Raw genomic sequence first — 72,089 nt, forward strand, 5'->3', positions numbered from 1 at the left:
CTCCTACCAACTATATCGTTGCATTGGTTATCTGTCAGTGACAGTCAAACTCTTCCAGTAATTAGACATTAAATACATCAAACTGGGAAGAAAGTGCTGAGAAAATTCCAATGAAATCAACAGCTTTTTCCACAGAAGCATACACTGGAATAGTCTTTACCACCATTCAGACAATTTTAGTTGCAGCTTACAAATGTACAGTACCGCTGCTCATTTATGTTATTCTCAAACGTGATTTGCTCTATTTTTCAATAAGCAGTCTTTGTTTAATCTTAGAAAGTTTTAACTAAATATGCTTATTTTTAGATTTCCTTTGTTTTGATATTTAATCAATGAGACATCATAACGGACTTTTTAACAGTAAAATGAAGTCACAGTCCCATAGAAACTGTTTTGCAAAATCCAGACTAACTTCTTTGAATATTTTAAGATAGGAAAAATGGGGAGAATATGGAAAAAATGTAGAAATACTCATTTATTTTTAGGATTGCTGAAACACTTGCTTCAATAGGCATTTGACAATGACACTTTTCAATAATTTTTTGTTGTTGTTGCAAAAGGAATTTTAGAATTTATTTAAAATAAAAAATCAAAAGCTATTTTGTTTTGGATAAAGGAACTATCAGAAATGTGACCTCAAAGGATTTTTCTGCTTTGAGGTTTTTGGCTTTTTTTTTTTTTTTCATTCACTACATTTTTCTTCAGATTCAGCATGAACTGAATATTTTTCTGAGGTTTGCAGTTTGCCAGTAATCAAATGCCATTATTAGTTGGTTACTGCAGTATTCCCTTCCTGTGCTTGGAATAGACCTTTAAGAACAAAGCCAAAGTTGATGATCCAAGGACAAATGCAGTACTGTTTCTCCCAGAGCTACTTGTTAACACATCAGAGACCAATAAATAAATAAATAAATAAATAAATAAATAAAATCACAGTACTGTTTCAGCTGCCCTTGGATTTTGTTCTCAAACTTCTCTTCACAATCACAAAAACTAATTGGAGTGTTGCAATGTGTTGTAGTACAGAAGAGTTAAGCATTTGTATGGTGCAATCTGTATAAATTCTTAGCACGTGACAAAAAAGTCCTGCATACCTGAATACAGCCTAAGTCAAAGAATTGCTCATGTTTCCTTTAAAAATTTGCTAAAAAAGTTGCTTTTACTGCTCTCCCTTGATTGCTGTTTCCTCTTGCATTTCCAGCATACTGAGACACTTTCAGATGTCCATACTTAAACTGTATATTTACAATAGTCATACTTTTTATGCTAGGCTTTTGGGAGTTAGTTTTGATGGTTTGGCCAATTCCTGAAAATTTAAATTTTTCCTTATTTCTAAGTCTAGCTTATAACCACTAATTTTCATCAAAATTTAACCCCTTTTTTTAATGATAAAATATTATATTCAAAATGAATAGACAATCATTTATTAGAAGGGTTGATATGAAGCCAGTATGAAGCTATTTCCTCTCATTTAAGAATAGTTGATTTGAAACTATTTATTTATTCTGAAAGGTTTTTGCCAACATTTCAGATACAAAATACAATAATAAACTTTAATTTTCAGCTGAAAACTGCTGTAAACCAAAAATAATTTTGGAAATAAATCAATAGGTTCTAGAGATGTGGTGTGCTTGGTTTTGTTTTTTTTCCCCCCATAAGGTTTTGAAAGAAAATCCAAGGCAGCTGTCTTTCTGTGAGAATTTCTGCTCAGACAAGAATACAAACTTTAACGTAAAAGTTCTACTGTCAAAACCTTAACCAAGTTTATATTAAATAGTTATACTGTTGACAAACTACATTTTTGAGAACAAAACATTAAATCATTTCATTTTAAATTATATGGTCTCTAAAGGTTAAACACTTGCAAACAGTCCTTGAAGGCAGATTTCCTTCACTGCATGCTTTTGTTATACTGGAGCACTAATAGCCAATAATAAATGTCCTAAAGAAGAACTCCTCTAGTATTTTAGGAGGATCAGATGAAAACAGGAAGAAGCTACGTCTCACATCCAACACCCTTAAATTGTCTCCAAATTCAAGTAGGAAGTTCATAACTTGTTCTTACTTCTTCTCACAACCACGACAGAATCTGAAGTCCGACACCAATAAACATTTGGTGTTCTTGAGCCAGAACTTCTTCTGTCTTTGCTAATGCCAAAAGTGAAAATAATGCACATGATTAAGATGAAAAGGGGGAAGAGAGGAAAAACAGCAAATACAAACTCCTTACATAGCTTCTTAATGGCACATGGGAACCAGATATTGTTTACTTTATCTGGGCCAAACTATAAATTTTGAATGTAAGCTGTAAAAAAGTATAACAGTAGCTGTAATGTTATGCTACTACCACAGATTTTCACTTCTCCATTCATATTTAAAACGTGTCCATTTTATTCTCTTGTATTATAATTCATTTTAATCACTACATCTTTTATCAGGGCTTTTTCCTCTTTTAGGAATTTCTATAAATATCTTAGAGAGGACCAACATGAGGGAATGTGATTCAGACACCCTAATATACCACTTCTATTCTTCTAACAGTAAAACACTAAGAGACAAGGTAGAACTTCAGAAAAGAGAAGTATCCAAGTGAACATCTTTTTTTTGCCTGTGAGTCAGTCTTTTGGTTTCTGTGAGCTGTTAGATGTTGTTCCAAGCCCCTTTCCCTGCAGGATACAAGGCTAAGAAGGATTACTCAATCATCAAAACCCCACTGGCTCAGCTTATGAAACAGAATCCTCTACACTCACTGGGGAAGTAGATACGTGTCTTCTGGGATGCTTCAGGCCCAATTTTTGTTGCTCTTGATGTTTAGTTGGCAAAAATGCTTTCAAAGGTGAGCCCTACAACTAAGGGGTACTGCAGTGGAAATAGGAACTGTTGCCAGAAACTGGTTTACTCAGAAATCAGAAATGATAGGTTAATTTCATGGTGAAATATAAATTCCAAGGATTTTTTTTTCTTTCATAAAGATCTCTGTGCCACTGAGTCTATATCACAGTAAAGCAGCAGCATGATGAGTTCCGCATAGTGTAAAAAGTAGCCTTATTTCATGATTTGGTTGAAACTCAAGATTTTCGTTCCTTCATCTGTAAAATTGAGATAGTCATGTTTATTAACCAAATCTATTTTGATCCATAAGAGTTAGTGATCAACAGTGGCCAATTTTCAGATTCATATTTTTGCAAAAAGAGGGAGAACGTATTTTTCATTTAAAAAAAAATCACTGAATTCACAGATGTTGATTCCTGCATTAGTGCAATTTATGACTTTGATTTCTTTCTCTATTCTTGCATAAAGTGTTGCACCTATAACAGAGGTAGCATTGTTTTAGGAGGCACAGTCCCCTCATCCCCTTAGAATTTAACAGGTAAATTCGTTGCCAAGGGCAGTATGCTATGCATTCTGATACAGTTGTTAGAATTACTTATATCAGGCCTGAAACTGCCCTTATTATATAAAACAAATTAGCTGTAAGCTTCTAACTACCTTATGGTTTGAACCACTCAGTCGTTAGAATGAAACTCCAAGGGACTAGCACATGTATGGATGAGTGATAAACACAGCCTGCTCTGGTATATTTCAGTTCTGATTGGAAACAAACTTGGGAAAAAGCACATCTTACTCAGTGGGTATAAATTAGAAACACAAATCAAATGATTTGTTCATGAAGTTTAGGATCAAGCCAGAAACTGCACTTGCAAACGTGAATTATAGTTCCATGAGCACATCTATTCTTGTTTTTCACATCATAACACTTTGTCCATTAGTTTTGTAAAATAATGAATTTCAAGAGAGTAATCATCATGGTTGCAAACTGCAAGAGTTCTGACAGTTTTCTTGCTCTTTACTTTGTGTGTAGTTAGACATTTGAACATGAAAACACACTATTGATAATTGATCTTGTGATGAATGAGCCCATTAACTGACCTGCTAAATGCTATTGACAGGCATGTTTGGTTTTTTTCTGCCTGGAATAGAATCCTTCCCTGTTGTATATATGTAAATTCATATCATATGAAGTGATTGAACAGTCATACCTGAAACCAAGTTGCGAAACTGTACTTTGTGTTTAGGCCATGAAGACATCTTCCATCATGGCAGCCACTTTCCAAGTTACACAGAAAAGACTGATCCTAGAGCACTTACTGTTTCATCTCATCTTATAGTAAAGCTTCATACCTCTAGCATGAATGAAAGTGGTCAGTATCATGCTATCATTCATCACAGTTTTTATCTCTGCATATGTTTTTTGTTGTTGATATAAGAAAATCAAGACAAATTTTTCTTCCAGGGGCCAATAAGTGCCAAGAAGTGGCAGACTGCATAAACATTAATCAAGGAAAAAGGCAACCTCATCAATTCAACATCGTAACTGTTGTCTCTATCCTTGATATTTATGCCACATCCTTATATCTGTAGAACCTGCCTTCTGTAGAAACTCGATGTGCATTTTAACAGACAGAGACCCAAACGCATTGACCTGCCTGGAATACCACTAGATTATCCTGAGGAAAGGCATTTCACATTATCAATATTTCTTTATACTCTATGAAATTACATTGGAGAGGGGGAGGATATGGTGTGTACCTCTGAAAAATTTCAGCAGTGACAAGAGGAGGTGGCAAAGCATCTGGATGCTTTGCAGAATAGCAAGGAACCTGTAGGGTATACAATGTCTTTCATTAGTGCTGCATAGTCAAGTGGGAAATATGCCTACAATAGGAAGGCCTGAGGCCCTGATACAATGTTAGAAAAGAGACTTTGATAGTTATTATTTCATGCTTCGCCAAATAGCCGGGTTTAACTTTTTGGCTGACAATAGTTACTGACATTTATCACCTAATAACAGCTAGTATCATCCAGTTTTCCTGTAGATTGTTGAAATCAGATGTTAAATGAAGAGAGGAAAAGCAAAGCGTAAAACTCAATACATACAATATGAAAAGGTATTTTTTTCTCTAGTGAAGACATCAACTGATTGCATTGTAAGATGAATATAAAGGCTTTTTTTCCTGCTAGACAGTGATTGCAGGCTTCTTTCTTCCTGCAGTAGCTGCTGTCCAATCACTAACCCCCCCTAATATTACCATGATCACTTAATGGAAACAAAGATAGAAAAATTCCATAATTCCTGGTCAGTTGTTGGCTATATTTCTTGAAAATCTTTATGAATTTCATAAAAATGCTGCACAATCCCTTTGCCTCAGATTCCACTTAGCTCCCCCCAAACAAAATTTGATTGCCTAAGTTTTGTTCTGATCATCCATGTATGGATGATGGCTGAATTTCATTCCAGTGCAGGACTGTTGCTGACAATCTCCCCTGTTTTGTCCAATTTTGCTATAAATGACTAAATCACAGAATCACAGAATTTCTAGGTTGGAAGAGACCTCAAGATCACCGAGTCCAACCTCTGACCTAACGCTAGCAGTCCCCACTAAACCATATCCCTAAGCTCTACATCTAAACGTCTTTTGAAGACTTCCAGGGATGGTGACTCCACCACTTCCCTGGGCAGCCTGTTCCAATGCCTCACAACCCTTCCAGTGAAGAAGTTCTTCCTAACATCTAACCTAAACCTCCCCTGGCTCAACTTAAGCCCATTCCCCCTCATCCTGTCACCAGGCACGTGGGAGAACAAACCAACCCCCACCTCGCTACAGCCTCCCTTGAGGTACCTATAGAGAGCGATAAGGTCGCCCCTGAGCCTCCTCTTCTCCAGGCTGAACAAGCCCAGCTCCCTCAGCCGCTCCTCGTAGGACTTGTTCTCCAGGCCCCTCACCAGCTTCATCGCCCTTCTCTGCACCCGCTCAAGCACCTCCATGTCCTTCTTGTAGCGAGGGGCCTACAGAAAATCTCCTGGATGATTGTTCTGTAGCCTTTAGTGCCAATATGAAGCACTTTCTATTTACCAGAGCTCTTCACACACACAAAAAAAAAAAAAAAAAAAAAAAAAAATTACTAATTGCACAGGTGGTTCTTTATGTTAGAGATGAGGAAGCCAAGACAGTTCTTGATACATGATAAAGTGTCTGTTAGAATATGGCTAAGAAATTTAATGTACTGCTACAGCTGTGCTCAGACTGTCAGGTCCTGCCAGAACATACACTGTGCAAAATCCTGTTTTTCTCCTTGTCTGTTATGCTACTGTGCAACTTCTTATCCATTTTGTTATTAACCTTTAAGTCACTTATGGCAGAACTGCTTTCCAAAGCTCTGATCTCTCAAAGACCTCAGGCCCAGCCTATAAACATACACATGCTTAATTTTTAATGAATAGCCCTACTGCAGGTATGGAGAATCAGGGCATGTTTAACATTACATTTCAAAGAACTTGGTGGGATAAAAAAAATGGATTAATATCATTAGTGCTACTAGATATCATAAGTTTCAGGCTGTACTCCTCGGGATAAAAGCTTATCTTTAGCTAGCCCTGGATTAGAAAAGAACATTGCATTATGCACATACTACAGCAAACAGTGCTTGAACAAGTATCCTGTGTCTTGCTCTGATGCATCTATTATTGATCACTGCTGAAGAGGTAGGGTAGGTTTTACAGGCCAGTTCTGAATGACTGCTCTGACCATGAATAAAGGCAAAAGTATTTTCAGAAAGACCCATTCCCCTGCAGTTCTTAGCTGGAGAGGCTTTTTAGGGCAATAAGAAAACCACTATTTCCTAGTTTTCTTAGAGATGGAGAAAAACAAACAAAAAAAATGAAACAAACACTTCAGGTTCTGGTTTCTTTTTCCTTTTTTTTTTTTTTTTTTTTTTTTTTTAATTTCCTCATTAAATGTAATTTTTAAAGGCAGTTCAGTAGACCTGATATTAAAAGAGTATTACAAATTTTTTCCTTTTTCTTAATATTTTCTTTTTCCTTCCTGTTCTCCTTTTCCTTCTCAACACACTTGTCAAAACCCATTTTAACTCCTACACATAGGCACAGTGTTTTGGTGCTTTTCCCTACAAGGAGTGACTTCCTCCAATGTTCTCCTTTTCCCTCTTTTATTCCACTTTTCCAAACACTTCTAATATTTCTTCTACCAAGACACATTGGTAGCTTTTCAGTCTGGCACTTAGATCTGTGCAGGTGATTTGCAATGATTAGTACACTCAAACATCATTTTTATCTGCTTCAGGATTACTTGCAAGAAGATCTTGATCTGAGATGTGTTAGATATTTGAACACTTCTAATATCTTAAATTTTTAAAATAATCATGTGACTTTGTGAAAGATTGAAAAAAGTCATGTGGCACATTGTTTTAATACGTTTTTTGTATGGCAAAACTGGAGGTCATGTAGTAAAAAAGCTAAAAGGCGGCTAAGGCAGGAGTAAAAATGGTAATTTGTAAACCTAATGTATTCATAGGTATACTTGGTCACTCTAATCTTCCCATTTTCTTGTTCATTGGAACTTCCAGCACAATACTTTTTCACAATACTGTAAGTCTCTCCGCAGCCATATGTTTGAATCCTACTAATCATCCTTTTTTTTTGTTTGTTTCTGATTGATTTGGAGAGCAGTATCATTGCAGAAGACCACACAACATTTTCTACTGACTACATCAAAGCAGTTTTCAAATGGACTGTTTCAGTGAGCTGTTATTTTTCCTCTGCTATTAAGGAGTGAGACTGCTGCACTAGGTTATGAGAAAAATTACAACGGTAGCAAAAAAACACTGCACATTTGTGGAATTCTTGATTATCCCAAAAATATTTGGCTACTCTCTTGTTTAGGCATTTCATCACCTTTGCAAAATACTCAAGAAAGCCCAAATTCTAAGAAGTTTTGCTATGACTGCTCTGTTTCAAAATCTGGAGTTCTCTTCATTTACAGGACTTGCTACTTGAGAGTGAGAGGAATAAAACACCCAGAAAAACATTAAGGACGCAAAGAAACTTTTGGAGTCTATCTGCAGACTTATACATGAAGAAATTTTAATCAGAGAAATTCAGTCTTTTCAACTCGGAAATATAGTTGATCAATTTGATCAACTGATCAAGTTGATCAATTGATCAATGACTATATCACTGGGACTTGAACCAGCATTCTGCCTGCAAAAAGTTAATTCAACTTGGAAATCAGGTTTTCTTCTGACTAAAGCTGGGGAAAGAAGATGGGAAGAAAGAAAATGGAGAGGTGAGGAGCCAGTGTCCTAGATCTTGTTCTGCTACAGAACTTCCATGTGACCTTGGGTAAGACACTTAACATCCATGCCTCACTGCTTCTACTACCAAATTAAACAAGGCTGACCTGTCTCTGAGGAAGCTACTGAGAAAACACTCAAATACTGTGAAATAAAGGCTTTCATTATTGCAAAATTGAGACTTAAGCTCAGTAGAAATTAAGAATCAGCACTTTATTCTCATAGCCCTTGGGGTGATGACATAGATCCACTTGAGTAAGTTCAGGGAGGCAATGACGAATCAGAAGACTAACAAATTACAGAACAAATGAACAGAAACATCCGGCACAAGTTTTCTCAGCTGTCCTCACCTCTGCTACTTTGATTAATAGGGAACAAAGAAATAAACAGCGCTGGAGGACAAACTAAGCCACAAAGAATTGTACCTGACAATTTGCTGCTAAAATACATAGTCCCCTGTAAAACCTATTGATTAATGGAGTCTCTCTACTAGCATAAAAAACACACGGAGATGAAAACAAATTCAAGTAAATACTCTCATTAGGCAACTCAGCACCATGCAGCATTTAATCTGTCTGCTATTCAATAACAGGAGCACACAAGTAACTTTTTTCTTGTTGTTATTCACACGGCGCTATTAATCATTGGAAAACAAAGAGAAGACCAAAAGGAGAGAGGAGGAGGGATGACCATATTTCTCCCTTGATGCAGTTACTGAAGAGGGCATCGAGTCCAGGGAAGGGCACAGAGCAGCATCCCAGCCCTGGCAGTGTGGGGATCAGAGGGGCTGTGGGGGTACTGGGGAGGGAAGAAGAGCGCTTTTCTCACAGCAGCAACACAGGGTAACATCCGCAGGACCCTGAAGTCACCTTCTGTTGCCAATGTTTTTAGTACAATACCGCCATCTATTGCCTAAAATACCAAAATTGAAGGAGGTTGGAAATCACAAGATGGTCCGTCCTGTAAGGTGGTCCCAGATCTCAAACAATATGCAGCTCCCTGAGACCTATCTTTAACCTTCCAGTCCAAGCACATTATCATGACAGACTGCTGTCTCAAGACAATGTAATGACAGATAAGCAAACTAGGCTGGACAGTTGCAGATAAGTCAAGATGAAAGAGGAGAGGTGATCTAAGCGTTGTGTTCTGACTAAAACCTTCTGAATTAACTTACATTAGCCTTTTGAATACTATACTGAACTGGAGATCTGAAGGAACCTGAAAAGATGACTTCAAATAGTTACAACGTTAGAGCAATACTAAATAATCCAAGGGTCAAGGGAGGGCAGAGGAAATCTTGTACTAATTAATGTTGTATTATCTGAACATTAAATCACTAAAAAGTAATAATTTAGCTAATGGTAAATTTGGGCTAGGGATTTTCCCACTTCGGAAGCAGGCTGCTTACAAAGTTCACGCACTGCTTTCTACCCAGTCTTGAATGCACATTTCTTAATTCATAATTACACAGTATTTTACAGATGGGTAAACAGATATGTAGAAATAAAACACAGCTTAGACCATAATTTTTGGAGCCTAGTGTCACCACATTTGCTCTCAGACAAAGAAAAGAAATTCTGGGGCTGATGAAGAAACATGGGCAGACCCAGATTCACTTCAATGAATCCTTTATGTTTCAGTTTTGACAAAGAGTAAGATCTGTGCTTAGTTCTCCCAGGGAAAGAAATTGAATTACATCTGTATGAGAGAGACTATAGAGAACTAGACTTTCTGTATTAGCAAGGAGTGGAGAAGGACACAAAAAAGGGTGGCATTAACAATGCAACAGCTTTCATCCACAATAAGAATGGTTTCAAAAAGTATAAAATTCAACTGAAATCTCATTTTCCTCCTTTCTCAAACTGCAGGCAGTGCTGTCCTGCCGAAACAACTGGAACTACTGCATCTGATTTTACTGCTTTATAAGGTTTTGTCTTTTGAAATGGGCTTGTTTAAATCTCTTGTGAACTGCACTAGCTGCCCACATGAGCTCAGTCCTATGAGAAAACATATGAGCTCCAGATTAAAGGTCCTAAGGTTACAGACTAGTCACAGGAATGATATTCTAGGCCACTTGAAGTTTTATTTAATCTCCCCAGGAATTGTGGAAACATACCAGAAAATTGTCAGTAGAATATTTTGCAAAAAGAGTCACATCAATATTCTCATGATGGAGATCACAAAGATAGCCAGCTCCACATCTCTTGAGGGCTCCCCCACCTCACCTGCCTCTTGGCCAGTCTGTCACATTACACAGCTGTCAAGTTGCTAGAATGGAAAATCAACAACTTAGTGTTGTTTCTAAAAGAGAGAAACAGTGCTTTTTTTTCCCCTCCTCATTTTGTGTGCAAGAACAGTCTTCTATGATTCGCCCCCCTCCTCCAAACACAGTTTGCTTGATTTTGATTCTGTTATAAAGGCCTTTCCCAATTTATATTGCAATCTCATCATTTTTGTCTTTTCATTCTGTTATTTAAAACAAAAGGATGACAACAAATACAAGTTAAAATAGAAAGAAAATGTAAGAAGAATTGATGGAAATAGACATTTGGTAGAGGCAATAAATAATTTAGAAACAAAACTCAATACTTTAATGAAATGTTTAAAGCAACTGCAATAGTGGTGACTGATAGACTTTTCTGCATCTGAGATCAACAAAACTTAAGGTAACTTTCCACTTCTTTCATCAAGGTCAAAGTTGCTACCAAAATGAATCTATGTGGGCTCTATTATTATCACTGCTGGGATTTATCTATTATTTATAAATGATTGTGATCACAAACTACAGTATTTATATATAAGGATTTACTATATAGCAGTGATATCATAATGACATTGTTTGGATTTATTAAGCTTTGCTCCTCAGTATTCATACAGAACTCTTGCAGCCACAGCTAAGATTTGTGTGCAGAACCAGGTGACTGCAGATGAGCCCTCTGATGTGCCTTCCCAGAAAGGAAGGGTTCCAACAGAGCTCTCACAAACCAACCTATGTGGACCACATCACCTGTAACAGACCTATAGTTAAAAATAAGAGTGCATTCAAGTAAAATAAGATTTTGCAGTCTAGTCCAATCCATATTTTATCAGGTGCATACATTTAAGTATAAACATTTCAACCATAAAAAAACTCATTTATTTGCCTTGTAAGAAAAACCTTTTCAGTTCTACCTAGATGTGTCTTATTGTTTCCAGGTAATCAAACCAACAGCTTCATCCTGAGGGTGGGGGGAAGGAAAGAGAAAAGAGACTGAAAATTGTAGGCAACATAAAACTCATAAGAAAGAGTTCATAGAAGTATTTCAGAGAATTGAAATAGTACATGATTAACAGGAATTCTATCATCACCTGTTTATATCTTATGTGGGGGAGAAAAGTAGAGACTGTAGAAGCTTCTGATAGTAATTTTGTGAAGGAAACCCATATCCAAGTACTGATCCTCAAGTCATCCAAAAAGATAATTCTCTTCTTATTGTCTCCTACCGCACCCTAAGAATATTTTATTAGCATCAATCCATGGATTTTGCACAAAGCATGATTTTCTGCCAGTTGGTCCAGGCACCTTTCTGCAGGCTTGATAGATTGTCTTAAACTGACTTTGAATTAGAGTCACATTCTACTTACTCCAGCATTAGCTGAAAACACAGCAGTGCTACCTGCCACTGAGCAGCTGCACCTGAACTTTTACTTGAGTACAGTACAAGAATACTAAATGCTAGACTAGAAGTCTAGCTGGCACAGCAGTCTGTTTATGACCATAGCAAATGGAAGATAACATAGGAAGAATATTGGTACAAAAGAAAAGTAATTTACACCATCAGTGTATTCTTGACACCCAGTATTAATGGTGTCAGGACAAAGCAAGGGTCACCTGCTGCATAACAGGTATGAAGCTGAGAACATCACACCACAGCCAGCAGGGCAGGGACCTCACCAGCCCTGCAGCACCCAGGCAAGACAGAGCCAGGGAGAACAGCCAAGTTCAGCCAAGTCCAGATCAGCAGGCATCCACAGTGTCAAAGCAGGTCTAAGGCCAAGCCAGCAAGCCAACCAATTAGGTCCTCATCCCTATGATCACTACACAAGTCCACAGCAACAGGGCAATGCAGAGCTAAGGCTAAACCACAGGCCCTAACTCCACCATAACTCATAAAAAGTCTGAAGGCCCCAGGCTGAGCTTATATAGACCTCCAGGGTGGGGTATGGGAAGGGCCCCAGCTGGGGCTGCTCTCTCTTATTAAGTCTCAGAAACCTAGCAGGTGGCTTGAATGCTTTCTGAGTCAGTGGAGAAAACTTTATTTTTGATAGTTCCTACAGAATTTTTCTTCCATAAAATTCTCTAGTTGCTCTTTGGTACATTGTAAATTTAGATAGGACCCACTCTAAGTATCCTCTTCAATTTATAAACCCAGATGAGTGTGTAGCTAAGAAATTTCCTCAACTCTTTCATCTTTGAAAAAATGCAAATTCAGGTTGATTTTTATTGAATTGTTACAACAAAAAATAATCAGAGGGAACTGGGGGTGTTTAGTCTGGGGAAGAGGAGGCTCAGGGGAGGTCTTATTGCTGTCTACAAATACTTGGAAGGAAGGTGTGGGGAGCTGGGGGTTGGCCTCTTATTGCAGATAACCAGTGATAGGACAAGAGGGAATGGCCTCATGTTGTGCCAGGGAAGGTTTAGATTGGAAATAAGTGACATTTATTCTCAGAAAGAGTAATCAGGCATGGGAATGTGTTGCCCAGGGAGATGGTGGAGTTACCATCCCTGGGGGTGTTTAAGGAAAGGTTGGATGTGGCACTTAGGGACATTGTTTAGTAAGTGGAAATGGTGGTAGGGGAATAGTTGAACCACATGATCATGGAGGTCTTTTCCAACCTTAATGACTCTGTGATTCTATAATTATTGTCATGCTACACATTACTGGCTTCTCAGAGAAGAAAAATGAATTTTGCAGCCCAGTTGACAATAGTATTCTTTGGCCCCAAAGTGTTGCCTGGATTATAAGGAGGATATCGGAAGTTTTTTTATATCACCAATGTGCAAGAAATTCTGTCCTTAACTCCATAACAATGCTTTCAAGAGGCTGCAGTCCTAGTCTGTACCTTAAACATGTCAGTCAGTCTGAGAACAAAATATTATGAGGAGAACACAAGTGGTTAGACACGAATCAACATGACTATGGCAGTTTCTCTCTGATGAGAAAATTATCAGATGGGGCATATTCATAGCCTCTACTCTATGCCTCTAACACTTCTATGGCATTTCTGGCAGCTGGTCATGGAGCATTCATCTCCTCCAAGTCGGCTTCATCTCACACCCCAGCAGTTTTGATCTGTAGACTTCCAGATTAATAAAGCACAAACAAATGATCACAGTTCATATCAAAAAATTTTAGAATAAGAGTAATTGAATCAAACTGTGTCACTGAGAGAAAGGAAGTGCCATCAGAGTATGTCTCCCAAAAATCACAACAGATGACTAAAAAACAGATCAAATTTAATTTTTAAAGATGTTCAGCCTGGTATGGTATCAATTTATGCTTTTTATTCTCCTTAAATATTCTAGCTGTCAGTCAATGGTAAAAGTGTAGAATTTCTGTTGTAAATTCAGACAGAAAATAAGTTGTTGTTGTTTTGAAAAAAAAAAAAAAAAAAAAAAAAGCTCATATGGAACAAAGTTCTTTTCCAGTAAAAATACATGTTCAGAGGAATAGGAAAGCTCATTTTGCGAGATAAGAGCTTCAAAGTTCTTCCTAAAGAGTGGTGGGGAAAAAAAAAAAAATCTGCACTGAAAGAACAGAGATCTGTACAGCAATATAGCTCCTCTAGTTATATTTTTTTAATAATTCTGCTTGAAATAATAAGGATTCTGGAAATGTTAAGAATGTTTCTCATTACCAAAATTTCTTAGTGTGTAGAACAGCAAAACAGGAAAATACTATCTATTGATTTCTAGAATTCAGCTGTGAGCTCTGTAACTCAGGAGATCATTGTGTAAATGGAGGCAATAAAAAAATGACCAGGTTATACAAGTCGTAGTAAATCCAGCTTATCTTAAAGAATTTTACACATGAACATATTTTGTGATGTGTTCAGTTTTCCTCGTCAAGTAGTTAGCTCCACATAGATATGATGGAATGTGTAACGTAACTAATAAGATATGGGCCGAGGCAGCAGCACAGCAAAAATATATGGCATAAAGGGACATTGAAGAGACTGTGTGGAATCTGTCTAAAACAACTTCATGGAAGTAACATCATTTTGAAGCTAGCATCCAACATCAATAAACAGGATGATCAAGCCATTGCTACATACAAATATTTGCAGCAGTTATGCTAGGGAAAATATAATAACATATGCATAAATGGCCTGTCAGTCCCTTGAATCCGGACTGAAAATCTTCAAGCCTGTTCCAGTTCCTGCTACTAAACTGTATCTGTAGTTCAATCTGCAGAGGCTTGGGTGTCTTTGAAGATGACTACTTCAGTCTCTATGAACCGACCAAAACAGGAGCTGTCATGTATGGGGTGGATGAATCTGTCAATTCAGCTTTTTATGTCAAGCTGCCAAGAATTATACTAAGTACACTTTGTTCATAGCTTTGAATTAGATCCCCAAATGTGAAATGTAAAAGGTGAAAGACCTACTGTCTGGACTACTGCAAGCATTCTGATCTGATCTGCATGGAGAATGTTATTTTTTTTTTTTTCTTTTTTTGATAGACAGAAACTCTCCCAGTGGGGTTTGCACCTGTCATATGGCCTGCACTGTCTTAACTGTTGTGGGTTTTCTTTTACTGAATAAGCTTCCCCTTTTCCTCCCCTTGCCCCCAAGGAAAAGAAACCCAGCTCTAATTTCCGTTAGGATACTGAAAGTTCAGATACGAAGTCAAGCATAGTGAACATCATCTGTGAAAGTGCTATAATATTTTAAGATAAAGTACACCGATCTGTTTTATCAGGATAATCTATATGGTTCCCAATAAGAGAAACAAGGAATATAGAATGTTTATACACTGAAATTTTATCAGCTAAGACACCTACTAATTTAGAAAACATTCTTTTCTACTGTGTCCATGGAAACTACATCACAATGGGACAATCAAGTGGCATTTTCACTGCAGTTCATGAGAAAATCTAATGTTGATTTTAAACAAAGTTAAAAGAAAAGGAGACTGCGCGTTCTTCTGCCTGCAGAGAAAATACTACAGAGAGAGGTCATCAGCAATACAGCTAATCATTACATATAACACATACAGTGGACTGTGGACTGTGTATAAGATAGACTAGACTGTATTCTGTTTGGTAGTCTGTTTTTTGTTTTTGTAGTCTGCTTCCCATCAAAAGGGAATTAGAACTTACTAAATATTCAGGGGCAAAATTACAGCTAACTCGAGGACCCCAGCACATCTGGTACAAAGACATTATAGTTCTCTGCACGTGTACTTGTCCATCATTTGCACTACTGGCATAGAAGGTAAAGTTTATACCTTTTGAGACATTCTGATAATCCAACTTCTCAGTACCATTTGATGTGCTACTGAAAATACTACTCTGGGACAGACCATAAAAAGCATGGCTATGAGCGTTTGCCCAGAAATGCCAATGTTTCTCCAGGGGGTCATAGCAGATCTGAACCATTAAACATGTGCCTTCAGAAGCACTAGACTTAAACAGAAACATCAGACTCCCTCTGCCTACCTAATCATCATGCAGCACATAGGCTTTTTTTCTGCTTCATTCTATTTCTGGCTTTCTCAGATCTGTGGCAAAAGGTCCGCAGCCATTCATATATTAGGTCATCTCCTGTCACCCAGCATCAAGAGCTGTCAGATAAGAATAGCCCTGAGAGTTTTCTTGCTTCTTCTGTGCTTTTCAGAATCTGTGAGTTGGTTATATTTCCTTTATAATCCAGATGCCAACTCCATTTTTAAGAGAGCCTGATGCCTCGGCTCCTTTAACAATACTCCAATCTCTGCAGTTTGCTGTGCTGTCTACAATGAACCCCGTCAGAGCATGGTTGGAAGCAAAACTGGGAACCATGTAACAGGATCTAATTAAGCACTGCTGTGCAGTACAGAACCCATCACTTCTTCAGGGTTTTCCTTTCCTGTCTGTTAAGTGAAGGTAATCCTAAAGCACCACTGCGTGTGTCTTTTAAGGCACATGACTATGGAGCATTTTCAGGATTGGACTTCATATTATTTTCCTTTTCAGAAATGAATCTTTAGGCAGGAAAGCATCTTCAAAACAATAAAAGAATACCTCACATCAGTGATTTACAAATTGTAAGAAACCTAGAAAGAAGCCATAAAAAACTTTTTTCTTTCACATCATAAAAACTCTGGCATCCTTTATTTTGCTATTCAGTTTAGGAAATTTTTATCCTTAAAAAGAAGCCAGCTCACACTTCAGCTCCTAGTCAACTGTAAGGAGCTGGATGATTGCTGAGATCCAGAAAGGCTGGCTCAAAGAACTGAAAGGGTAGCTTCTAGTTACAGGAATGCAACTGCCATGTGTGCTTTAGGATGAGCTGCTTTATAACTTTAGATTACCAGCCTAGCTTTCTGCTAGTTAGAGGTCTCAGCTACCTCAGAGAAGTGAGGAGGATGGCTGGAAGCTTAGGAATAAAAAGAATGTCCCCTTCAGGAAGCACGTCTTTGTCCAATTTGCTCAGCTGTGATTCTGAGCTCTGAAGGATATGTCAAGCAAATCTACTATGGCTTTCTCTCCTGTCTACTTATGCTAGACAGGAGCTTTTCACTTTGTGCCACACGTTTAGCAAGAAATCCAATTATTTTTCTTTTGCTCCTCTTGGTAATGGGGTTTGAAGTAGGATATAGTCATGCTACACCAGTGTCTTAGATCCCTCCTCAGTGAGTGCCAGAACTAACTGTTAGTTTTCTTTTTTTTTTTCTAAATTGCCTCAGTCTAGCAACTAATTGCACTGGGACCATTTATACATGTTGGATTTATTATCTATGGTTACATGGTTGGATCATTTTTCTCCATGCTGAAATGGAGTATAATTGGGCTATTTTTCATACCAAATGGAGTGTGCCTGTACAGAAGGAGGTTGGCCTATACCAGGATTTGCCTCACTATTTTTAATAGCTCCAGCAGAGAAGGGGTTTTGCTTCTCTGTTGGGGCCTTTCCAGACTAATGTTTCTCTGTTTGTTTAATGTCACAGAAGTTGGCCTCTGTCATATCATTATGAGTGATAAAGTGTAAGTCCTGGTGATGTTTGCATTCCTTTTTTTTGGGGTAAAAAAAAAAAAAAAAAAAAAAAAAAAAAAAAAAAAGTGGGGAAAAAGAATGGTCCAGGAAAAAAGTATACTACAAGTATTTGAATTTTCTGTACTAAAGAAACACCTGTGGCCCAGACCACTGATTTCCTTGCCAGAATAGCTAGGTTTATTTTATTTTAACACAATATGGAATGTAATGCTTGGGAAGTATCCCAGCAAAGTAATCCTTTATTGGCAATCCTGCAATCTATTAATGTGTAATTTAAAGTGGACACCTCCAGCAAAAAGGGAATTAATTCATCATGGTCTATGAATACATTCAGAATAGACAGACCTCTGTGTTAGTACTATCAATGAACCCCTAACCTGACCTGCAATGTGTAAGGTTTTTTCATTGCTTATTACACGGTACATGTCAAAAGGCATGCTCAAGCAGAAAAGGAACATTTAGAACATTCCATGAAAATCAATCAGACTCTTACTCTTTGAGCATCTGGTTTTGCTTTATACATGTACGTTTTGCTGGTGATTCTGAATTACAGCTAAGGAAGAGCCAAACGCACAGTGAGAACATCAGGCAGTGTCTTTATTCCTTTATGCCTTTATGCCCTTTTTCTCAAAGAAGATACTGGGTAGAGAGGAGAGACACGGTAGGGTAGCAGCAATCAAATCTGCTTTCAAGCACAGTCCTATGCCAGGCATCTGCTTAGGAACACAGACGTTCATTCTACATACTGTCTGTGTTGGACCTTCAGCTTAGGTGTATGCTTTTCATGAAAGATGAGGGCATTGATTTATTAGAGCACAAATGAGACTGTCACATTTTTGTAATCCTGTCCACTTCTCCACATAATTTTGTTGTATAGGTGTCACATTTATATGCATGAGTGTGAGTGCGAGTGCTTGTGTGTCTGTATTTTAATGTGGTTAGAATCTTCATATAGTGGGATTACCTGGTAGTTTTTGTCTTGGTCAGTTTTGCCTTTTATTCAGATTGATTTCTTTAATCATGGTGAACTTGAAACACAAAGAGAACCGCTGCTTTTCTCTCTGACTCCACAGCTAGGAAAGTTTGCTGAATAAAGTGGTAATGGGCAAGCTTCAAGGGGATCAAAAGTGTGCAAAAATTTGCGGTGCAGTTATATTTCATCTGAATGATTCTTTAACATGAATTTCAGACCATTATCTTCCCTCCAAAATACCCCTCTGTGTGTTTTTCACAGTATAGTCTTTGTGGCACACCTCCAAGAATTTGGATTCCATAGAATAAATACCCTTCTACAGAATAATTTAACCTTGACATCAATGTATTTTAGTAATTTGCAAAGAAGAGCACTATGCTGAGGACTGAGAAAAGAAAAGAACAGCACTTCTTATTTCATTTATTTATCTGGATTTACACCAACACTAGTTTTAAAGCAAAAACCTAGAGCTCAAAGCAATTTTGTCATATATTGGAAATGTATGCACTAATGTGAACAAAACTCAATACATCTTCTTCCAAAAGCAGTCTAAATGAAATCAAAGTCCAATTGACCCCAGTCCAAAAGTTTTATCTTTTTGGAATACAAACACTAGCTTTTAAAATGATTTTTGCTACTGTAATGTGCATTGACCTGATCCAAAATGAGGCCTTCGCTCTCTTTGTATAATGCGCCCACAGAGAAGAAACTATGCTACTGTATAAATCCATTTTAAGTAATTGAGTTGTGCTAGAATGTAAGAAGATACAGAGAAAGGTAGTGTTTCCTACAAGAAAAAGGTGAGACAAGACCAAAAAAAAGAGTGAAGAGGAAGTATAATGAAATCATGGAAGGGAGAAGTCAAAAGTTAACAATTACTTATTGTTCATATACAGGATGAAGTAGAGAAGAATGAGTGAAATTATCAGGCAGGAAATGTAAAATATTAAAAGGCAGTTCTGTTCCTCACAACATAAAGCAACATATACCATGTTTTTCCTTTCATAATGGAAGCCAAAAACAAGAACATTTTTAACACAGCCTCACAGAACTGCATTGAGAGTTAAAAAAAGAAGATATAATAGTATGGATACAGACTCTAGCAGAAGTCTGGATTACTGGCTGTCAGAAACTGGGAGGATGTATCAGTTCAAGTGCATCAGACCAGTTGTTTTAGGAGTAGCCCAACATGGATATAAAATCTTTTAAACTCAGTCTATATCCCAGTTACTTCTCATTGTATCAGATTTATACTTGGAAGAGCATATATTTCAAGGAAATGTTATTGGGGTAAGAGAGCACCAAGGTTTGTTGAATGAATAATGAAATTCTTTGAGGAATGCCTGAGTACATTCCCTGTCATTGGTTTATTTGTTTGCTAGCCATTCAGAAAGCAAAAATAACTGTTGTAAGTGGTAAAGTAGTTGGCCTTTGTTGTGTATACAAATAACAAGGAGGGAAAGAGAAGCACAAAGAAGAAAAAAGTCTTCTTCAGGGTCACATTGTATGTCAGTGGCAGCACCAGAAAATGGCTTCTTCCATTTGCTAGTCTGTTACCTCCCTTCACCTTCTCCATTTGTTGTGCCCTAGGGGCATCTAGTTCGTGGCAAAAGGATTGGTGCTGCAGTTTGTCCTGAAGGTCAACAAATTGGTAGCTGATAGGCCACTCCAAGGACTTATTGATAGAAAATCCTTTAAAACCCAGGTTCTTCAGTATGTTTGCTGATGTCAGCCATGACATTATTGAAAAATCCTCCTGTTCCTCAGATTTAAAACCACAGGAGTCTTTATGGGTCAAACCTAATAATTTCTATCATACTTGAAAAACACCATGTTTCAGCTCTGCACCTCCTGCATTAGCACTGCCTCATTTGGTTTATGATATATGCCCATGTACCGTGTATTGCAGTAATCCAATTCCCAAGTAACTAATGCCTGGATGACAGCAACAGTGTTCGAACATCTCAAATAAGTGGTTGAAGTCTACTACCCGAGAGCAGATGCGCAAAACAGTAATTTTGGCATAGGAAAATCTAAACAGATCCCTTCATTTTCAATCTTATGTCAGACAAAGACAATATTGCACACAGCACTCATGAGCTGATGGATTGTTAAAGTCAGAGAAATGCACTACATAGAGAATTTACTTCTCTGACAGTATAACAAACGTGTGACTGGGAGAAGCATCCTTTTAACCAGGTTAACAGTTGCATATTTCAGGTGTTACTGAAATTTGGTTTATTTGTTATTTTTTTTTACATTTTTTTCTCCCTTACCTACAACAATCAAAGGTACAGTGATTTGCTCTGAGAACAAGCTCTAGAGATGTATAGCTTCCAAGAGACAGAGCAGAGTTAGATTTCCTCTTTCCACTAATGCTAAAAAATAGGTTTCAGGAAAACAAATCAGTTAACAGTAGAAATACTTTCAAAACTTAATCTAGCCCCAAATTTGCTTGTTCCAGCCAATCTGGTTTAATAATACTTACACATGCACAGTGTGGTTATTTTTGCCTCACATTTTTGTAGGGAAAGAGTTCATAGAAAACATCTTAAACAGCGATTCTTTTCAAGGAAAAACGATGTTGCATTCTCAAAAATGAGATCCGTTCTTACTTTATATCAGTTTACTCTTCACTGACTAAAACTGCTTTTTCTCATCTTAACCAGTCTAAGGGAAACCTAAAACAGGCCTTAAATTTGTATTCATTTATATAAATGTTTAGCAAAGTCTAATGGAGACTAACAGAATCTAGCATACGAACCATCATACATTTCTTGCAGAAAATTTCTTGCTCTTGCAATTTTATTTTAAGGTCTGCAATTTTTGGTGTTTTTTCTTGAAATCCCAGCATAGAGAGTCAAATTATTTCACAACAAATTCAACTTTCAGTTTTCAGAAGATAAGTTTCAAGTTCTCATGGATGCTAAGAGACATTTGGAAAGGTTAATCCAAAAGGATCAAACACTAAAAGGCAAATAATATAAAGATCCCAAGGGATATTACTTTTAAAATCTCGTGATTTTTAAACCAGTTTTATGGATTAAATTGCAGCAGGGGAGGCTGAAGTTAAACATTAAGAAAACCTTCTCCTATAAGCATAGTTAAGTACTCAGAGAGTTTGTCTAGAGAGTTTATGGATTCTCCATCAGTAAAGGTTTTTAAGAGAAAACTGGGCAGCTTTCTTTCCAGGACTCTTTAAGCTCTCATTGATTCTGCCATGAGAGGTGAAGTAGTAATGGGACATAGCAAGGTCATTTCTTGCCCCATTTTCAATAATACTGATTTCTGTAGCCTCATTTACTATTTTGAACATGTTGGATTAACAATAATAAATGCATTATTGCATTAACCAGACCACTGGTAATCTCTGCTTATAGTGATTTTTATTTTTATTTTTTTAATAAATACAGCTTAGAAAAATCTATTAAAAGTCTACAATAAAAAAAAAAAAAAAAAAAAAAAAAAAAAAAAAAAAAAGGAAAGGACCTTTTTCTGAAAAGTTTTTTTTTGTCTTTGGTTTTGTTTTTTTTTCTCCCAGAACTCTTATCCTTAGGTTCTAAGGGTCCTCTCTAAGATGTCTTTAAAGGCTCATAAACCCTATTTTGTTGGTCCTATATAACACCAATGGACAGGATTTGGTTTCAATTTTGTGTGCTCTTACAAATTTCTTACTTTGTCCTTATCCTACTCTTATTTTATTCCTGACATGCTCATATTTTTAAAATATCATTTTACTATTGTCTTACAAGTTCTGTTGCAAGTTCTGTCAGCCTAGCTGACTTTTCAGGTGACAATTGTCTTACGTAAAACATAAGACAAGGTTACTTTGTTAGTAACTGGGAAAATCAGGTCAATAAATGCTTTCACAATTACTTTTGAGCTAATTCGTTATGTGTGGGCTCTCAGCTGTTAGCAAAGAATGAATGCAGTGCACAGCATGTATAACATGTGCCCTTGATATAGAAATCCTCAGAAATAACTGGCACTGTAAGAAGAACAGAAAGGTCTAGAGGAGACAGGATACCGTTTCCTGCCCCCCAGCCATGGATTAAAACCTTGGACAAGGCCGAAAACCTTGGAATGCAGCAGATACTCACCCTAGTGGGCATCTCAGTAACTATTTCTCATCTGGCTAATATGATACACAGATAAAGCGCATAAAAAGCACTGTGATTCAGTTGATAAATTTAAATGGAAGAAATGTCAGAAGTGTGGTTGCTTGCACAGCACTGACTCTGTGCTATAGTGTGCTAATTCTGGGTACTGAAAAAAGCAAAGGTCCTATATATGAAACTGTGTATAACAAAACCTTTGCTATAATGTGTACATATAATGCAAAGAAAAGTCGAATCAAACTTTTCCGAAGTCAACCCAGTATTTCAAAGCTTTGCCATGTTTCATGTTATAGCTTAAATAATATTGTTCTGAGGCTTTTTTATGGAAAGAAAAATATGCACAACTCTAACATCATCCTCCCAACATAGCCAATAGGATTTTACTATCAGTCTTCAAAATAGATTTTTGCCCTTGAAACAATAAAGCTAACCTTAATTTTATATTCATTATGTATTAAATTGGCTGCTATCTATCTATTTATGTATTTATTGTTATTGTTTACTATTTGACAGAATGTTATTTGCTGTTTCTCTAGCATGCCTGTGGGAATACAGTCAGGTTGCCTCTCAAAATCTGAGGGATTCCTAAAATTCATGTTACACGCTTTGTGGGCAGATGAAACCATCTACCATGACCCTAGAAGTCATTAGAAGAACTCCTAGAGGTGGTCTTCTAAGAACTGGTGTTGATACCAGGCATTGCCAGTCAGTTCTATTCTTTCTCTACCTTCTAATACAATTGCTTCTGAAGATCCTATTAATTTGTAGTGCAATGCTTGTGCTCTGGGCAGGGCAAAAGTTTTTGGTTTAAATAAATAAATATATAGACAAGTCTTAAATTTCAAATGCAATATAGCTCATCACAGCCTTAAGTAATACAGAAGCTGTGTGTCTGAGCTTTTAAATGAAAGGGAACTTGTAGTGATTTTATATTTCTACCTTAAGAGTTTCTAGCCAGACCTTGAAGAATCCAAAACCACCTGGTTTACAGTGTGGGTATGATCATACTTTAAATGCTATTGTGATTTGTCAGTGTACATCAAGAGAAGTGCTCGCTGGTTCTCCATTCACCGAAGACAGAGTCAAGTATAGACACTTTATTCACTAGGAGTCATAAAATACAGTCTTTGTTTTAGTCTTTCTGTTTCACCCAAACCAGTGTCCCCCAGCCATTCCCAATTTGGTGTGCACATGTATCTATCCCTCAGCTCCTCTCTAACGAACAGGAACAAGCAATAGATATTTTTGCAACACTCCATAGTGTAATGTTTACTATTAATAAAGGAATCTGGCTACCTCAGGAACTCTGAAGCCTTTTTTTTTTTTTCCTAGAAGGTGAAAAAGTTACTGAAAATCTGTAGAACTACTTTTTTTTTTTTTTTTTTTCCAGTTTTGAAGTTCATGCTGTTTAATGGAAAAGACTCAGCTTTTCAGTAACATCTTTCTCAACATCTCTCTTCTGAAACTTCACACACTCTCTTGCGAATTGTAATGTCAGCCTAAATATAACCATAGAAATATGTAACTTTCTTAGGAAGGGTTGTAAAAATGAATCAAAGCAATATGCCTCTTGCTCCTCCAGCAAATAAACCAAAAATACAGTAGACATCTTTCTAGTAAAAGTGTAATTTGTTAGATACACAAAAGAAGACAAAGAGCCCTAAACTGCTGCCAGTTAAGTCTATCTAAATCTGGAGTAACCATTCTCTCATCCCAAATCCTCTACCTCAGGTCTATACTAGTGTAAATGAGATGAGATATTTAGTTCAAAAGATAGATTAAGCAGTTCCTGTGCCTTCCTCTGATTTTGAATGAAATCTGTATTTTAAAATTCTCCTGCTGTCTACAATATGAGTCTCTAATGTTGCCATCAAAGTGAATACATTTACTGTGGACATAGTATAATCAAAAAACTTTCTCTTGTTCATCTCCAAATACATTTAACATAAGAATAATGCCTAATTACTCAGAGGAGGAGAGATTAGTGTTTTATTTAGTTTGAAGGTAAAATAGAAGAAATAGCTGACTGCCAATAAATCTTTGTAATGTCCTCATTGTTGACTGGCCTTAGTGGGAGAAGATAGAGAGTGTGAATGGAGTATAAGAGACAACAGTTTATGCAGAGCTGAAATCAGACATTAAGGCAAAAACAAGTCTGAAGTAGTGACTAGAACAAGGAAGAAAGTTCAGGAAAAATAAAAACAGAATGAAGCCTCAAGCAGGCATACTACTGCACCCAGAACTGGAAGGTAGAGAGTCAGGAGGGTCCATCTCCAAAAGGTCACACAAGCCACTTTCAGGGGTATCCCATTGATGTAATGATATTTTTGGAAGGGGAATGGCTATTTTTCATAGACATTGCTCATTTCCACAATACCATTATGACCTTTGTTTCTCACCATGAGTTCTTGAGATGATGTCATTGGTCAGTCCAGGCAGAGAAGTATGTAAAACTCCTTTTTGTTTTAAGAGGTCTTAATGTAATGTGCTGTTGGTTGACTGATTTCAATCTCTGCAAAAATACCAAATTCATCAGTAATCTGTTTCATGTTACTGTTGGCGTGCATGAATAGGGTCAGGTTTGAATTCAAGGTAAAGGCCACTCTCCGTTTCAGTTCTAGAATTGTCTGAAGGTGATAGGATAGTATTAACATCTTATGTGCTGAAGTGATTAATTGATTAATAATGGTAGATGAGTACACATAGTGATTGATTTGACAAGCCAATTAATCATCAAGGTACTGTAGCACAGGATTAGGAACACAGACTTAAGAGAAGGGTCAAAGACAGAGGTCAGCAAGGCATTTAGCAACCATCAGAGAAGATGAAGAATTCAAGCTATGAAAGGAAAAGGGTATCATTAAATATTTGAACAGTGTGAAATCTCTTCTAATATTATTTCTAAATTCTAATTTAATTTTGAAACCTTTGAGACCTTCAGGTAGCAGGAGGACTCTGCAGCACAGTAATCTCTTGTCTTTTATTTTGGTTAGAGGAACACCTTGCATCTAACTCTTTCTCATAGCACAGCAACTTGTAAATAATAAATTTGTATAATGCTGGTAAAGTATTGTTTATTTTTATATATCAGTTTGTGTAATGTTGGGAGAAATACCTTTATGTTGTATAGCCCCAAACACAAGTGTAGAGAATGGCTGGACAAACCCAAGTATTACTATGCAAAAGCAGTTAAGCCTGGTAGCTTGGAAAAGAAAATCTATCAAGCATTTTATACTAAACATTATATTGTGTCTGAAGCAAATAGACTGTAAATAGAATTATAATGAATGGAAAAACAGAGCTTTATTTTTTTTTTTTTAAAACTGAATCTGTCTGGAATACAGTGGGAAGAGACAAACCTTAATATACAAGCAATGTTTTTTTGGAAGACCATTAGACATTGTATGATTTTTGACACTAACAAGTTGACTTAATATGGGAAACATTTTCCTGTTGCTCCAGAGTAGAAATTTGGATCATGAATGAGGATCTGTTACAAAAATTTAATGAGTAACTGATTTAACAAAAATTAATCTTGTAAGAGGTTTTCAGCTTAAAGACACAACTGATATATAGCCAGAAACAAGATGGTACTGAAAGAAGGCAACAATAGAAAGTAAACAAGTAAAACTTAGGCCAGCTTACCCCTGTAAGGTAACAAGCACACAGTGCAGAGTTCAGCTGTGAACAGTGGAGGAGGAGTGGGAGGTCATCTTTCATGGAATGAAGAATTCTGTTGTTAATGGACTGAGGACTGAAGCTGGAATAGCAGAGCCACACTACAATTTGTGCATTGAGTTTCTGTTGCCTGGAAGTTGAGGGTCAAAAAAAGTTAATAACCTTCTCGACTAGAGGAACCACCATAGAAGACACATTTGATTAACGCAAAGGAGGAAACAAACAGAATGCTTTGCTGGTACAGAGACCCCAAAGCAATGAATAAGGATATAGAAAAGAAAACGTTTCAATAACCAAGAGAAGAAAATTGGGGCCATATGGCCAATACCAAACAACTATCTAAAATAGATGCATCACCATGTGACTTTTTACTATCAGCATTCATGTTCAGAATATTAAATGTTCCTTTAGGGAACTACTGAAGACCGTTATTTGGATTTGTTTTGGCCCATGAGCTGTTTCTTTGGGGTATATAACATTTTTGATGGTATTGAGATTAAAAAGGTTAAATAGGGTAACATGTGTACTTGGGAGAAAGCCAATACCTAACTTTACATTCCTGGCACATCTTGGGGGAGAGAGAGTGCTGCTAGGTTAAAGACTGAGTTTAGACAAAACAAAACCTGGGAACACAGAGAAAATTATAGGCAAAAATATACTTTGGAGTTGAGCCATTGCACAGACAAATCCTGATAGTTTTGAGGTCATCATCAATATTGTCTTCACAAACAAACAACAACAAAAAAAAAAAAAAAGAGAGAGAAGAAAAAAAATAAAAAGAACAGAGATGGGAAATTCATACTTAACTGGCAACAGCCACAAGATGCCAGTTTGCACTGCGACTTGCAAAGTAACAGGTCAGGTTAAAAACCTTCAGAGAATAATTTAGGCTATTAGCACAGATTGGCTGGGCATTTCCCAAATCAAAGCTCTAGTGTGAGGTGATGTGTTACTTTGATCATGATACATTGCCTGCTGGAACAAATTAATGAAAAAAGATCTTGAAGGTTATTGAGGGACTTAAAAAAAAAAAAAAAAAAAAAAAAGTACAGAAACTTTATATGAATAATAACACTGAAGATACAGGCTTGGCATGTTACAAATGCCAAAAGCACAGCAGAAAAGCTACACTGGTCTCACATGGAAAGATTTTCCCCTGAAGCAAAGTAGGCATAGATTTGTTTGTGTCAACTAGAAAACTTGTACTCATTCTAGATCATTTTTCTTACTTCCCCAAGAGATTGCAACTAGATAATATTATATATAGGCATCTGTTTAAATCTGTTCTTGTTTGTTTCTTTTTGTTATGTACCTGATATTGGCAGACATTTAGAGGTGTATATATTTCAAGTTTTCACCAATGGACTGGGAGTAATATAAATGGCAATAAGAAAACAGAAGTCAGAACCCGTTAGAATATAGCCTATGAAGAGTATGAACCCTATAGAATATAGCCTTTGAAATACAGTTTGTCACTTGTGGAAATGAAAAGTTTGTAATCTTGGGATTTGTAAAAGTTTGTAATCTTGGGATAAATAGATTCAAAGTTGGCTATTTTGCCTGAGAATTCCTTATTAATTCAAGAGCCACAACAACCAGTGGCCACCAAGGCCCAAAACTATGAAGAATTTGTTTTACTAATTCTTGACAACAATAATACAAATATTTCAGAGGAACTCCACAGATCTAAGCAGCAGCAGAACAATAACCAAATGCCACTACCTAGTTTATCCAACTAGGTGCATATTTGTTATAAAAACTGTTTCTATTAAATGTGATGTTTAAACTGAGAAAGGAGAATATGATTGGGCTCTACCACAGAAGTAGAGGTGACTCTTCACATTAAAGGGTCTGAGTCCCTTTTTCAATCCCAGGTTAAGTAGTATGCTGAGATCTCCCTGATAACACCCAGCCCATGGCTCAGACTGTTGGTGTCCTTACTGCCAAAGGGCAACCTGAACTTACTTGGGCAACACAAGATCTCTGCAGGCTGTCTGCTTTGGCTGTCAGTCACATGCTATTGTTGCCAGGTTAGACCATGGCACTTTGAAGTGGCTCTGGCTGCAATAGGCTTTGCAAATTCCTGCAGACTGTCTTGTAGTTCAGCTTTTCTAACCAACCCCTTCTAGCATCAGGGCCTGAAACTTGCCTCTAGCCCTGCACTTGCAGCGATGTATCCACCCACCGAAGACATAGGGCAGAGGCAGAAGGGCACCTATTTCTATAATTGTAACACCTCTGAGTGTTTGCTCAGGATTTCTGAAATAAACCTTGGTTTGGGCTCCTGCTGTGATCAAACTTATTTCCTGCAGACAGCAACTTAATGTAAAACTAGCAAGAATAAATTAAGGATTTTGACAAGGTGTCATCAGAAAGATTTCTGCAAACACAGGGTGGCTGTCAGAAGTTTTTCAGTGTAATTCCTAATATGACAGGGACTAAAGCTTAACCCTTGGTCATTAATTTTAAATTTAAACTTTCCTGGGTGACTATAATAAAACCACTCAAGGTAATATTAATGCAGGAGTCAAAGAAGAAATCAATGCAATTTAATATGAATGCCTGAGCTGTAAAATCAAGCATCACTTCCTAGTAGCGCACAGCATTGCACTGTACTCTGATGGACATTCTGGATGTCACATTGTAGATGAGGCCATAATAATTATTCCTAGGAATGACTGGGCAGTAGGTTTTTCTTTTATAAAAAATAAAAAATAAATAAATCAGCAGAGCATATTATAAACACTCACCCTATTTTTTCCAAGTAATTGGAGATGGATTTGTCATGTTGAAAACAAAGTGATTTTGTAAACATCATTTTAATAATCCCGTACACACTTCACATACTGCTCTAGGATGTGAGACAACTGACTTACAGCACATCATGTCCTTAGAAACATAAATCCAATTTGCTAATCACCACTTTTTGTACTTGCTAGTTTATTATAGCTCTATGAGGTTTAGCTAGAAGTAGAGACCTAGATATTTCAATGGGTAACATTACCATACCAATTATATGAAATAAATATATATTCATCTTTTGCCTCAGGGCATAAACTTCAACTGTATGAATTACCCTTTTCTGAGAAACAGGATTAATTTCTGCACAGCAGTTCCCATCTGATGATAATGCCAATTTCAGGAGGACTTGTCTTCTTGATGCAGCAAAGCCCTTCTTTTTCACTTTAATCCTCAGAAGATAGAATAGTATGGCAGCCATAGGCTTTCTACCTTGCATTGGCTTCCTGCTTTGCAGAAATTTGAGAAAGAAGCTGTAGTCTCTTTTTCTCATCCTAGGACTTGGAGATGGAACTTCCATTGTTCTCTTGTCCTTGCAGAGAATAGTGCTTCTCTCCAGGTGCAATCATGAGCAAAACTCTAAGTAGCGTGGAAGACACATTTTTCCTTGATCTCATGGTAATTTACAATATTGAAGAAATCCTACAAATATATCAATATATATAGCAATGCAGACTAGAGTACAGAGGAAGATGAAAGCATGGTTAGAAATTAGAGATCAATGAGACTGTGACTTTTCTGTCATCACTACCAAAAAGGTCAGCTTTTGTGTCAGTAGTAGGGAGCTTGTGATATAACAACCTGCCCAACGGGAACAGGACTATGAATGTATTTTTATTAGTAGTAATATTATTATTTATTTATTTTTAGTTTTACTTCTTCTCACACATGACACAGAACAATTTGCAGATGGAAATCATCTTTCACTTAACTGGGATAGAGGTGGAAAAAGAAAAGGTAGTAAGGAGGCAATTCTGCTGAGAAGACTGTTGACCTAAGTTAAATAATTCAGTTACAGAGGAATCAAATGAAAAGTAATAGTCTCAATAGTCTTCCAGGATATGATCTCCTGTCTTCAACTGTCACTAATGTTGAAAACATACAGGTGATTCCCCATTATGAGCTCAGTGAACCAAACTTGAGTATCAAAATGACACAGAAGTAATGTACTATTTGAGAGATGCTGAAGTCTTACTCCTGAGCAATATTATGCATAATGAACCATCCAAAGTAGAAAAGGATTAGTGTTTTATAATAAAGTAATTACAAAATGATATAAAATCAGAAAAGACAATTATGAAAGTCATCGACAATTTAAATTCTGTTATAAGTAATTTTTTGTGTGAAGGACATTGTAGTTACAGGATTCTGAATTTCTTCTTTGTCATCTCTTCCACGAGGAGAAGAAAAGCTAGCAAAATGAGACAGCTTTATTCAAAAATAGAGTTTCCAAGAGCAGACCAATTCCCAACAAACACAGTTTTTATGGAATTGTGAAGCATGATATTCAGATAATCACACTTATGTCAAACTACACTTTCATCTAAGTCAAATGCCTTGATTTGAGATTTTTTGTATGCATGGATTTTGTATGCATTACCATTGTTGCAATAGGTAAAAGATTCTGTTGAAAGTTCTTAAAATGCCTGTTTATTCTACAAATCGAATATAGTTTGGAAATCTAGAAAGTTACAGATGCATTGACTCATCTTTTTTAAAGTTCTTTATAGTCTCTGCATTTTGTAACACATAGGAAGCTCTGAATATATCACAAACATCACAATAAACAAGTAGTTTAGAAATGCGAGGAATGATGATGCTGTGGATGAGGGCAGGGTTTCAGGTACAATAAGCACATACTGCATCCTCTCAGAAAAGCTGGTAAAAAGTCCATGGGGTCAAGCTCATTATATCAAATACCCAGATAAGCCTGATACCTACATTTTCCAATGGACTTCACTGATATATTTATTATGCCACAGAGACTAAACTGCTTTGTCTAAGAAATACACACACACATACACACACACTTGGTGGACCTCTTTCAAATCCAGCGTAGATTATTACATTAGAATAATTGGTTTATCAAAGTGATACTGTCCAAAATCTGTAAACATGAAATTGTATGTATTCACTGCAGAAATAACATCTGAACTAACTCAAGATTTTAATGATATGCTTAAAGTAGGTATGCTCTTAGGCATGGATCCAGACTTGGCAATTCCATTCAGCAATACCATTCTTATTCCAGCCTGAAAAACTGTGAGTCTACCTGTAGTGTTGTTAGTGATCTTTTTTTTGGACTTCAAAGTCCCTCTCTGTATCTGCATGATATCATCTGAGAGATTCTTGCTGTCTATGACTCCTTCTCAGTTCAATGAATCAAAGCCAATAGTGAAACTTCCCAGTTCTTTTCAAGGTTGGATTATTACATGGGAATCACAGATTGGGACTGTGGGATGCAGCTTGTTTCAACTGAGGTAGTTTAGGGACAAAACAAAATGGTACCAAACCTGAGGCAAATACAACTAAAATATAAATACTGTCCATACTGAAATTTCTCATGCAGGATTCACTTTAAGTTCAGTGAGGATTTCAAAATTCTTTGTGTCACTTTGAGGTCTTTACTGAAGCAGCTTTATATTAATTAACTTAGTTCTTTGTCCCATACATTTCCAGCAGATACTTAATATATAAATCTGCGGCTTATTTATATAGCAGGGTTGGAAGCTATCATTTCCATTTCACAGGAAATTTCATTTTAATTTTTCATTTCAGTTTCATTTTTTCTAATTCATCATCAGAACTAAAAGCCAATATTTCAAAAATACTTGAAGGAAATCTGGAACCATTCAAACATATCAATTCACTACTTTGTTGAAATCATTTAAGAGAATTTTTTACATACAATATGCAATTTAAAATAATGTATTATCTATGTTATAAAAGATACTTTTTTTAAAAAATATGGAAGAGTTCTAAAAGAAATAATATCTAAATCATGAAGTTAAAACTAAGCCCTACACATCACTGATACAATTTTTAAAACAATTTTAGTAGCATAAAAACAGAATGAAATCTGAAGAAATTATCTTCTACTTTCCCATTCAAAAAATGTCAAAATCTATTGGTTTCTAAGATTTGTTTAATTTAATGAGATGGCATTCTTTAAAGAAAAATAGCTTATTAAAATAAATAAATAAATAAATAGTCTTAAGTAATTTGATCCAGTTATTGTGCTGAAAAAGCAAGACTCTTCACAATTCAGAAATGTTGCCCTACTACTTAAGATATTTCTCTTGTTGGCCCATGACTGTAATGAGCCAAAGTGTGGATATACAGCATAAGTATAGATATAGTCCCAGTACTATTTATGAACAAGATACACCAGATAATATATCTCTATACCAGATAATGCCCCAGGATAGGGTTACATACTGGGAATGTATTTTCTCACAGCAGCTCACAAGACTTCGATATCCTTATATAAGGATTCAAAAGCCAGACAGAAGGTGCCTCATACAAAAGTACAATATGGCTTATTTCACTGATGTACCTGCAGCTGTATGCATACTTGTGCACACCCCTGAGGGTGAATATATACAAACAATATAGCCAGAAAACAAGCTAGAAGAAATGCATCATTTTTTTCAACTATAGATAAGTTTTTGGTCCTGTCAGAGGGAACTGTAACTGAAGGTAAACAACAGTTCTACTGAATATTCAATTTATCCTACAACATGTCAGTAAAAATAACAAAGATCTTTTTTTGATGTAAATAATACAGATTACTCTTTCAGAATTTCATAACTTCAGCAATGCTGTCAGTAGTATGTACAGCAAAATGCCCTGTAATATCAGTACTTCGTATGTCACATTGACACCCTCCACAGCTTTTTCTTCAGGCTTCAACGGTTAGAGTGAAGATGGGTGCAGTGGTGTTAACTAGCTTGAGTGCTTTCCTGCCAGCTCTGATTCTGGACTAGCTTGGTCAAAGGCATACCGAATCTCTCTCTGACATAACATTGCAGAGTACCCAACAACTGTGGCTGTTGGGAGTACTGGAGGGAACTAAATGATTCATACTTGATCTTGAAAGAGTTATTTTGGAGCAACTTTTATTTACCAACTAATCACAGGTCTCTGGAGCAAAAAGGCTCATGCCTACCAAAGAGATTTTAAGTAGTCAGGTTAGAATAGGTGAGAAATGGCATTTTCACATTCACACCTTCCTTACCTCTTTGTTGAATGATAGCAATAGGATGACCAACACACAATGCCTTTCTGCACTTACATACCTAATACGATAGAGTATTGTAGCACGTCTCCTTAGCAACACAGCCTACTGAAAGCACATCAAATTTGTCCTTTGCTCACTAAAATTGCTCACTATAAAATACTGAATTGAGTTCAGGGTCAGGGATTCTGTGAGAAGCATTCAATTGTCTGGGCCTGGCATATCTAAAGTTTGAGCAGGAATGACAGCTTGGACGTTGAACACTTTGCAAAAATAATAGCAAAGTTCATATGTGCAAATGTAACTGTGTTGAAAATTAGTGTAAAGCTGCATTTGAGTTCTCCCAGGAAGAAATGGCCACCACATACCTTGAATTTTCCAATCCAAATGAAAGGTTTAATTCTTTGACCCACCTTCTCTAATGTATGCATCTTCTCTAACACCTATGATAAAGACTTCCAAGCTTTCTTCTACAGAAGGAGGGCAAGGAGACAAGACGCACATTGCAAAGGGCAATCTAACTCATAATTTATTAGTGCAGGTGATTAGAGTAGGTGCTATCGAAGGCCAGCTGATCAACATGAACCTTGCCCTCCCTCCTAATCCCCCCCGCTCCCCTCCCGTCCCCCACGTTGGACAGAAGGAGATAGAAGGCTCAGGACAAAGTGCAATTGTGGAAAACAAAAGAAAGAAAGAAAAAAAAAAAAGGCGAGAGAGAGAAATACAGTGAATCAATGAATGATTAATTAGAAAAGTAAATCATCAAAGCAGCACTCCTGCATGCTCTTTAACTGTATTCAGCAGCACCAGCTGTTTGCTCTGTGCTCAAAAGCAACAGCACTTCTGATAACATAAATTCCATGAAAGAATTGTAGTTATTTAAAAGGTGATTAGATTGCAGTAATTTATTCTAGTTTTATTACAATGTTTTTTTCCTAAGGGATCTGAAAAGGTTCTTATTGTTTCTCATAAAACACTTTTACTCCTAATAATCAATATTGATTTTACTATATCCCATTATTGTTTAGATTTATTCTCTTGTTTTGAGTGGAATTTATGTATTAATATCATTTGGAAGAAATGAGATAGAGTACTCTGCTTCAAAATCTCACATTAAAAATAATTAGCTTCTCCTCTCCTTTCCAGATAATTCAGAAGAATTTAAACTGATCTTGAGTTTTGGTATTTAATATATTTTTGGTTGTTCTTTTCCTGAGTTAAAGAGCTTAAATAAGGGGATAACGGGGACTTTATCTCAGTAAGATACATGTAACAAGAAAGCTTCCTTTCACCTCAGTGGGAATCTAGCTAAGGAGAGAATTAGGTCCTTATAAATATGAGATACACAGGTCATTTCCAGTGAGTTATCAAAGTGTCAGTCTAAACCAGTTCAATAATTCAGGCCATAAAGCTTTGACCAAAGCCAAGTTCTTTGTGAGAACCCTTATGCATTCCATCTCTTATAATTAAGAAACTTGTTTTCCTTTGTTGAGTGTAAATGTCTGCTAACTCAGTTCTGTCCCAAAGCTCCCACTTATACTTAACTGCCCCAGACTGACGGCACAAGCAGACATGGAGCAGAGACTCTTCCAGAGCACTTGCAGGCTCTTCTGTTCAGTGCTCTGCAGGCATATCTTTTATGTATCAGAAGTGTGATGGCAAAGAAAGAGAAGCATTTTTCAAGTACAAGTTCAGCTTTTCACTTTCCATGCATTACACATCAAGTCATTTTTCCACAAAAGCAGATTTCCTTTTAAAACAAGGACAGAATTTAAGGAAATACAGTGCCCTGTCCTCTGCAATGAGCTGATCTGATCCATATTTATTGTAGAGTTGTCAGAAGCAATCACACTAAAATGAGCAAGGATTTATTTCTCTGTCTTTCTCTGTCTTGGAAGAAATGGTGTGTGCTTCAGTGGGGGTGGGGGGGGGGTAGATAATAAGCTAAACAATAGCATTGTGAACTGGTAGGGATGCCAGGCCAAAACCCAAAGCTACTTTCAAGGCACTTAACCTTATCTTATAAGTTATCAGAAAAGCATGTTCAAATTAAACAAATGATAATGATGTCAGATTTATACAGTGCCTTCATAAGGATTTCCAAATCACTTTCAAGCCATATGTCCAGAAATTACTTCACCAAACATTAGAAAAAAAAAAACATTTCAGACATGGCATATGGGTGATGTTCAATGGTGAGTGAACACACGACTATACACCAAGTTAAGATGGAGAGTGCAAAATAATACTAGGTGTTTTTACACTGCATTAAAGAATGGGGTCTAGACCTGAGGTGAGGACCCTAAGGCACTGTTGTAGTCATAATAAATAGAAAAAATGTTATAACATCTTCATTCAGAATTGTAAGAAGAGTGGAAAAAAGTAGTCTAAGAACTTTGTCTTCATGAAAATACATGTATATGGTAGATTTTATTAGAATTCCATTCTAATCACATATCAGAGTATATAGCAAAGACAGTGTGTAGCAGAAGGAGTTTAATGCTTTTAAAACACTCCTGACTATAAGCTAAAAAGTTAATAAAGCACCAATGCAGTTGGAAAGTGACCTCCCAAGTCACTTCTATTCAAAGGACTAAGAGGCCTGATCCTTCTTTATGGAGAACTCAAGTACGTGTTGCATGTCTTCGTGCTTGTTTTGTCATGGGAGATAAGGATGTGAGTTATCACAAGGATTTCAATAATCCTCAATAATAAGAAATTAAATCAGAATCCTTTCAGTCTGTTCATATTCTGAATTTTACAGGAATTGGAGGACCTCTTCCCAGATTTTTTCAACATGTAAAAATATGTCTACTCACTTCACTGAGGCTTAAATAATTTCTCAGGTAGGCTGTACTTATCTCAAGCAGAGAATTTGTTTTATGACAACAAATGACATTATCAGAGTAGACTTCCAAACCACAAATGAACATCAGATGCCCGATTGCCATGAATTTTCCATGTAAATTCCCATATGTTCATGGGAATTGAATGACAGAGGAAGTAGCATAAGGGAATTATAACTCAACATACATTATGCTTTTGGCAGCTTTGCTCTGAGATTTAAGTGTTCTTTCCAGTGGAATCAGCAATAGTTCCAATATAGCAGTGCTCAAATCTGTGATTTTCTGTTTTTCTTTTCTTGGACTTTGCTTTTTACATGAGTTGGTACTTTCTAAAATCTTAGTTTTTCATAGTTTAGGCTGTAGTGGTGGCAAAACAAGCAGGGAATATAATAATGGCAGTTTATTGTAAACACTAACAGAGCCTCCAGGGGGTCTGATGTTGTGCTTCATCTGCTACAACATACAGTTCCACAAGATAATAAAATGACAATACTCCAGTATGAAAACTATCCCCTGTTCCAACAAGGTCAGAATTGCTTTTCTAAGGCTGTTTTCCTTCTGTGTTTCTCAGCTTAGAAGTCCTATATTTCACCCTCTACGTAAATTAATCTGGGTATTTGTTTTCTCCTCTAAAAGCCACCTATATGGCAATTGACATAAAGGGATAATCACTATATAGAAAATTAGTCCTTTTTCTAAGATGTGTATATGTGAAGTTAAGGCCCTCAGTGTAGATACCCTTTCTTGTCTAATCTGAATTGATCTAATAATTGTGTTAAATTGAATCTGAGCTTTTTGATAGGGAGGGATTCTATTTCTAATTTAAGCATGATTTCTGTTGCTGCTTTTGGTATATCCACACAGTCACCAAATCACTAACCATGTGAATTCCAGCCTTCACATCTGTTCAAAAACATTTTGCTTCTGAATACTCACTTCTTGTAGGTTTTGGTGAAACCCATGATGACTGGCAAACAATGGCACAAAACCTAGGAGAAATATTTTGCTCCTAGCAGAAATATTTTGATCATTTGCCTATAAATTCATAATGCTTTCAGGATGCATGAACATATTGCTAGTGAATTGCAATTTGTCTGAATGGTGAAGGGTATAACGTATAATCTTACCCAATGAATAGCAGCTGAGTAAACTTGTCACATTTATCATGGAGAATATTTGTGATTCCATTTTGTGATTCGTCATGCTGTAGTAGTATGCTTAGGCACTATGAAGATACTGAATCAAACAATATATTTTCCTTCCGTTTGAACAATGCAAATTTTGACCCTGAGGACAGAGAGTGGTGAAAACTTCCCACAGCTTTTGAAAGCTGACAAGTGTTTGACCCATATGAATGAAGTGGAATGCAAGGTGTCCTGATTTCAGTTAGGACAGAGCTAATTTTCCTCCTAGTAGCTGGTAGGGTGCAATGTTTTGGATTAGGATGAGAAGAGTGCTGATAACACGCTGATGTTTTAATTGTTGCAGAGCAGTGCTTACACCAAGCCAAGGACGTTTCAGCTTCTCACTCTGTCCTGCCAGCAGGCAGGCTGGGGGTGCAGCAGGAGCTGGGAGGGCACAGACCCAGGACAGCTGACCCAAAGTGGCCAAAGGGGTATTCCATCCCATCTGGGGTCATGCTGAACAATAGATAGGGGTGGCTAGCTGGGGTGGGGGGGGCTGGCTGCTCGGGGTTAGGTTGGGCATCGGTCAGCGGGTGGTGAGCAGCTGCTTTGTGCAAACGGCTGTGCAGTGTTTAGCTGCCGACTGGGTTAAACCACAACACAGGGCTAGAAAAAATTTTCCTTCTTGCTTTTATATCAGTACAGAGGAATGGCTCTTACTCCTGCATGTCAAGAAACAAAACATTAATTCTTTACCCTCTTGAGATTTACTTTTGGAATTTGATCAGGCAGTTATCATCTAAGAAGTCTTTATTAGAAAGATTAAAGAATATAAATGTGGAAATTTAGTAATTGGAAGAAGAGCATATTTGTCAGTGTGTGTGGGTAGGGAGTCACTCAAAACCTTCAGTTGCAGCTTCTTGCTCTTTTCAGCCTCTATAGAATAAATGTAATTAAGCCCCAAATACAGTTAAATATGCAGGAGCTGGAGGCAGAGGAATTTAGACTAATAAGTAGAGTTGTTTGATGGAAGTTGCATTTGAAGCTTCTCTGTGCCCCACACATAGCATTTTGAGGCACTGAAATCTCCATGAGTTCTGGTAAGCAGCAAGCCCTGCCTTATGAATACCTGCATGGAGCCCATCTTGTAGGCCTTAAGCCAACTTCACATCTCTCAACACACAAAAAGGCCAGCACACACATTAGCAGAAACATTTCAGTCATGTAAGTCACATAGGCATAGCTGCATGGCTAGTTTGTATGTGCCCCTGAAAGTAGAAGTACCTGTACGGTGTATGTCCCGGTCTCTCTTCCCCAGATAAGAACTTGATGAGCAGTCTTGCTTAAAGAGGATTTATAGGTGAGGTATGAGTGAACCCCTCTGCTGCTCTTCCAGTCAATTCTGGACAGCAAAAAAATTTAGTTAGCCTCTGCATCACAGGCACATTTCACTCAGGAAACAGTATCAAAATTAAAGTAATTGTTTCTCATTTGAAAATATATGATTTCAGTATGACTTTGTAGTTTAATTTTATAGTCACTTAATATGAGTAGTGTTTTCTCAGAGTTCCTACATACATAGCACATGTAAATGTAAAGGCAGCATAGATTGGTGAAAAGGACACATCTCCTAAAAGGGCTGGTTTAAGTAACTGCTTGCTTATAGCAGCCTTATTACTTTCAAGACAAATTTTAAAAATTAATTACCACAGTGAAAGTAAAACACCTGCATAGCTTTCTTGCTGACCTCTCTATAGGATGTCTTTTTTGTGCTGTTTTGTATGAATTTTATGTCAGTACTTTTTGTGGCTGTGTTGACATCTGCTGCACAAACAGAGTTTATGGTGAGACAGGTTTTGTTTGCCTGAGATTTTCCTAACTGAAGTTTTAATATTATATGACTGCTCTTGGGTAGGAAACACCGATTTCCAGAACATCTGTATAACCCCAGCTAGAAATCATCCTAATACCTCTCACTACTTTAAAAGAGGTGGCAAAGATTTGGAACTTTCAGAGGGAGTAAAGGAGTAGCTGATACACTAGAGGACAATGCTGCTGCCCAGAGGGACTGCAACAGGCTGGAGAAATGGGCTGACAGGAACGTCATAAAGTCCAACAAGGGGAAGTGCAAAGTTCTATGTTGGGAGGATCAATCCCCTACATCAATAAACAGTGGGGGCTGTCCAGCTGGGAAGCAGCTTTGCAGACAAGCACATTGGGGTTCTGATGGACACCAAATTGAACATGAGCCAACACTTTCAGCAAAGGCAGCTAGCCTGTGATGCATTAGGATTGTTGCCAGCAGGTAGAAGATGATCCTTCCCCTCACCTCTGGTGCAGCCACACCTTGAATACTGAGTCCAGTTCTACGTTCCCCAGTGCAAGAGAAACGTGGCTACTGGAGTGAGGACAGTGAAGGGCCACAAAGATGATTAAGGGACTGAAGCATCTCTCCAGTGAGAAAAAGCTGAAAGAGCTGGGCCTGTTCAGCCTGGAAAAGAGAAGGCTTTGTGGTTAATTCCTCAATGCATACAAATACTTGAAGCTAGAGAGTAAAGAACACGGACAGGCTCCTTTTAGTTGTTCTCAGTGACAGGACAAGAGGTAACGGGCACAAATGGAAACACAGGAGGTTCTTTCCGAACATCTGGAAATACTCTTTTACTGTGAGTATGACTAAGCACTGGAACAGGTTGCCCAGAGAGGCTGTAGAGTCTCCATCTTTGGAGATATTCAGAACCTGTCTGGACAAAGTCCTGGGCAACTTGTTCTGGGTGTTCCTGTTTGAGCTTGGGGTCTTGGTGACCTCCAGAGGTCATTTCCAACCTCAACCATTCTATGATTGTAGAACAAGATTTTAAACTTATCTTCTGTATTCATCTTCACCACAAAAAACGCAGGTCCACCCTTCCATCATTGATGCTTAAGTCTCTGAGGTTATCAGCTCAAAGTGATGAATGGCAGCACAATTTTTCTTTTTTAGTAATCCATCACTTTAGGCTACCTTTATCTGTGAAAACAAGAATCTAATGAAGATTAGCTCTTCTGGGATGTGATTTATCTCATATCAAAGTAGATCATATAAGTTGCTCCCTACAAGTGCCTATTTATCTCCATTGACTACAACAGTGTTGAGACTACTAGTTCAAATGGTGTAAGATGAGTATTGTAAATGAATATTGAACCAGTCTAAATATTTTAGAATATGTGAACAGTAATGAAAGAAATTTAGGATTAAACAAGAGAAACTAGAATTCTTAACACATGAGCAAGGTGACTTAATTGGCATAGCAGAGATTTGGTACAATGATTTATATGCCTGAAATAAAGAATGCCTAAGGGTATACTAAATTCAGACAGGAGAAAGAGAAAACTGTTTAATATATATCACAGGTGCAAACATTTCATCTGAATACAGATGGAATTTAGTCCATCCTCCAAGTATCAGGGTACTGATAAATCACAAAAATTATGGAATAATTTATATTGGAAGGGACTGCTGGTGATCATCTGGTTCTACCTTGCCCTTAGAGCATAGCCAGTTTAGATAAGTTTGTTCAGGGCCTTGTCCAGTCAAGCTCTGAATAAAATATATCGTGAAAAATATTATATTAAACCACAAGGAATATATAGATTGATAAACATATAAGCAACCAATAGAACCATTCGGGCTACAGGATGTGGTAGTAATGGCCAACTCCAACTATTTAAAAAGACTAGGATACAGACCGTCCTGAAAACATGGCTTCTTTGACTGGATTGTACTCAACAGGCAAGTTGTGAGAATATGAAGACTGAAGGCAATGTGAATGGCAATGAAATGATAGAAGCTACAATCTCTGGAACTGTCTAGAGAAAAATAAGACAAAAAATAGTCTATGAGAAGAAAACTTAAAAATGTTAGGTATAATGTCACTGAAGGCACATTTCAGAAAAAAAAAGAAAATTAAGAACTGGCAGTTCCCCAGAAAGCTGACGCTAAGTAAACACAATTTATCTCCATGCAAAATAATGACAGTGGGTGCAATTAAGAGTCTAGAATGGCAAAATCAACATTTCTTAAAAATGCAAGAAAGTACATGAAAGTGTAGTTAGATTAAATGCTAGAAATGAATACAATCAATCTCATCAGCTTCCAATGACTTGGGAAGCCTGGACCTTTAGCCTTAACCAGTGGGCTGTGCCTGTACATCCTGACTTCAAAAGATGGCAAATAGACTGGTATCATTTTGATATAGACTACATCCTCTCCTCAAAAAATGTTACGTTTTGGCAGCATGCAAGTCTTGCCTTCTGACCTATTTATCATTCTTCAGAGACTTTCAAACACCCTACTCTATAGTGTTTAAGAGGATCCCTTATTTTCTTGTCTCCAAGTACAATTATGAATTTGAAGGGAATTATATAGCAAACCATACACAGCAACTGAATAAAAAGAAAGTACCTTAGATTCTGTTTTCACAGTTAATATGAAAGACTATTATGTTCTACCAACTACCCTCTAATAGGCAGGAAAAAACACTACTTTTATTGCACAAATATATTCCATATGAATAAAACAAATGATATCTCAGAAACATTAGCTGGTTGGTTATTCTTTAGTGCTTCTCATCACAACCTAAGTATTAAGCTGTGACAGAGTAAAATTACCAGCATTAAATTTTCTTTTTACTCCTGTACATGGAGACCTAGAAGTATTGAAAATGAACTTCATAGAACTAAATTATAAAAAAGAAATAAGACCATAAATCTTCATTTCAATCCAAGCCATATATAGACCTTTTCTTCATGTCATTTTTTTTCAGCATAGGTTCAGTTAAACTTCACTGAAGTGAGATGGATGCAAAACAAAATGAAAAATACATTAAAGCAGGGTCTTTGTTAGTTTAGTCTTTGTTAGCATCAGGGATATAGTCTGTGCTTCTTTTAACATGTTAGTAGTTATTCCCATAGACCAGAACACTTGTGGGTTAAACAAGACATCGAGCAGATGAATTGATTTTTTAAAAAACTAATGAGAGCTTTTGCTTGGTAGATGAATTTATTTTTTAATCAGGGCTTCGCTGTCTGTGGCCAAAGCGGTCACAAACTCACAGCTTTATAGATAAAGACCAGTGAACAGGCTGGTGATTTGACTATGCCACAAATTTAGAATGATGCATCTGTCCATCTCTGGCTTTCCATACATGGATTACTGCTAAGATTTTGTGCCTAGCATTTCAGTTCTAACTGAAATTTTTCTCATATTAGTTGCAATTCTCCTTCAGATTGACCGAGACAAATATGACTAAACCAGCTTGGTCTTGATTTAACTGAACAAATTCAGGTTGGTGGAAGAAATGTATATTAATAGCCTTCCATGTTGTACAAGAAATGTGAATTGTTCTCTAGCAGCAGTTAAAACAATTCCATTTAACAGTGGTCTGGAGCAGTTTCTGCTTTTCATTAGGGACACAACTGAGTAGTAAACTGCGTTCATCTCAACAGAGATGAACTGTACATTGGAACAAAAAAATCCAAACTGCCTACATTTTACAAGCCTTTTCCCCCATCTATTCCAAAATAATTTTGTATTTTATTTTCTAAATGTCCAAATTTTTATTAGACTGCTTATGCTAAACCTAACAGTTTGAAGGTTGCATAAGTCCACATGACAATCGTCAAACAAAAACCCCAAAATAGAAAAATATTTTTTATTTCTTTAAATCATTATTTTAACTTTATTTACCAAGGAACAAACTACAACAAGATTATTCTCCCCATTTATTTAATCAACTGATAAAATTAATTTATGGTGAAAATACCGTTTGGAGATTAGAACAACTCAGGTGAAAATGCTACACTACTACAATACCTGTATTTTCCATTTGAACAGACTTCTGCTGCTTTGGAAGACAAAGTGGGTGGACAGACACAAACTACAGCAGAGATCGCAGACTATTGCCGGTCTAGTCTTGGAAGAATTTCTCTGCTTCTTTCCTTGATATACAGTTTTGCCCATGTGAGTGCTGTATATTCATGTAGAAGGCACACATTTTAAAATGGTGCTTTTTGCTTAAGACTTAGTCCAAACATCATACAATGGGTAAATTACATGAGACTAGTCTGACCATAAGATCATGGAAAGCTTTGGAGCAAATACTGAAGGAAAAATAATTAAGACTATAAAATGAAAATGAAATAAAATACACCCTGATTTACTAATGCAAACACATCTCAAACTATTTCCATAAAGACCTCTGATTTTGATTACAGTCTTGTCATAGCTTTGCAAAGAGTACACTGAATGCCATTAGCACTAGCATCACTGCCCTTCCCTTGCCCCCCCCCCCCCCAAATAAATAAATAAGATCTTTGTGGTACAAAGACCACACATTCACGTTCATTTCCCATTCAAATAAATCTCCCTCTCCCCTACATTTCATGTACTGTCATAGTGCTTCCCTGCCCTCTTCTTTTTAGTCTGGTTGTGCAGGATTTCCTCTGGATTTAAAACAGGATTTTCTCTGGTAGCAGAGGTGGCATTGATAGGTAAATGTCGAATTATAGATTTATTCTCCAGCTTTTAAAATAATTACAGAAAAGGCTGCTTAGACAGTGAAGTGGTGAATACAATATATATATATTAAATAGATAATCTGAATAGTGGAAGTAATGAATCACCAGTCAAAAGAAAGAATATTACAACCAAATGTTCAAATGTATTATCTAAAATAGAGAGGAATGTGGAACAAGTGACTAGGAGGGTTATAACAATCTGTTCCCATGTATATCTTTAGCCCAAAAGAAAGATACAATGGTGTGTTTTTTCAAGTTCTGCATAAACTTGCTTGTGGTGGCTGATAACAAACCAAACTAGTTTAAACAAATCTTTTTGTATCAATAACTAATTACATCCTTGTTCTGCCTCAGTAACACAGATTGATAGTTCCATTATAGTGTTTAATTAGAACTGTTTTTAATTTATCGTTAAGAAATGGTCTAATTGGTGGAGGAACAGATGTTGCAGGTCACATGGCACTGGGATGGCTGTGCTGCTGCAAAATGGCAAACTGGGCTGTGAATGCCTCCTGGAATCCCTTTCAAAGACAAAGAGGAGAGTCTGCAGCATGTCTGGTTTCATCTGGGGTTTTTAACAATTTTGCAGGTGTTACCTGCAAAATTTGTGAAGTGCTGTCTCCTGCTGGGATGAACCCTATATGGCTCCTAGACAGAAAAAGGCTCAAACAGCAGGGCTGATAGCACCTCATTGTATCAAGGGCATGGTTTGTATCTCAACTAGAGAATCGTACTGCTGACAAGTAGCAAACATACTGACCAAGAGGAAGAGCTGATAACTATATTTTTTGCTATCATTTCTTTGACAGTGGGTAAATACAACAGATTCTGGACTGTGCAGACAAACAGTACTTTAATAAGGCTTCTCTTTCTTTCTTTCTTTCCTAAGTGTGTGAAGGAAAAAGAATTATAACTTTTTTTTTATCGTGTTGTACTAACACAAACTTTTGACAAAGGCACAATACTAAATATTTAACAGAATTCATGACTTGCAAGTATGATTTGAGGGAGATGAGATGCTATTTACACTTGGAGTAGCCTTTACAACCTTGTGAACACTGAATTGTTAACAGAGCCTTGAACCTTTCTCTAAATTGAACTAAATAGGAATGAGAGTTTTAAGGCAGTTTGTTAATTTCACATAAGGAAGACCTACGATTTTGTAGCAATGTAAAAATCCTCCAAAAATGTATGTTCCCACAGAGGAAAAAATTATAGAGGCTTGGCACATAGTGAAAACAGTCATTTGGTACTGATAATAGTTTGTTTCTTAGTCATTAATATTTAAAGCAAAGTGTAATTAGGAAAAAAAAAATAATTAGTTGATAATAAGAGAAGCAGCATAAAATGAAATGTTCAAAAGATGAAATGATTCTGACTCACAGAACTTCCAGTAATGAAAGCTCAGATTTCTATTGTCACTGTCAATATATAAGATACCAGTTGCTCTTTATAAAGATGATGCATGTTGGCGTCATTACTGAACTAACACTGTGGAAAAGCACCTACTGCAGGGTGCAGCACAGCATCTAGCAAGTGGTATCTGCCCTATAAGTGTTCTGAAAAGGGAAAACCAGAATTCTGAATGCAGCAGAAACACTGGCAGAGCTTATGTTAGTGTAATCAGTCTGGTCATTGTAGACAAGAGCAGTACCCCACAATCTCAAAGGCAGAAGATGTATATCTCATTCAGACAGATACCAGGTCAGTATGAGTTTGTCTGGATGTTTGATCCAATACTGAGTGCTTTCTCCCTACATACATCACACTGCTACTCCACCAACCTTCTTGCTGTTGGATTTGTTGGTGGCAGAGTGGTAGACAAAACACCCTTCAGATCTGTGCATTGCTGCCAGAGACCTCTGTGGGCAGAGACACTCTCTTCTATGGTGTGAGCAGGTCCCAGGACCCTAATCCTGACTGGAAAGTATGCACTCAGTGTCAGATTTTCTCTCAAACGTGAGCTGACTACCAGGATGTTTCCTCAGTCCTAAACACTACGTGTTTTCATTCCTCACAGATGGCTAAATTGTCCCTGAACTCTATCTGCAAATGCCGTTGCATCACAAATGATACTTCATGAATTGGAATGACTTATTAATATCCATCTAACTATGAGTTGTTTCATATATTAAAAATAATTTGCATATTTAACTGAGGCATGACTTTCAACAGCAGGAATTGAAGCAGAAATCAAACACAGGCTCATATCTCTGGCACCTATCTTACAAACACTTATTAGGCTATCCATTTGCTGTATACATGCAATTAGAAGGTATTTTCTGAACTGAAAGCTTTAATCTCCTACTGAACTCAGTGGAAGCTTAGCCTAATTAAGACCCAAATAAAATCTGAAGTAGTACTTCAGGATTTAGTTCAATTATATTCATGAAAGAGAAAAGCGCCATAGTATTTTTCTCATTCTAAGTGTTCTAATGAAGCCGGACTTTAAATTGTCAATTTCAACTAGGAAATAAAAAAGTTTACCCTGAAAGACCATTATTTTTAGAATTACCTTGAGATTACTGAAAGCAAATGTATTTCACAACTGCTAAACACTATATGTCATCTCAGAGAGATTTCATGAACTTTGCTGGAGAGAACAGAACAGTGGAGATCCTTGTTTTAATGTATATACACCTTACACCTTGCTACCTGCAGTTTACTCTCAAGTACACGGTATGATGAGACATACACGTATGCTTCCCCATTAGAAAGTGATTCACTTCATTTTTTTAAGATGTTTAACTATATCTCGGTGCAGCAACCTTATAATACTGAAATTTTGTATTAGCAAAGGATGTGTAACTGTCTTCTAATAACTCCAGATTTACAGAACAGGCCTATGGTACACGGAGTAGAACCAGTAGAAAACATTGTTCTTTTCCAGGAAAGAATGACTAGATGAGTGGGTAGTGGAGTCCACCACAGTTGCTACATAATAAGCAAGGATGTTATTGATAAGCAGAACACTGTTGGAATTTTCTGCTTTTACAGATGTAGCAAAGTCATTCCTGTCATTCTATATATCTCCAGTATAGGAAAGGTCCTGACTACTTACATCCAAGTTTGTTTCTTTTGTCCCTGAATGGTATTATAAACCTCACTTGCCCTGTCCTTTCTCTGTGATTGACTTAATTACAAAGTATTTCAAATATTTATACCTCTATATCATAAAAATAAGATGATAATGAATATACCTGTCATTTTAACTGTCAATTAGAAAGCACCATAATTATCTATAGATAATTAAGTTGTGGTAAGCTTATCTACAGGTACCACCTGTGGTACTTGTGATCTCATACAACACTGAGACCTAAGAATACTCTGTAGGTGAAATGAAGCTTTTTGTAAAATAACCTCATTTGTAAAATAATCCATTCTTACAAGCTTTATTATTCAGTTTACAAACCCATGAAGGAGCAGAAGCTAAGAAAAAAGATATGTAGGCAACTATCACAGTGGTTTTCTTTCTTCCTGTACTATGCCCTCCCAATGAAATACCAAATGAATTATCACTTTTAAGATAAATTTAAATTCTAGAGAAATGTTTTAATCAGTTGCATTATAAACACCATTAATAAAGTTTCCTTCATTTTATTGTCTGGCAGATTAGACATTCTTCATTATGAGATGAAAAAAAATTAGATAAAATTTCAGAAAAGATTTGTGTCCCACCTTTCTACATGATTTATGACATGCCTATCACAGTACAGCCTTTCCATGAGAGCCCAATTGAGTGATAATTTCTTCAGACTCTGGATTAAGAGCTCACTTGTACTTTAGAGAAGACTAAGCATAAGAAGTAATTATACTTGTTTCATTAATGTACAAGAAGAGGCACAGAAATATCATCTATGGATGAGAGAGTGACAACTGGCTGCTATTCTTGTTCCCACTGGTAAAATAACTCCTCTGGGGAGGGGGAGAACTGATGGGGAGTTCAGTCACCTCTCAAATAAAAGTCACCTAATCTTCTCCTTGTAACTGTCTGTTTTACTGTGGCAACAGGCTGTATCTTTGGTTCTTGCTTTGATCATTAGACAACGGTGTGTTTTTTTCCCCTGATGTATACCTTTGCTTGTAGTAGGAGCAACATACTCCTCCTTATTGCTGTGCTAAAGACAACTGTGATGGTGTAATGAAGAAAGTTGTCTGTCAGGCTGGTTTGTGCTTGGATGATGACCCTATTCCAGCTGTCTGGCTTCAACAGCAGCCTGTACAGGATATTGTTTGTGTGTATGTTTGGGGACAGGGGAGCATATATCTTAGTGGTAATTAGTTTCCCAGAAACAATGCTTCCTGCTTTATCTGTAGAGTACCAGGCAGGTAGATTATGGTTTAGTAAATTACACCCAAGGGCTGTCTCTAACCTTCAAATGTGCTACCATATTATTTCACTTTCAGACAGTTTAATACAGTTCCTGATCGTTAATATGATTTTAATATCTGACAGTGCAAAAGGGTAATAATTTTATGGGGTTGAGAAAGTAGAAAAGAATAAAATAGCTTTCACTGTTGATGATTCAATTCTAGTACGTCATGGCTAGAAAATATATTTTATTGCCCCGGTATGTCTGCACAGCTCAGGGAAAGATTCAGTCATTCAGCTCCCAGACCTGTAAAAATAATTTTAATTCCATTTCCCACTTTTACCCCTTCTCCAAGCACTGTCCAAATACTGTCTGTGACCAGCAGGTCCCTCTCAGCCTCTCATTTGCAGGCATCTCTCACCACCTGAAAGCTTTCCCCAGGAGTGTGACTGACAGCTACAGCATGTGCCTGGGGTGACCAGGGCTGAGGAGCAGTGACTGATAAGAAACCAACTCCCTGCTTTGTTCAAGTGATTAATGTGTGTGACTCAAAAACACCTTACCAGGGATATTTCTTAGTTGCTTTGTAATTTTCTTCCTAATTTGTCCAGTGTTTCCTTTTCATTTTAAATTTTTACAGAGATTTAAATACAATCTTGTGGGTCCCAAGTTTCCAGAGATGGAAGTCTTGGCCTTCTGTTCACCAAATTTACACAATTCACATGTAGAGGAAATTGGTACAGGAATCCTGTGACTAGCACAGACCATCTAAAGCTATATAACCAACACACCATGGCATTGCACCTTGGTAACATTCAGCTGAAAAGCAGAACTGACTGGCCTACTTAAAATGTCACATTAATGCAGTCAAACTGCTTTCACAATCAAAGATAGCATCTGTATGGGACTGTAATATTCTCCATGTACAGTTTGGTTTACTTAAAGCTAGCTCAGGCAACTGTCTTGTACAATATACGCTCAACATCAGACTTGGAAGCTCTCTGAGACAAAGCCTGCCTTCTCTCTTTGGGAAGAGTTATATTGTAATTGCCAAGGAGTACCAGGGATGGCAAAGGTTCCACTGAGTGAACTCCTTCCTCTAGGAACACTGCCCATTCCTCCCTGTTATATCCTATTGCTTAAACAATTCATTGTGTGACCTTTAATTTTACCTATCGCTGGTTAATTTCAGAATGTCTGATAAAGAAACTTGTTTGATTTCTTTCAAGAGTCCAGTAAACCAGAAAAATCAGTATACCATGTGATTCTTCCTTGCCCACACCCAAAAACTCCTTCAGAGAATACAGAAATAGCTGTACGCTGACTTTGATTTGTTTTTTGAAAGCCAAAGCACCATATTTAATTATGGGACCAATTATTATATATTTAAACTAGTTTCTATCAGTTTGTCTGGTAGTCATACAGCTTATCAGTTTCTCCTGAAAGCCTTCAATTTTATTTTTTTTAATATGAGTGTGGCTGAGAAATCCTTTATTTTAATTGTGGTAGGAAGGCCTCCCAAGGCCACAAAGGCCTGTTGCATAGCAGCTACTCATAGTCTTGTCCAGTACACAGCCCTGTAAGCAGCAGCCTCTACCTTCTGACAGATTCTGCTCTGGTCTTGACCGTCCTAGCACCGGTCAATACACAAAAGTACTTTTCTACACACCTGAACCCTGTACACAGCTCACTTCACTGCCTTACTCATTTTACCTCATATTGTTTTCCTCTTTGGTAGTAATAAATTAGATAATCATTACAAGCAAGAGGATTATGAAGATAATTAATAAATGAGGTTTCTGAAAGATTTATTGCTCTGGCCTGATCCTGGACTAGCTTCCCTGAGAAAGAGCATCATCTAGCTCACATTTACCAGTAATTAGCTTTGTCTGTAATGCATTGTAAATAGTGCTTTAAATACTGTACTATTTAGCTCATGAGATGAGATTCAATAGTAGCAACTTAAATAGGATTCTTATGCTACCATTTTCTCTTTTTTTTTTTTTTTTCCTTCCCTTAATTCCTTTTATCCTTAACTTCTTTTAAGGTATACACATAGCAAAAATTAGCAAAGACATCTGAATGTGTTTGCAAGATTAAAGCCTTAAACAGGGATTCCCTATGGGGGAATTCACAGAATCACAGAATGTTAGGGTTTGGAAGGCACCTTGAAAGAGCATCAGACAAAAAATGCACTCCTTCAGGGGACAGCTATGACTGACCTGTGCTGGGGTATAGCCATTTTCTATTGCTGCAGTGGCATAAAGAGACAAACACTCAGCTACGGAACACTAGCAGAAAATTTCTTTGGCTTACAGCAGAATCTGCTGCTGTAGATGCTCTGTCCCACCCACTATGTTTCTATCCATGGAAACTCAATGACAAGATGTAATTTGTCTAGATGTCACCAACATCATTCAGACGAGTTTTTGCTATATTCCATCTATAGACAAAGATAAGCAAAGGAAGGCAGAGCAGGATCAAAGTGCTGATATTCCTCACTCCTAAACTCAGTCTTTTGCCAATGCAGAATTCACAAGGGAACCCATCTCAGCAGAACAACAAAATCTGTGGATATCTGCTCTCCTGGCACTGGTGAATATAAACCCCCCCCCAATGGTTCAAACTCCCTGTATCACGTGATCTGCCCCAACTCATTTGCCTGTACATCTAGTTAAGCTAACCAAAAACTGCTTGATGAGAAGAAAATGGATGTATGCTCACTGTAGAGGCAGAGCCTATTCTGTTGGTGGAGCAAATGCTGCAATAGAAAAACTATAAAAAGTGCAAGAGAACATGTCTACTCAACTGATACTGAGACAGATAAACTCTCCCCTTCTTTTTCTGGTGTTGTCAACAGATGGGACCTATAGTTTTAGCTGGACTTTGGGACTTATTTCCTATCAGAGATATCTACTAGGCTATGGCTATCTCCAAGAAGAGATCTGTAAAATTTCATTACTTCAGTTGTTTAAAATGAAACTAAACAAAGCCTTGAGTTTGCCATCATGGAGTACACAGGCAGAAAAAATCCTTATGCTCCTAATGGAGTTTGTAGTGTAGAGTCATGAGTGGCCAGGTGTGTTTAGCATTTATAGTGGTCCAGAAGTATTAATTTGGGTATTTTGTCTAATGTCTAGAAATGCAGTGATTTGGAAACATCCAAAAAAAGTAATTATAAAAGCTGGCTATAATTTCATTTCAATTTATATAACACATTAAACAAATACTCCAACTATTTTCTAAAATCAAGACTTCCCTTTGTCAGAAATTTGTTTTAGGTACAGCATTGCATACTTGTTCTCCTTAAATTTCAAAGTTTACAAATTGAGTATGAACAGTTAACAGGAAATTTGAAGACATTAAGAAGATTGAGGCAGAATAACTTTTAGTTGTATTTTTGGATTTGTATATCAGCCCTGCCTGTTAAACTACACGGGCTACTTGAAACTTTTCCTTAAAAATGAGGAGGATGTTCCTAGATTGCGCAAAATAAATTCCACTAAAATTTGCATTCTGCCCACCAGTCTCTCCTGCAGTTGATTGAATGCCTTTGCTTCTAGTTCTAAGCTGTTGCAACTTTTGTTCTTTACACAGCAATTTGAAGGAACCACTCCAGGCATTATCGAGTCTGTTTACTAAAAACCTGCATGAATGAGATCTGAAGAACACTGTTTCCACCCTTCCACTGTAAGGAGAGCACTATATGCCACCAAAGGGTCCCCAAATTCCTCAGAGTTGTAAAAGGATACCCCTGGATCCCCCAATACTCCGCTAAAAAGCATCTGTTGTGTTCTTCTCTGGGGATGCCTATGCTTCAGCTACGAGAAAATGGGTCATCGTAGAAAAGCCATTTAAGTATTTTGAGATTTTTATACTATAGCCACTACATAAAATTCTACCCCGATCATGAAAGGTAAACAAGGCTTCTTATAAAACAGGCCTACCGGAGTAAATATATTTGACTGAATGCTTAACACAGGACACTGCACCACAGTTTGGGTGGGAAATATCCATGATTTAATTCTGTCAACCTCTATTAGAGGCTTTGTGCCACATACTCTATATTACCCTCATGCCCCCATTCCTCTTCCATCAAATGCATTTACTGTCCCAGCAACAGAAGGCTGGGGGTGGATAAAAAATGTGCCTGCACAGCTAGAAGTGCTTCGATGCCATTGTAATGTGGGCATAAAATCAAGGAACATATGTAGAGGCAGCTGCTCGCAGTTGTGAAGGCATGTAAAAAATATGGGACTGTTGAAAAACTTTGATAGATTTTATAACTGGGGGACTATATATTTTTATTGTATACTATGTGAACCCACAAAAAGTGATGCTTTCCTTTAGTACATTTATTCATTGCTCGTTTACAGCAGAGTAATTCCATCATGCAACAAACTGGAAGGTTTATGTCTAGTCTCTTTACCAGGAGTTATAAGTTCAGTGCACTAAATCTGTCTGACAGGGAAACCAGACAGTGACAAGGACTGGGGGCATCTCAGAGAAGGCTGAAAGCATGTCTTTCTTTGTGCTAGTCACCTCTATAGCCATCTTTCAGTTCCCTGCACATAGCTTGTGAAAGGAAATAGGAAAACTTTTTTTTGTCTGGACTAGGTATCCTGGAGTAGATGGTTTGAGGGAAGGCTACAGACCAAGTCTGAAGTTCTTCTGTGAAACAGTAAGCTGGTACACATTTAATCCTCCTGGTTATCTTGCCAGTGCCGTCCAATTTTTATATTTCTTCAGAGAAGATGCATATACCTCTACAGATTTTCAGAGAACTCCCTCGTTTGGTAGATGAGATTGCTGCCTTTGAAGAATAGTTAAGACGAAGTGACTACCACAACAGAAAATACATCCTATAAAACATGCTAAACTCAGCATTTCTCTTCCAAAGCAATCCAGAAGATACAGCTTTAGAAACAGAGTTAACCAAAGCAGAGGACTAGCAAAGGAGAAACTACACAGAGAAACACAGTAAAACTCTTGAAATAGTAAGGATTATATGTTTTGGGGTCAACATTATATTTTAATGCCACTAACCCTGTCCTGGAAGTTTGGCTTTTGAGTTTAGCATGGGCAGCAAAAAGCCCTCAGTGTATAAGCATGCCACTACAGAATAGATATCACAACCTCATCTTGTATGAGACTTTAAGACAGACACACCTAATTCCCATCAATCTCTTGATTTGCAAAATGAGCAAACAAGGAGGAATTGATACCTTGTAGAGAAACCATAAGGATTACCTAACATGTTCAATGCACTTGTAAAGTTTATGCACTTTCATTACAAACTGAGCCTTTCCAGAGAGGGGAGGAAGTAAAGTCTAATTATTATTTCTACATCTGTCACTCATGCTCTAATTTGTTAATTGACATAAAATACCAGATGGAGAAACTGAGATGTTTGATAGGAAAAGTGAGCTTTGTGGCAGCTTTGTACAATATTCTGTCTAGTTTTAGTGACAAAGCAAATAAGAGCTCAGGCATAGAAAGAAGCAACAGTAGGAGTCATAGGAGTTTATGGCAATGGGTCTCCATTAAATCATCAGGGTGTGCTCTATTTAAAATCAATGGAGCAATTATTATGGTTTAACTTCATCCATCAGACCAATAGTTTGTAGAACCTGTCAAGAAACTGTTTCTTTGTACAAAAGAGGCAGGTGCAAATCTCTGCTTTTGACATAAATTTTAACTTATTGAAAAGTTTGTGTACACAAATGCAGGTAGTTCTCCCATAACAGAAGGGATAATCACTAGGAAAAGTCATATCCATGGTGTGGGTAAACAAGCAAACAAATACTCCCCACTAACTCTTATCTTCTCCCACCAGTAACACCACAAAATCACAAATACATAGAAAAATTTACCACTTGGTTATTGATTTGGAATTCAGACTAGATTAAGTCAAAAGTCAGGCACCATTTTAAAGAAGTCTGATGAACTACACAAAATATTTAGACAGTCTTGATATAATATCAAACCACTATCACTGGTAGTTTCATGAACAGAAAATAATCAATGTGCCTTTATCTGAAAAGTGATATACAAAGTAGAATTAATTGTTAGTAATTTGTAGTGCAACTACATCACATTTTTCTGTGGATAATTGGAGATCTTCAGTCTCCAAGAATTAAATTCCCAGTACTTTTACCAATTTAAAAAAATCTCTTGCTTCTTTTTCAGAAAATACACTATCAAAGCATGGTAGAAATTATGTTAGATTTCCTTCTCACTTTCCTTCCTCCAGATGCTATCATCCCAAACTAACCTACAGACTGACAGACTTTTCTTATCAGTGCTATATTTTACCTGGTTCTTTGCTGTCTTTGAGACTGAATCAGAAAAACAGGTAGAACATTTATTCACTGCTGCTGATATAATTCTTATCTTTCTAATCTCTGTCTCTTTTTCTTTCTTATTATCAAAATGCCACTGGTTAATTTATGTCCCAAAAGCACCTTGAAGGTGTAAAATCCATTGTATGTGCTACATATTTACAGCACAGCAAAGAGTCAGTCCAGTTCAGCATTCAGCAGTACCATTGCAAGCATGCTGCTAAAATGGAAGTTACATGTGCTTTGTCTTCATGTGCTCCAAACAGGCTAACATTAACTTTCTGTCCTCCAGAATCCTCATAATTCAACATCTACTACATTTGGTGAAATACCTACTTGTGTCCAAAGTCGGAAGGCTGTTTCTGTCTTCCCCATCACGTGGTCAAACTCACAAATTCCCCCTCCAAAGGGACAATCCTGGCTCATCATAAAATTAAGAGTATAAATAATTGTTATTTCTAATTCAGTCCCATCAAGACCTGAGCATTACAAGCCTTTGACATCTTACCTCTCTCAGGGTCTTTGGTGTTAACTCATTTCTCAACCGTTCAGTGATCCAGAGAAAGCAGCCCAACCAATTCTCTTTGAAAGTGGGTGGATGCAGCCAGCTGAATAATTGTGTATGGCATCAGATAGGGTGGATCTCTTGAACCTAGCATTACTTGTTAAGGAGCAGCAAGGGCTAGCAGCTCATCAAAAGCTGGGAAGGTTCAAGCAGGGTCCAAGGAGACACCCCCATAAGTTGTGGGGATACCAAGGGGCATTGACCTACAGGGGCTGAGTTAGAGACAAGACTTGCAACAATCCCAGGCATGCCCAGCCCTTTCAAAAGCTACAGGAGATAGAGCTGTGGTGTAAGGCTGAGTGACCCAGACAGGGCTGAAGGCATACACCTGCATAGCATAGCTCAAAAAAGAAGTAAAGCCCCATGCCTGAGCTGAAATAGAGCCCATGGGCCTATGGGCAGTGAGAGGGTGGGAGGGGGGCAGATAGGGCTTCCAGGTGAGGCTGATCTGGGACATTAATGCTTGTGAGTGTCCTCCCAGCCCTGACACCGGTGCTGCCCTTAATTCATCTTAGAATTTGGCAAAATCCGTGATGCTTTCAAAAGTACCCACTGACTCTAAGGAATAAAATTTATGACTCTGTGCAGTTTTGCATCTCAAACATCAGCATTATTCATCTGGCCCTCATCAGTATATTGAGCTCTAGGGAAACTTTACAATACTGTCAAAATATATTACTTACTGCATCTTTACAGTTTATAGGTCAAACCATTGTCCTCGCTTTACAGGTAGGATTTCAAGGCTCAGGCAGACTGCTGGCATGTCTGTACTGTGCAATGAAGTGTGAAACGTACCTCCTTGAGGTAGCAATGTTCATGGCTGCTTGAGAACCAGAAACAGTAGTTCCAGCAAAGCCTCTGAACAAATAAGCTGTAACGATGAAAGACTGAATTTACAAGGCTTGTCATAGCAATGTCAGATGTGGCCAGATTCCTTTCAGATTTCATGATTTTTGGCTTCTGACTAAGCAGTGCAATATGAATGTAAGATCTTGGAATCTCCGTGCTATACTTGGCTACATGTTGCAGCCATGCCCTGAGTGATCTACCTGCAGACAATAGGGAGTTGATGGCAGAGTAGGAAATGCTTTCAGAGGTTTCCTCCTCCAGACCTCATTAGTGCTAAATAGAAGACCACCTCCTGGAGACACTGATAGACTAGCTGCATAGAAGCACGTATTCTAGAGTTGGTCAAGAGGTGAAGCACATTTTCTGTACAGTTATATGGATCTTCCTGTTTGGTTTGAAACATGAAAACATCTCTTAGCTCTCATTCAAATCAAAAAGGAAAGAAGAAAACATCTTCAGAGATGATGATGCTTGGTAAGCAGAGCCTACCAAGAGCATTACAGCCTCTGCTTCAGTCTCAGCACTTTATCTCTATTTTACTATCTGACAAATAAGATGAATAATCTGCATAAGAATAAAAAACAGTTGAACACATCCTGCTCTGTAGCCAAACTACAGTAGCCAAATTTCGGAGTTGACTCTACTGCAGCAGGATCTGTTCTGCTATTTTGCAGACTTTATCCCCCTTTCTCTTTTCCCTGCTAGGGCCATGTGAAGCAATTCTTGAAAATATTTCCATGACTGCATTAATAGCAATCAAAAGCGCTGAGGGAGACGCTATCACAAACACAATGCACCATCATCAACAACAGCCTCAATGTGCAACGACTCATTTGCTCTCAAATTGGTTAACTATCAGAGCTTTGTTTAAATTCACTTTTATCTAGGACTTGGTAAATATTACTCCTGCTTTTTCATGCAACATGCAGCAACACATGAAGCCTGCCCTCTATCCTCCTCCATCAAATAGCTGGGCACCACATTTTCCTCTATCTTCTTTCCTTTAACTTCTAAAAGAATGACATCGGTGGAAGAGAAATCTAGAGAAAAGCTGTATCAACTCTAAGGCTGTTGGCAATAGGAAAGGGATGCAATTGTACCTTTTTGGCCTTTCAATATCTCTGTCTTCATTCTAATAATAAGTGGAAAGACACTGGAGGAAATAATAGAATGGGACATTCAAAGTATATATTGGAAGTTTAATAAAGATGTGTACAGATAATGTGTAACTTCCCATGACATTTAGCTATTTTTCTTTTACTTTCTTTCTTCTTTTTTTTTTTTTTTTTTTTTTTTTTTTCCCCAAAAGGTAGAAATAAAATTAGCTATGGAATTTTAACATATCTGAAATTAGAATTTTGCCTTGTGCAAGTTCTTCTGGGAGCTGGTTTATAAAGTATCTCCAAGAAAGTTTATACCTGCATGCAACAGGCAGAATAGTCTATTTCACATAAAAGACAAATTCAGAAAGTGGAAAGACTTTTTACTGAACAATTTTAAATAGAAAATTGGTCTTCTTACTGAGTCAGCTTTTAACTTAGGGTACAGAATTTGAGACACAAATCACTGGTTTACTGAGTAGGTCCATCTCCCATTAACTCCAACGGGAGCTCTGAGTGGCCCGCAGCTTTGCAGTGATCTGAGTGCCTTGAGCTGAGCTCTGAAATGAAGAAATCATGAAGTAGGAATAAACTTCGGAATGACGAATCTTGAGTTCTTCATATTAGTTTCCTCATATGCAAAGCAGAGATGTCTTGGCTATTTAGGACCTGGTGAGAATTCTTTCTATAATATTAGTAATTATGAAAATTTTTAAGGAGAGCTGGAAATGTGCAAATTTTGTTTGTGTTAGTTTTACAGTGGTTTATTTGAGATGCACTGAATATACTTCTTTATTTAGCATGAAGCTAAATGTATATGTATATGTATAGCACCAAATCATCTTGGAAAATAAGAAAATGAGCTAATGATCTCTCTCTCTCTTTTTTTTTTAATTTTATTTTTACAGACCATAGTGACATCATGCGGCATTCATAATGCAACATTTCAGTAGAGTTATTTTGTCCAGAAGGATATAAACAAAGAATAAGCCTCTTAGTATGAGGAGTCTGTTCTTGTTGGGTAAATTACAAACTTAAGAACCCTAAGGTCTTGAGCATTAAACAGCAGTCTTCCATTGCTAGAAGAATTCTTCATTAGCATCCTTCCTCAAGATTTTAATCTATTTCTACACCTCAGAGTAGTGTGCAGTGATAATGTATTATTATTATTATTATTTTTAATGAAATGCATGTCATCTGATTGTTCTTTGATTTGCATTAGAAGCCTGGCAGTGTTTACATATATTGTTTAGGTTAATCATTGCTATAAATTAGCATTAAATCCGTGAGAGCTGATGCATTTATACCTGCACAATATCAGTAGTTCTCCCCTATATTAGAAATAGACTTTACATAGATTATTAAAACATCAAATGGTGCTTTTAATATATATTATCAATATAATACATATATTTATCTTAGTTTTCACTTACCTTACATGTTTTAGTGCCTGAATTAGACTGACTTTGGGGAATGGATAAAATGAAAGCAATATAATGGGAAAAAAGATCATGGGCAATTCATTGTTAAGATTTATTTATTTACTTATTTTAAACACACTATACAACAATCTGAATGTGGAGCCAAAGTCCCTTGCAGGTTCCAGATGGTGTGACATTTACCCTTACAGTGTTCCCCAACTGTGCTCACTGAAACCGAAGGCATAGGTCTAGAAAAAACAGTTTACTGTACGTTACAACAACAAAAATAAAAATTCAGTTTTAAATGGTGTGACAATTTTTAAATAGAATTTTATGTCACTCACGGTCTATTTTATTCTGTTTCATGCATTTTCTCAGCAGCAGTCCTGGAATGTTTTCATTTGTTGCAATGCAAGATGCATCACTGTTTTAATTCTGCTGAAGGCTTGTTTTTACCATAAGAATCCCTAGAGCTCATCTTTTGAGCTTTGTTTGAATGTAGTTTTATATGTCCTCAGAGCAAAATATTACAAATGGAATGACACAGTTGTGATTAATATTCTGTGTATAGGGGTGTCTGAAAGAGAAGGGTAGGAGTTTTCAGATTTTCCCCTGCAAGAGAATCCAGAATGTGCTGGTTAGTGACTGCAGAAGTATTTTAGTATTAGGCAGGGTTGGTTTGTTTATGAAGAAGGACAGAGAAACTTCCTGGGCACTAAAAATAGCTATAGCAATTTGGGTAATACAAATTAATCTGATAGCATACATAATGGTACAAGCTGTTCAATGTAGGAGACGGAAGCCCCTCCTCTACCAGCAGCTTTTCAAAAATAGTTCTTCTAGCTCAGAGACTGTGTTGTCCTTGTATCATGATGCCTTGACATCTTTTAAAGAAGCAGCTGAGACAAAAATAAAAATGCACATTTCCCATGCAACTAACCCTACCCATTTATGTCTATAGCTGCTAGTATTCTGCACTGCAGCACATACAAGGCTCTCCTACATATAAAGAATGCCTACTACACACTTCTGTCATTTCACATAGCCAGAACATTGGCACAGAAAAATACCGTCTATTTATTCCTGTGTCTGGGACATGCCAGCACTATGCAAAATTGTGGCACTATCAAAAATACAGCACAGTGGCAAGTACAAGACCAATAAACCGGAATTTAACTGTCCGTATGCCTTCTAAGTAGAGCACTGATACAGAGGTAGAGGGAAACATGGAGTAGTGTTGGCCTCACCGTGTTTTTTTCCAAAAGAATATTTCAGAGGAAAAAAAAAAAAAAAAAAGAAACAAAAAAAAAAGAAAAAAAAAAAAAAGGAAAAAATTACAACAGCCTAAAATTAAGCACTTGCTATTTTTCTGTTAGTTGCAATCACCAGCCATTAGACTTTTTCAAATTAAGATTTCTCTATTTACTACCTGGTTGCAAATTATCTGACACAAGATAACTCTAAAAGTCTAAAAGAGGTAACTGAGGTTAGGGTTTCTGTGGACACCTTGCTCTATTAAGTAGCTGTTACATTAGCTAATAATACCAAGGAGTTAGCATTTGTTAAGCTGAGGGGCAGTGTACAATGTTGTTCTATGCATTTTCCTATAATGATGATTTCCTCTCTCTGTTGACTCTGTTGATTTTAGCAAGAGCTCAGGATTGCTATCTTAGATTAGACATAGCAGTGTAGAAATTTGCACTTGGCTTTGTTAAATTGCATTCTGTTATTTCAAACCATTCCTCTAGTATGTTAGAAAATGTTTCAGTTCTCATCCTTTCACCATCATGAAGTATTACGTACATCTTTAATTAAGGAATTTTTTTCCAGTCATTCAGGTACAGCATACAGGACAGGACAGACTACGTCCACACAGTAGTTCCTATCATTTTGACAGAGAACATTAACAATTGTCAGGGCTTTGAGGGCACAACTCAACCTAATAACACTAACAAGAGAAATCAGCCTCACCTGGGGCCTCACCAATGTCCCCCTCCTGCCTATAGGCCACGGGGCTCTATTTAAGCTCAGCCATGGGGCTTTTGTATCTTCCTTGAGATGTAGTAGATAAGTGATAGTAGGAACCAGCTGTAGCTATGCCCAATTGAGAGTTTTGCTGTCCATGACCCATAGCGTGAATTTGGACTATGTTTAATCCTGGCTACCCTTGTTGGATGTGGTCTGTGGGTTGGTGACCTGATTTGGCTGTGGATCTGCTTTGTCACCACAAATGTGCCTGCTGATCTGGACTTGATTGAACCTGGCTGTTCTGCTTGGGTGCTGCAGGGTTGGATCTTGGCTGGTGAGGTCCCTGCCCTGTTGGCTGTTGTATCAGACTTGACTCCCTGTCCCTCAGGGACCGTCTGATTCTGGTAATAACTCTTTAGGTATCTTTTCCTAATCAGTTCTGCACTTCTATGGCAGCTTATTCTAGCACATCTTCCTCATCTCTAACCAGGAGCCATAGAGGACCAGAACTATTGCTCTAATTTCACTATGGTCTCTTCTGGTACTTTTATCCTCAAAAGCCTATTACCTTGTTAAATAAGGCATGTAGGTAGATGTAACTTGATATGTTTTTAACAAATGCTTGCTATATTTTCATTTCCCTACTAAAATTCCAATATTTACAAGTATCATTTTGATATTTCATTTAAATATCCTGGGAATCTGGTAGTAAGCTTGTAGCATTATTCCACAGCTCTCCTTTCTCCTGTTTAAAGATCTGCCTTTTCTGGTCTTTCTGGTGCCTTACTTGTCTTGCATGAATTATTAAAGGTAACTTAAAAATATGCAGTTGCCTCAGCCTATTCCAAGTCATTTAGCGTAAAATTCACCAGGATGAGCTGACTTGAACTTCTGAAGGGAAAATATAAAGATGTGAAGCATAACATCCTATTAGCTCTGTACTACCTATCATTCAGCTCTCACTCACTGAAGTGATTCAGACCCACACTGAGTTTCTTAAAGTCCATTGTTTTTGCTCTCAATCCTTCCCTTGTGGCTATCAAATGCTATCACTATCATTTTTGCTCAGGCTTCTTCCCACATTCTTTATCTATGAAGAATTCTTAGAGCAGTTTAAGAACTTGTTCAATTGTATATATGGGGGAAAGGGACATTTTTATTGCTTAGCACAGCTAACTGAAGTATTCCAAGTAGTCTTGGGGAGAAGTCTGTTTTTAACTTTGTTACAGTAAGTACTGTACTTTCATCCTCTGTACCCCCTTTTTTTTCTTCCAACATATCTGTGTATGTTAAATTCTGTATTACTGTTTTGTCTTGTGCTATAGGTAACCTGTTATTTACTCACAAAAGGCCTTATCTACATGATTTTGATTTGACCTATAGAATTCTACTATAATGAGACCTTTTTCATCTCCTAAAGACTTTTATTGTGTCTGAGGTAAGCATCCTTGACCTACAAGGCAAAAGTCCCTCCTTTTCTGCATCTACCCCATCCTAATCAGTTATTATATTTCTGCATTAGTATTATATCCTACCATTTTTTTGATGAATGTCTTTATGAAGGAAGTAGTAACATTGATAACATATTAAGAATACAAGTTCTTCTTTGTCCCTTGTATCTCTTGAAGTCATCTCTGAGTCATAATTTCCCCGTTTGTTTTATGACCTGTTATCAGCAGCTGCATCCCTCTTTCTCAGTATCTCCCAAAACCAGCTTTTAAATTTGTCAAGGTCATGTGTGGATTTCTATTGCAAATCTTTTCTTGTGTTACTTTAGTACTTTTTAGTTAGTTAGCAAACCTATCTGATACATTGTTCTTTGTTTTGGATAAGAATACAATTGCATAAAATGCTTTATCTAGACTTCAAGATACATTTTAAAAATTTCTACATATGTAATGAAATTAATTTTAAAACATGCATATCTGTTTAACTCTACATTCTGAGGGGGAGGGAGGGAAGGCATGTTTTACTCCAGCTTTCACTGGGATCTGGTTGTACTTTGTTGTAGCTGAGCACTAATGAAGTCCTAAAGGGTCATATTTTGATTTCATCCCATGGAAAACTGTGAATAACTGTTGGAATCAATAGACTTGATCTGGATGCACAGGTTCAACTGCATAAGATACATTGATTTGCCAACTCCATAATTATGCCAGTAAGCAGCTCAAATATACAATGGAAAGCTGGTAATACTGATAATACTGCCCAATTGACTATAGTCCAATACAGTGCGAAGCTGTCTTTCTAAATTCAGATCTTTCTTGAAAAGAGGTAAGGCGAGTTAATTACTTCTTACTCAAACAGAACTAAAGACATCTTATGTTTTCAATGCATGTGTACATATGTGTACAGTTTGAAAAATTTGGCTTCTTACTGTTATAAACTTAGCCTGCTTTCCTTCATCTGAATACACAGTTCTTTACTTCTCAAAGGGTTTATGCCTAATAGCTCTGATTTACTGTCCGTTTGAGGAGGAACAGGATAATGATATCCCAAAGGTGTTATGTAAGGAAATAAGGAAGCAGTACTCATGTCAGATAAAACCGTTGAGACAATTACTCATATTCATCAAAATCACCACAAACCACACTGAGGGGTGCAGCAGAGAAAATTGATACTTCTGGTGGTGAAAGATATATAAACCTTGCTGAACACAAAACTTAATTGAAACCTAATTTCTTCTGTTCCTCTCTTTTTTTTTTTTTTTTTTAATGAAGACTGTTTCTCTGGTGCATTTTTTTCTGCTCAATAAAAACCATGTTTTTCTTCCCTCCAATTTTGTTCTTGTCCAAGGATTTAAGCTTTTTTCTTTCTGTAAGAATGGAGCAATGACTGTAAACATAATTCACTCTGGGGATTCTTCAACTGTTGAAGAAACAACTTGCCAGTTTCCAAAGGTAGAAGTGAAACAGATTTGTTTGCGTTGTCAAAGATCCTGATATAGTAGGGAAAGAACAGTAATGTCGCATGCAGATCTATTTTATGCCATTAAGTAGGTTCTTTTACTTTGTGGTTTAAGTCATAATAAAGAAGAACCCATTATTTAAGTGTTAGCAAACAACAGAGAAGGACTGAGCAGGAAACAAAGCATACTATTAACACATATATTGTTTGGAGGGTATTTTGGAAAAAAAAAAATCTTTTTTTGGTAATATCACAAAGTACTTTATAAGCTACTTAGCAACAAGGTAACAAAATGAAGATGCAAGCTTTACATTTGAAGTATTAGCTAAACATTTTCAGTTGAAGCTGTCAAGTGAGTTGGGTAGTCTTACTCTAGTAAAAAGTGTGATTTTAGTGGGACCACCTTTTTGAGAAAAGCAAGTCAACTATGCACCATAAATGTATCTATTCCTGTTATTTCTCTGTAAAGTAAAATATACAAGAAGTCTACTTGTATAACAGGCTTGGCACTTCCAGAAGTGTTTGTGTTGACGGCAGAAAAGGATATACCTTTGGGCCTCCTCTTAATATCATATTCCTGGCTGATGTGTCATTAATACCATTATCTAGACATTTTAGAAGATAGCAAAGGTGAGTGGAGTATCCAAAAGCAACAGAACTGTAGGAAGGGAGAGAGGAAAACTTGTTTTCATTATGCTGTTTTCTTTGATTCATCTTTAAAAAAAAAAAAAAAAGCAACTTTGATTCACAAAGCAAAGCCTTTTAGGACAACTGAAAGCAGTATCACTACTTTGAGGATTTGTAAGAAAAGTATTTGGGGTTATATAGAGCATCAGTAAGTTGATGGAGATAAGGAAAAAAGCTAGCTTAGTTACTACAGCCTCCCGTCAGTGTCCATAGGGGAAACAAGTTTATGTTGGCTTGCTTTGGTTTTGTGCTACCACTTTGAAAACAACACTACCTTCACTGGAGTATTTTCTGTACAGTAACTCATTAAAGGGCATTCTGAAAATTTCCTTATTTTCTAGATAGCACTAAAAGCATAACCTAATACCACATTTTTTTCAGCCATGTCAATAAAGTTTACTAGACTATATGGAATTTATTCATTTGGCCAGGCTGTTAAATGCAGGATGGATCACACTTCTGTTAATTGTCAGCCAGGAATTTCACACAGCCCCTTTTTAATCCTAAGTAGATATTGGATCAAAACTGTGGTCTGCTCTGGGAAGCCACTTGGTACCAATATTTCCAGCATCTTCAGGATAGTAATGCTTGTTTTGGTGAGGAATTCATAGCAAAAGGACTGTGCCACACTACTGACGAGAGAATCAGAACTGCAATTGCTTTCTGCTAATTCCTGGATCAGGGCTTATTTTTTTTTGTTAGGACTGCTGTCTAAATTTCAGTAAATGTACAAATTAAAACAATTAACACAGTGACAGTGTAATACTCACTCTAAACCTCTTACTTAGGAGCTCAAAAGTTGACTTTTCTCCCTTCAGAAAAGGGAAGGAAAAAAACATTGCTCTCCTCAAGTTATGTCCAGCATATTTTTCTTCCAGGCTGGAGCAGTAGTCCCATCCAAAAACTGAATCTAAACACAAATTGAATCTAAATGCCATTCTTGGAGAAGATGTCTTATCAGGAATGATGTCTGTAGGAGTCTGTTGGAGTATGGACCTTTTGAGTCCGTAGATGTTCATGAATCCGATATCTGGAAGAAATCCAAAATAGTGTCAATCCAATAATGTGACAACATGGTTAGCTTTGCAGGTACTTAATTGCTTTGTTACAGGTGGTACAATACCAAAGTGAATAAGAAAGCACTTCTAGTGAATGCATGACAAACACTTTGAAGATAGCAAAAATACAAGAATTTTTATAAGAGGTTGAGATCCAATAATCTATACAAAAAGCGGACTCTAAAGAAAAATTCATTAGTTTTCTTGCTTCAGTGTCTTCTGAGATTTATCTCCTGTTTACCATCGCTGCAGGTTTCCTACTTTTTTTCCATGTGGTCCTTTTGGTTTAAGTCCGGGTACAATGTTTCAGGTGAACATTTGCTGGAAGTCAGAAGATTACGGAAGCTGCACTGACCATCTTTTAGCACATGTCTATTATCTCAATTTACAGGGAGGATATAATGCAGGAATTAGGTTTAGAATAGAAAAGAAAGATTATATTTTCCCTGAAGGAAATGTACCCATAGCTTCTCTAACAGCTAGGTCTTTGCACTGATAAAAGCCTTTGGAAGTAATTACAGATAGGACACAGTCCACAGCATTTTACTTTCATATGCTATAAATAAGCCAGGATCAATTGTAAGTCATAATAAAAAAGGCAGCATGTATTAATTTTGTATAGTATAATGTATTTCAGGAGATGCTGCAAACTGATAACTCATCGGTCTGCAGGAGGGGGAAAAGCTGCTTGCAACAGTGACTCATGAGTCACAGAGTATCCTAGGAAAGGTGTTCTTTGTGCATATATCAAAGGAGCTTCCCTTACAGTTTCTCTCTTGATAGAGATTGCTGGTTCAACTCTTTGGAAAGAAATCTTGACCTTCATTTCCATCAGCATCAAGAACTAATCCTCCCTCTTACTCAGTAGCCCATCAAATCTCAGTAATAAGTCCCAACTGTTAGATAACTGTTTCAATAGGCAAATGCCTAAGTACCTGATGCAGAAAGGCAAAGCTCTTCGTTCTTCTCCTTTACAGATGAGGAGGCAGAGGCCCAGAGAAATTAAATACCTTCAGACCTCATCAGTAAGTAATTTAAAAGGCCAAATGAATATTCCAAGCCAAAGTTAAGGAAGACTGAAATGGGATTTTGCTTTAAACTAGCTGTGGCTTTTGCTGCAGAGTACTGCTTCAGTCTGTGAAAGCTAAACTGAAGGTCATGAAGCTTTTACGCTTTCCTAAACATATGAATGCATACACAAAGTCCTTTGCTTATGTGATGACCTCCAAGTGAACTCAGTCTGTTCAAAGCAGCTGTAAACAGTAGTCAAAGAGGTTATTAAACCAAACTGATAAGACAAGTAGCTAATATGATAGGGATGGGAAGAGAATTTTGGTTTACTTTAGAAAGTTTTTTCAAGATCATTTGAAAAAATGCCAAAGGCAATAGCAACAGAAAGTACCACAAGTCCATACAGAAAAAAAAATTAGGCTGTGCTTCGTTAAGCTAGTATAGCACTGTAAGGGTGGGAGGGGTTGTAAGGGATAAAGGGCCTGAGGTCCAAATCAGAAAAGAGGATTTAACAATGTCTTTGTATCTACACAACAGTTTTTATTGATCTCATGTATGAGAAATGCACACCCTTGTCCCTGGATTCATGCGTAATTACCTCTGGCTGAGTGTTCATTCCTTCCCAGCCCTGGGTTAACTACTGTCGATCACTACACATGGGTTTGAAATCACAGACAAATTCAACAATGCTACTTACTCAGCAAAACAGGACATAAAAACTTCTTCAGTGGTTTCACTGGGCACCTGAAGTACAATTTTCTACCTCAGATCTCTGCCCTGACAGATTACTCTCACAATACAGTTACCTCCACTGACCTAAAAAAATAGATTTTCAGTGATTGGTCTGTGAAGTTCACTCTCAGAGAAGATCAGTGATCACAAATGTTGGCTTGAGTGAGCTACTACATGCTACTTGGACTGTGACCTCTTACAGTTTAAATGAAACACCCTCAGAGCTGCTTAGTGCTGGAAAAAGAGCAAGAGAGAGCAGTTGTCTTTATGCCAATGCATTATAACTGAAATTATTGTCACAGATCCAGTGTCCTGTTATAACCTCAGATGTTGGTAAGACAGTCACTGTGCACCTAAAGTAATGACCAGAAGCCTTGCCTGAATTTTTGTTACTTCTAATACATATGCATGTTTTCAGATCTCAGTTCAAAGGGCATCCGTTCTATTTTGAATGTGATCTCTTAATTTTTTCTTCTACAAATATTATGATTTGTGTGGTTTTAGTTACTCCTTCAGGATTAATTGTACAGGACCAAACAAGGTTACTGACAATGGTGAATGCAATAAGTGTTTAAGAAATGGGAAGGTAAAAGAGGCTTCAGAAAGCAGGAACTGTGAGAGTCACTGGCTTCATACCAACAGACATGTGAATGCGCAATAAGTCAGAGCAGATTTCATATGTGTTGTGCAGAGGAATGTCAAGATATTAAGTTTCCAGGAGAACATTCGTGGAGGTAGTAAGGAGCAAAACTACTTTCAGACATACAACCAGATGAATTTGTCAATAAAGGAATTATTTTCCTACTATATAGCTTCAGTCAGGACTTATTAACTGGTTGCTCAGGTACTCAGAAAATTTCTTGCTTTTTTTCCTCTAGCTCCTTAAACCTGTATCAACTGGGTGAAGTGGATAGGCTTTATGCCAGCTGCAGGCACAAGGCTGAATTTCACCTTTCTCTCCAAAGCTCTAAAGTAATGTTTTTTGTACACTCTTAGATAACTATTACCTCCCACTTCACTGACAGGTAAAATTATTCCTTTTATATAGCGTGAAAAGTTGCTTACTGCATTTAAGTATTTTTGGATGAAAGGCATTTTATCAATATAAGATGATTACCATCTTCCCCGCTCAGAATTCAAGGTTTTGTAGCTTTCTGTGGCTATTGCAGAAAATTCAGGTTAAGTTTGAGGGCCTGAAATTCATACTTCTACCACCTGGCTCAACAGATAAAGAGCATTAGGAATCATTGCTGCTGCAGTCCTTGAATTGGCAGACTATCAGACAATGCTGTGTTGCTTCATTGCTGTTATAATATCATTAATTTCAATGCAGTTATTTTGGCATGAAACTGGATTAATACATTGGTGAATCAGGTGCAGAAACTGTATATCCCTTAGCTATAGGGAAAAGTAATTAAACCTAATAGGAGTTATTGCTTCTAAATGGAGATATATAACCTTTTCAATAAGAATGGATTGTAGTGATTCAGTAGCAAGGCTTTCAACTGTATTCAACTACTGCTTTAGCTATATTGATTTTTTTTGCAATTTACAAGTTTACATTTTTCTTAATATTTCCTTGTTTTCTAACTCACTTGAAAACTTTTCTGTGATTCTTGTTACTTAAATTGGATCAACTCACGTATTCCCAAACACCTACAAAGAGTCCCCGGATCTGCCTGTTGCAAGTGTGAAGTGTATCTTCATTTCACCATTTAACAGCTAGTAAAATATTAACACAGCTTTAATAAAAGCTTTTGCCCCAAATATGCTTGTTCATGGAAATGGCAGTACAGACTTCAATATGTTATAGAATTTGTATGTGGGAGAGTGCATTGATTCAGGAGAGCATTTAAGCGTGTGATTGACTTTAACTGCAGGGATCAAAACACATGCTAAGCATATGCTTACTTTCCTCTCCGGAGTGGAAAAGCAGGGCCTCAGCAGGAAGCCAATGGCAGCAAGGTTCAGCGGCCCTTGATGAAAATGAAGAATAGATTTCTTTTTCTGCGCAGAAGCTCTTTCCCTCTTTTCCCCCCAAAACTAAGGAAGTATTTTTGGTTTTCTTTTCAAACAAAAATAAGACTTAATTATAGTCTATTGAATAAGCATCTCCCAGAGTACCCAGGCACATAGTGACGAATGGTGCAGTTTAGACCAACTGCAGTAAGTGAGCCAAGGCTGAGCTGAAAGAGATAAAGTTCCTTTTGCTGTTGAGAAGGAAACTTTGCCTTTGCTGTCTGGTGTCAGTTGTTAAACTGTCACTGGGTGGCACTCACTCGCAAATCCATTGATTTGTACAAACAAATGAACAGTAACAATTAATTACACACTCCATGAGTACAACTCAGTAGGAAGGCAGAAGCTGTGCAGACTTGTGCAGCCCCCCTACGCCACCCCTGCTGTGTGATGAGGATCCACATTAACATGCCAGGAAATTTTTGGCTATTCCAGCTAGCTTTTTTTTTTTCTTACTCCTTTGATCATGAACATAGAGCCAGGCTGAGTTGAATAGAGCCATGCAGCAGTCTGAAGGCATGTAGCCTCTGGGGAAAAAACATAGCTAGTGCCATCATACATGTCCAATAGGAAAATCCTGGATTCTGTACTTTCTGTATAAATTGTTTTTCTTCTTCATCAAAGGACCTGATGGTAGCTATGATGTATGGCAAGATCTATTCTGATCTCTAAAGTGTAGCTCTCAGGTGCTACATGAAAGAAATTGAAAAGGTTAGGTCAGGCATTTAGACAGGAAATTTCAAAGCTGTTGACAGACCTTGTCAACCCTCAGTCTCAAAGGACAGTGTGTGCTTTCCATCTAGGCAATTTTGAAAGGGAGACTGGAACTATGACCCATATGGTCAAACTGAAGGGCTTGCTGTTATGATGAAAGATGCAAGTGACCTGCTAAGATTTTCTACAAGAATCTGCAGATTTTTTAAAACAGTTTGAATGGTGATAATCAGGCATATACAAGTCCCATCTTATGCAACTCTTTGGGAACAGGCCTGAGGGAGCTGCTTTCTCTACTTCTTTCTCTGCTACTGCTGCTGACTCCACAGACAGCTGAAAAAGAGTGTCAGAAAGAATAGATGGGAAAGTCACAAGGAGAGGACAGACTCACCAGAAAGCAAGGAGTTAGAGAATAATTTTATATGTCAAAAAGGCTGGTCAACAGTTAGGCAGAAGCTGGTTGTGGTCAGCTGCTTATGTAGACAGGAGGAGTAGCAGGTGCCAACGCTTGAATTCCTGCCCTTACCATTAGGCTTTTGCGTTTTTTTCCAAACATGAGTTAGTTTCTAGATGAGCGCATTTTACTATTGTAATGCTAAGGTACCTTCTCAACCTGCCCATGCTAACTAGAGGCATGATTGGTCCGAGTGAGTTTTGGGAACTGTTGTTTTACTTAGTATTTAATGCATGGAGAATGTTTAACACATCCTGGAATTCTAAGCTGAACACTCAGAATCAGGAGCCGCAATTCATCTCTTTAATTCTAATTCCATTCCTCACCCAAATTAGGAAACCCGTGGTATAGCATTCTTTCAAGCATGTTTCTTCGCAGTTTAAATTCAGTGATGGGGTAGATTACTTTTGCATACCTTCCTGTTTGTCGAACGTGGTATTAGTCTTTTACCTGATCCTGTCAAATGTAGTATTGCAAAATAGAGTACAGCAAATAGCTGTGGTCTGTAGACCTCTCCCTTCTGAATAATGGCATTTCCCATTTGATGAATGATTTTGTTTGTATTCAGTTCATTCTTTATCTCAGATATCTTTTACCTGCAGTGTTTGTTGTGCTTAAGGCACAAATGGAGTATTCATGAAAATATTCAGCTATAACTCTGTTCAGTCAATAGAGGTGTTTTTCCTTCCCATTACCTACCACAGTGCTGACATTTTATTGCTTGCTGAGATAGGAGACAACAAGGGGAAAAAATTGAGTCATTTTATTCCCATATCTAAAAATAAAACCCCCAAGAATGCTTTGCAAAAGAACAAGTAATTGCTGCAAAATTCACAAGCTCTGTTGTTCATTGAAGGGAGAGTATTCTGAAGATGAAATATTTTGGAACTAAATAGCTGTTTGTGATGTTACAGGTCTGTCAAAATGCTGACTTACATATGTCCTTTCTTTCAATGGATGTCTTTACCTGATGTCAGTGAGATAGGTATATAAATGAATTGTGACATTTAAAGTGCTTTTATCGTGGTAGTTCCAGAAAGCTTCACATATATTAACAAGTCTACCTTCCCAGCAACCTGAAAGGTAAGGAAGTGTCTCCGCATTATAAATAGGAAAGGGGGGGTGGGGGTGGGGAGGCACAGATAGTTTAAACAACTTGGCCAAGGTCAAGTAGCAAGTTTAAAATAATCTTTTATCTATAAAAGAAGGTATAGCTTGGCCAAGCCTGAAACTCTAAGTATGCAATGCAGAGATCATTGTGCTCTGAAATCCACAGACATGTACTACACTTCTAGTCAGCCTTACCATGTTTTGAAATGAAAGCTGTAAAGACACATGCTCTACTGTCAACAGTTGCCATGGTGAGAAAGGAAAAAAGGTTGTCTTACTGATTCTAAAAATAAGTTTGCAATGGGCAGGGGGAAATCCAGAAAAGTAGAAAAGCAGACCAAAGGAAACAGCTGCTAACAACTGTCGGTGCAAGCCTTAGAGCCTCCTCAGAAAATTTGAGCTATTAGAAGTTAAAAAAAAAAATAAGCTCCTCTTCTTTATTGAATCTTTAGCGGGAATACAGCATCTGAAAGGCAGTTTTGTTTTTTAATGTCAGATTGATGCTGACCCTGTCAAAGCTTGGAGCAGTCTTGAGTCTGGGAGCTCTTACCCCATATAAATGGGAGGTTGCTGGATAAGAGCTGAGTTAGAGCCAAACAATGAAAACCATCTGAAGTGTGCAATGAGTTTATTAACCTTACAGAGCCCGGGATTTTGCTGCACAGTCTTGAGCACCATCTACCGGACCTTTACTTGCTGACTCATTATTGACTATATACCAAGAGAGGACAGAATCAGGACTGCTTCTGATTGAGACTTTGCTTTGCCATCTCTTATATTGGGCAGGTGATGAAGTGCTGAAGAACTACTGCTGCTGCACTGGCAAGATGCAATCTTATCTCTCAAGTCACTGAGGTGAAACAAAGGCAGCATGGTGGAGTTCAGGATCTGTTTCACAATGCAGTAATGAACTCTTCACAGACTCTTAACTCAGAATTTCTTGTTGTCTTTTCTCTTCAGTGTACATAAAAAGGCAGAACAGACAGAACAAACTGCAGTCTCTCTCCTCTCAGTTTCTGTCAAAACAACTGAACAGGGCAAAACTACTTTGCAAAATTTTAAACTGACATGGACTGAGATTTGGTGTGAACTCAGGTTTTGGCTTTGATTTGGTTGAAA

This window comes from Aythya marila (assembly GCF_965140915.1).
Source record: "Aythya marila genome assembly, chromosome: 5".
Taxonomy (NCBI): Eukaryota; Metazoa; Chordata; class Aves; order Anseriformes; family Anatidae; genus Aythya; species Aythya marila.